Consider the following 72,089-nt stretch of genomic DNA (forward strand, 5'->3'; position numbering starts at 1 on the left):
TTCATATCTTTAAGACATAGATACTTAGATACTAGTGATCATGTAATAAGACCCAAACATAAATAAACATAAAGCATAGTAAACAAAAAACAGAGAAATAAGAAGAAGGAGATTAAGGAACGGGTCCACCTTAGTGAGGGTGGCATCTTCCTCTTCTTGAAGAACCAATGGTGCTCTTGAGATCCTCTATGTCTCTTCCTTGTCTTTGTTGTTCCTTCCTCATAGCTCTTTGATCTGCAGTCAAATGCTCTACCACTGAACTATGGACCCTTGAGATGAACCTCTCTATCTCTCATGACTCGGGGGTGGAAGCAACTGCCTTCCTTTTCCTCTTTCTAGAGGTTTCTCCGGCCTTAGGTGCCATAAATGGTTATGGAAAAATAAAAAGCAACACTTTTTTTCACACCAAACTTAAAAGTTTTTCTCATCCTCGAGCAAAAGAAGATAGAAGGGAGTAGAAAGAGAAGTGGAGGAGAAGGAGGTGTGTGAATGGGTGGGTATGGGAGGGGAATGGTTTGAATTGGAATGGTGAGGTAGGTGGGAATCCTGTGGGGTCCACAGATCCAGAGGCATCAAAGACTTAGCATCCCTGCTCCATTGAGGCATGCAAAACGCCCTTAGTGTGCAATCCTAGCGTTTAACGCCAGACTGCTGCTTGTTTCTGGCCTTAAACGCCAGCTTTTCCCCTTTTTTGGCGTTGAACGCCAACTTGGTGCTTGTTTCTACGTTTAACGCCAGCTTGATTCTTCTTTCTGGCGTTAAACGCCAGTCTGATGCTTCTTACTGGCGTTTAAACGCCAGTAAGCTCTTCCTCCAGGGTGAGCTATTTTTAATGCTATTTTTCATTATGTTTTTTATTTTTTAGTAGTTTTTGTGACTTCACATGATCATCAACCTACAGAAAACATAAAATATCAATGCAAACTAAATAGATAAAGTTAAATAACATTGGGTTGCCTCCCAACAAGGCTTCTTTATTGTCAATAGCTTGATAGTGAGCTCTCATGGAGCCTCACAGATAATCAGAGCAGGGTTGGGGCCTCTCAACACCAAACTTAGAGTTTAGTTGTGGCCTCCCAACACCAAACTTAGAGTTTGAATGTGGGGGTTTTGTTTGACTCTGTATTGAGAGAAGCTTTTCATGCTTCCTCTCCATGATTACAGAAGGAGAACCTTGTGTCTTATAGTTTGCAATGTCTGCAAACCACAGAGCTTCTTGAATAGCAAATAATTGCTTATCCGGAAAGGTTTTAGAGATCTCAATAGGAGGGAGGGATGCTCCTGCTACTGGTTCTATCTGGGACAGGTGATCAACTACTTGATTCTCTGTCCCTTTTCTGTCTCTTATTTCTATATCAAACTCTTGCAGAAGCAACACCCATCTTATGAGCCTGGGTTTTGAATCCTACTTTGTGAGTAGATATTTAAGAGCAGCATGGTCAGTATACACAATCACTTTTGATCCTACTAAGTATGATCTAAACTTGTCAATGGCATAAACCACTGTAAGCAATTCTTTTTCTATGGTTGTGTAATTTTTTTGGGCATCATTTAAAATGTGGCTAGCATAATAAATGACATGCAGAAGCTTGTTATGCCTCTGTCCCAGTATTGCACCAATGGCATGTGACCAGCTTAGCAGAAATAACTGGTGTTGTGACCAGCTTAGCTTTCAGAGTTTCAAATGCCTGCAGACACTTTGTGTCAAACACAAATGGCGTGTCAGCAGCTAGCAGATTGCTCAGAGGTTTTGAAATTTTTGAAAAATCCTTTATAAACCTCCTATAGAATCCTGCATGTCCCAGAAAGCTTCTGATTGCCTTAACATTGGCAGGTGGTGGTAATTTTTCAATTACCTCTACCTTTGCTTGATCCACCTCTATTCCCTTGTTTGAAATCTTGTGTCCAAGGACAATCCCTTCAGTCACCATAAAGTGACATTTTTCCCAGTTTAAAACCAGGTTAGTCTCTTGGCATCTTTTCAGAACCAGTGTCAGGTGATCAAGACCAGAGCTGAATGAGTCTCCATATACTGAGAAGTCATCTATGAAGACTTCCATAAATTTTTCCACCATATCAGAGAAAATAGAGATCATGCATCTCTGAAAGGTTGCAGGTGCATTACACAGCCCAAATGGCATCCTTCTGTAGGCAAATACTCCAGATGGACATGTGAATGCTGTTTTCTCTTGATCCTGGGGATCTACTGCAATTTGCTTCTAGCCTGAATAGCCATCCAAAAAGCAGTAATAATCATGACCTGCTAGTATTTCTAGCATCTGGTCTATGAATGGTAAAGGAAAATGATCCTTTCTGGTGGCTGTATTGAGCCTTCTATAGTCAATACACATGCGCCACCCTGTAACTGTTCTTGTAGGAACCAGTTCATTTTTTCATTATGAACCACTGTCATGCCTTTCTTTTTGGGGACAACTTGGACGGGGCTCACCCAGGGGCTATCAAAAATAGGATAAATAATCCCAGCCTCCAGTAACTTGGTGACCTCTTTCTGCACCACTTCTTTCATGGCTGGATTTAGCCGCCTCTGTGGTTGAACCACTGGCTTAGCATCATCCTCCAATAGGATCTTATGCATGCATCTTGCTGGGCTGATGCCCTTAAGGTCACTTATGGACCACCCAAGAGCTGTCTTGTGTGTCCTTAGCACTTGAAGTAACACTTCCTCTTCCAGGGGATTTAAAGCAGAGCTTATGATCACCGGAAAAGTGTCACCTTCTCCCAGAAATGCATATTTTAGGGATGGTGGTAATGGTTTGAGCTCGGGTTTAGGAGGTTTTTCCTCTTCCTGAGGAAGTTTCAGAGGCTTCTCTTTCAGTTTCTCTCCAATCCTTCTTATGACTCAAGATATCTTTCATGAACTTGGCATAAGAGGGTATTTGCTCAAGTGCCTCTGCAAACAGAATCTTTATTTCAAGAGTCCTGAGATAGTCTGCAAAGTGAGCAAATTGCTTATCGTGCTCTTCTTGGCGGAGTTTTTGAGGATAAGGCATCTTGGCTTTGTATTCCTCAACCTTGGTTGCTGCAAGTTTATTTCTTACAGAAGTGGTTAGAGAAGCCTTTTTAGAGGGGTTGTTATCAGCACTTGTGTGTGTCTGATCCCTCACTGGCGTTTGAATGCCAGGGTTGGAAGCTTGATTGGCATTGGACGCCAACTTCCTACCTGTTTCTGGCGTTTGAACGCCAGAACTGAGCTTTCATTGGGCGTTTGACGCCAGCTCCTTGCCTGTTCCTGGCATTTAAACGCCAGAACTGCACGTGGGTTGGGCGTTTAACGCCAACCTTGCATCCTTTTCTGGCGTTTGAACGCCAGAGTTGTTCCTCTCTGGGCCCTTACTGTCCTCAGAGGGATTTTGAATAATATTTTGCTCATCCTCTGTCAGTTGTTCTTTTCTTGGCTTTCTGCTGCTCTGAAGTGAGGTATTTAATGTTTTTCCACTTCTTAATTGAACTGCTCTGCACTCTTCTGTTATCTGCTTTGATAACTGCTATTTTGTCTGATTCAATTGTGCCTCCATATTTTTATTAGCATTTTTAGTGTCTTATAGCATTTCCTTGAATTCTGCTAGTTGTTTTGTTAGAAAGCACAATTGTTGATTGATTTCAGCAACTTGTTCTAGAGGACCAAGTTTAGTAGACACTGCTTTGGCTTCTTCTTTTATGGAAGACTCACTACTTAGGTACAGATGCTGATTTCTGGCAACTGTATCAATGAGCTCTTGAGCTTCTTCAATTGTCTTTCTCATGTGTATAGATCCACCAGCTAAGTGGTCCAAAGACATCTGATCTTTCTCTGTAAGCCCATAATAGAAGATGTCTAACTGCACCTACTCTGAAAACATTTCAGAGGGGCATTTTCTTAGCATCTATCTGTATCTCTCCCAGGCATCATAAAGAGATTCATTATCTCCTTGTTTAAAGCCTTGGATGTTCAGCCTTAGCTGTGTCATCCGTTTTAGAGGGAAATATTGATTCAAGAATTTTTCTGACAGCTGTTTCCATGTCCTTATGCTAGCCTTAGGTTGGTTATTTAACCACCACTTAGCTTGGTCTTTTACAGCAAATGAAAACAGTAATAATCTATAGACATCTTGATCTACTTCCTTATCATGTACTGTGTCAGCAATTTGTAAAAACTGTACCAGAAACTCTGTAGGTTCTTCCTGTGGAAAACCGGAATACTGGCAACTTTGCTGCACCATGATAGTGAGCTGAGGATTCAACTCAAAACTACTGACTCCGATGGAGGGTATAGAGATACTACTCCCATATGAAGCAGTAGTGGGGTTAGCATATGACCCCAGAGTCCTTTTGGACTGTTCATTTCTGCTTAGGTCCATGATGGAGAAAGGGAGATATTGTGAATTGCAAATAAAATATTTTTTTTTATTTTTTATTTTTTTTGAAAACCGAAATTAAAATAAAATAAAATAAAATAAAATAAATGAAAAATTGATTATGATTTCGAAAATTTGAAGAAAAATAAATAAAAGAAAATTGAAAACAAAATTAATTAATTAAAAAGATTTGAAAAAGATGTGGGTGAGGATTTTCGAAAAAAAAAATTTGAAGAGAGAGAAATTGGTTAGGAAGTTTTGAAAAAGATATGTCTTAAAATTAAAGATACTTGCAAAAAAATAAAATAAAATAAAAAAAAGAAAAGATATGAAAAAGATTTGATTTTAAGATTTGAGATTAGAAAAAATAAGATAAGCTAGGTAAGAGAAGATAAGGAATTTAAATTAAAAAGTTTTGAAATTTAAATTTTAAATTTGAACATTAATTTTGAAATTTGAAATTTTAAAATTGAAATTTGAAATTTGAAATTTGAAAATTGAAATTTGAAAATTGAATTTTGAATTTTTGAAAAAGTCAACAATATAAGATAAGGATTTGAAAAAGATTTAAATTTTGAAAAGATTTTGAAAATTGAAATTTGAATTTTGAATTTTGGAAGTTGAAATTTGAAATTTGAAATAAGATAAGATAAGATTTTGAAAAAGATATGATTTTTTTTTTTGAAAAAGATTTGAATTTTGAAATTTTAAAACTAAGATAAGCTAAAATAAAAAAATTTTAAAATAAAATCTGAATTTTTTAAAGGAAAATTCGAAAAATCAATTAAAATAAAGGAAAAAGATATTTTTGAATTCAATGAGGAAAGAGAAAAATAATAAAAAGACACAAGACTTAAAATTTTTAGATCTAATGCTCCTTATTTTCGAAAATTTGGAGGAAAAACACCAAGGAACACCAAACTTAAAAATTTTAAGATCAAAATACAAGAAAGACTCAAGAACACCTTGAAGATTCACAAGAACACGAAGAACAAAAAGTCAAAGACTCAAAGGACTCAAGAACATAAAAAAAGAACACCAAACTTAAAATTTTAAAAAACCAAAAATAAATTTTCGAAAATTAAATAAGAACTAACAAGAAAATACCAAACGTAAAACTTGACACAAGATTTAATCAAAGAAAAATTATTTTTGAAAAAGTTTTAAAAGGAAGATACCGAATCACCAAGAACATAAGCACAACGCTCTAGCCAATTGAGCTATAAATTGAAAGTGTTTTAATAAAGGTATTTAATATATAAAATATTTTAAACAAATTTTTTTTTGGATACTAATAATTCGAAAATGCACAAGAAAAATAAGAAAAATCACAAAACAAAGAAAACTAAAGATCAAACAAGGGAAATAAATAAGAACAACTTGAAGATTAAGAAAGAACAATGAACACAAATTCGAAAATTTAAAAGAAATAAAAAAAATATGCAATTGACACTAAACTTAAAATATGAAACTAAACTCAAATAGAAAAACTCAATTATCAGTTTATAAAATTTTTGAAAAAAATTTAAAAAGAGAAAATAAGGATTTAAAAAAAATTCAACCAAAAACAATAATAGAAGACTCTAAACCAAAAAAGAAAAATTTTTCCTAATCTAAGCAACAAAATAAACTGTCAGTTGTCCAAACTCGAACAATCCCCGGCAACGGCGCCAAAAACTTGGTGCAGGAAATGTGAATCACACTTTTCACAACTCGTACCACTAACCAGCAAGTGCACTGGGTCGTCCATGTAATACCTTACGTGAGTAAGGGTCGAATCCCACGGAGATTGTTGGCTTGAAGCAATCTATGGTTATCTTGTAATTCTTAGTCAGTATATCAATTATAATTATCAGTTTGGATTGCGAAAAATAAAAGAGCATGAATTAAATACTTGTTATGCAGTAATGGAGAATAGGTTGGAGTTTTGGAGATGCTTTGTCTTCTGAATCTCTGCTTTCCTCCTATCTTCTTCTTCTCGCACACAAGGTTCCTCCTATGGCAAGCTGTGTGTTGGTGGATCACCGTTGTCAATGGCTACCATCCATCCTCTCAGTGAAAATGGTCCAGGTGCGCTGTCACCGCACGACTAATCATGTGTCGGTTCTCACTCATGCTGGAATAGGATCCATTGATCCTTTTGCGTCTGTCACTACGCCCAACCCTTGTGAGTTTGAAGCTCGTCACAGTCATTCAATCTCTGAATCCTATTCGGAATACCACAGACAAGGTTTAGACTTTCCGGATTCTCAAGAATGCTGCCAATGTATTCTAGCTTATACCACGAAGATTCTGATTAAGGAATCCAAGAGATACTCATTCAATCAAAGGTAGAACGGAGGTGGTTATCAGGCACGCGTTCATAGGTTGAGAATGGTGATGAGTGTCATGGATCATCACATCCATCATATTGAAGTGCGAATGAACATCTTAGATAGAAACAAGCGTGTTTGAATAGAAAACAGAAATAATTGCATTAATTCATCGAGACATAGCAGAGCTCCGCACCCCCAACAATAGAGTTTAGAGACTCATGCCGTCAAAGAGTACAAAGTTCATATCTAAAATGTCATGAGGTACAAAATAAATCTCTAAAAGTTGTTTAAATACTAAACTAGTAACTTAGGTTTACAGAAAATGAGTAAACTAAGATAGATAGTGCAGAAATCCACTTCTGGGACCCACTTGGTGTGTGCTGGGACTGAGACTTGAGCTTTACACGTGCCTAGGCTGATTCCAGAGTTAAACGCCAGGTTGTAACCTGTTTCTGGCGTTTAACTCCAACTTGTAACCTGTTTCTGGTGTTTAACGCCAGAATGCAACATGGAACTGGCGTTGAACGCCAGTTTACGTTGTTTATCCTTGAGAAAAGTATGGACTATTATATATTTCTGGAAAGCTCTGGATGTCTACTTTCCAACGCAATTAAGAGAGCGCTATTTGAACTCTTGTAGCTCCAGAAAATGCATTTCGAGTGTAGGGAGGTCAGAATCCAACAGCATCTGCAGTCCTTTTTCAGCCTGAATCAGATTTTTGCTCAGCTCCCTCAATTTCAGCCAGAAAATACCTGAAATCACAGAAAAACACACAAACTCATAGTAAAGTCCAGAAATATGAATTTTGCCTAGAAAGTAATAAAAATATACTAAAAACTAACTAAAACATGCTAAAAACTACCTAAAAACAATGCCAAAAAGCGTATAAATTATCCGCTCATCAGCTATATTAAGGGGGATTGAAGCCATATGAAGGAATTAGATTAGAAGGTCACATTTTACATTTTTAGATAGTTAATTAGAAGTAGGAGTAGTGTAGAGTAGAGAATTCTCTCTTAGGGTTTTTACTTAGTGTTCCTTGTAGCATTTTATAGCAAGCTTTGATCTTTGATTTTGCTCATTTTTATTGTAAGTACTCTTAATCTTCTCTTTAATTTCACTACTTTTGCCTTTGTTTGCTTATGGTTCAAGTACTTGGTTTATATATACAATTTTGAGTTCTTGAAGTTTTGAATAATGAATTTCATGTCTTATGCTTCCTTTATGTTTAATTGAATGTTAATTGTTGAGATTGTTGATAGTTGGTTGTAGTTTTCTATTTTCCCTTATAATTTTCCATGTTTTACTTTTATGCACACAATGTGTTTGTGAAAATGTCAACTGTAGATTTTGAGTTAATTTTCACACCTTAACTTGGGATTTGAGTTCCTAGGATACTAGAGTCATAATGTCCGACATTTAGTGGTAATTCCTGGATAGTTAGTTGACTCTTGTTTCCATTGACGCTAGCTTTTTATCAGCTAGTTTGGTAAGTTAGCTAGGACTTATGGATTAAGGTCAATTATGCTTGCTTGACTTACTCCTCGATGTTTGGGGTTAACTAGGCGAGATTGACTCATCATAATTACCATATTGTGGTTATGGTAATGATAGGATTCCTTAGATTATCATTCCCAAGTCAAGGCTCTTTATTGCATTTATAGCATTTTCACTAGTTTTGATCTCATCTTCTCTTTAATTGCATTAATTACAATTTTGATCATCACTTAGTTCTTTTATTGCTAAGTTCTTTTAATCTTTGGTTCTTTAATTGCAAAACCCCTTTTGTCTTCTTAATAACCAAAAGCGTAACATTTCAATTGCATTCCTAGGGAAAATGACCCGAGGTTGAAGTACTCGTGATCTCAGTTTATATTTGCAGTGTTTCCAAAATAATTTTACGGTATTATATTTCAATCTCTAATTAATATATTATCCCAAGGATTTTATAAAATTCGTATATTACTAGTACGCATTTTACTCTAATCTTAACCTTAAAGTCTGCCACACACATTGAGCCACTTATTTTCCTCACACACGCACACGTTACTCTCTCAATGAGACTCATTCCCTTCACAAAGACACACGTTTCTCCCACCTGTGATTGCCTCAGCAAAACACGCTTTACCTCTCTTTTCCACACACATAACTCACTTTCTGCCTTTCATTTAGACTAGACACACACCCAAATCAGAGAAAAAATCAAAAGAAAAAAAATCAGAGTGCACAAACAGAAAGAGAACGAAGAGAAGAAGAAGAAGTGTGGCTCGCACAACTGAACCGGCAAGTGCACCGGGTCATCCAAGTAATATCTCAGGTGGGTGAGGGTTGAATCCCAGGAGGATTGCCGGATTGAGCAAGCTGTGTTTATCCTGCAGATCTTAGTCAAACAAATAAAAAAATAGTTGTTGTTTATTGTAGGCGCACAAACAAGCAATAACAATAAAACGTAGAAACAGTGATGAAAGATCAGTTAAGGCTTGGAGATGCTTCTTCTTCTGGATTAACACGTCATACTCACTACTCCAATAATGAATGATTTCTTCAATGGCAAGGTTGTAAGTGATTAAGCCATTGGTCATTGTCATTAATCTCCTCAGGTCCAGACCAAACACCCGAATAGGCTAGATCAATTTGGGAGAGGGTGAAGCGCGCACAATTCAATCTCTTGATGATCCTACTCAAAATGCCACAAACAAGGTTGGATCTTCCGGATCAGAGAGCGACGCTCTATGATTCTAGCCCTTAGAGCCACATGAACCTCAATTACCCTTGACTAACGAGGTTTTATGTCACATACCCCAATTAGCCCAGATAACTTGTTGGAACCCGTGATGCAATCTCAAACTGTAGCTTAATACTATCTAGGTCAAGACTCGTAAGGAACTCATGTAGAATCGAGATTCATAAGGATGAAGAATGACAATGCATCATAGAATAGAATCAAACATTGATTGAAGTAGCAAAATAATTGCATTAATCTATAGGAATCAGCAGAGCTCCTAACCTTAACCTAGGAGGTTTAGTTGCTCATATTGTACAGAAAATGATGTGTAATGTTTGAATGTGATGGAGAAGATCCTAAATAATGGTGATCTTCCCTTATATATACTAATACTAAACCTAAAGGGATATTAAAAACGATTAGAAATTACAAAATTAAAATAAACTAAGCTAAAGGTGCAAAAAGAGTGGGCATTGAACACCCACTAGGGGGTAGATATGCTGCTTTCTTGCTCCCCTTGTGGCGTTGAACGCCAGGTTTAGGCGTTCAATGCTGGCCTTGGTCCTCTTGGGACGTTGGACGCCCACTAAGGGGTAGTTTGGGCGTTCAACACCCATTTTGGGCTGTCCAATCCAAAGCAAAGTATAAACCATTATATATTGTGGGAAAGCTCTAGAAGTTAACTTTCCAACTCTATTGAGAATGCATCATTTGAACTTCTGTAGCTCCAAAAATGCTCGTTTGAATGCACAAAACTCGGATTCTGACAATATTTGCTATGCTTTCCTTGCCTCTGAATCAGACTTTGCCAAAACTTGCCAAATTCACCCAAAATTCTCCTAAAATCATAAGCTCAAAGTAGTATCCAAAAAGTGAATTTTGCATTAACACCTACTAAAACAAAATAAAACTTAACAAAATCTACTAAAAACAATAAGAAAATAACATCAAAAGCATATAAAATATCTACTCATTAAAATGTTGCTTGTCCTCACACAACCAAAAACAAGTAGGACTAAAAAGAAGAGAAAGATATAATAAGTCTTAAAGGTTTTCAATGAAGCTCAGTTCCAATTATTGAATGGGGCTAATAGCTTTTTACTTCTAAACAGTTTTGGCATCTCATTTTCCTTTGGAGCTCAAAAACATTGACATCTCTTGGAACTAGAATCCGGATGATATTATTGATTCTCTTAGTTTATGTTTTCTTGATTCTTGAACACAACTTTTCTTTTGGTGCTTTGCACCTTTTTTAGCCTAGCCGTGACTCTAAGCATTTTGTTTTCCCGTATTACCACCAGATATATAAATGCCACAGGAACTTAACTGGGGGAACCCATTGGATTCAAATTTACCTTTGCTTAAATTTCCAGTCAGTGGTGCCCAGAGTTCTTAAGCATACTCTTTTGCTTTGGATCACGACTTTAACTGCTCAGTTTCAAGCTTTTCACTTGAAACCTTCACACCAGTTAGGGATAGCAACTCAATTGAGCTTTTTAGGCTGATTTTTAACCCTCTTAACTAATGATGCTCAAAGCCTTGGATCCTTGCTTTTTTTTATTTTTCTTTTATGAGCATATTTTTTTTCTTTTTCTTTTTATTTTTCTTTTTCTTTTTCTGCTGCTTTTTCTTACATCAAGAATCAGTGTTTTGATTTTTCAAAGAGTTAATAATACTTTTCTAAATTCTTTGTTCTTTCAAGAGCCAACATTCTCACTCCAATATCAATTATGCACTGTTAATGATGCCAAGGCATCTTAGGCTAGTTTCACTAGCCTTTTTCTTTTATTTTTAGTTGTTTTATGCATTTTCTTGAGCCTTAAGTAATCATTTGGGCCAAATAGTCATGCTTGTCTTAAATCATTCAACATGAAGATTTTGATGCAATTTCCATGAGTTTTTAGTTATATTCCTTGAAAGCTATGAATGGAAGAATTCTCATGAATTTTTGCAAGACTTTGATGCAATTGTTTGGATGATTTCAGGGAAGAAGAGGCTAGGCAAGGAAGCAACAAAATCAATAAAGGAAGCTTGAATATCACATGTGGAGTTTTCTCCTATAACCCAATGAATTCCCCATTTCTGATTTCCACTTTCTCTTTATATTCTGCAATTAAATTCATGCAATCACCCCCATTCCCTTTTAATTTCAGCAATTTAGCTTCTGCTCTTTACTTCATGCAATTTAAGATTCCGCCATTTCAATTTCTTGTCATTTACGTTTCCCGCCAATTTTACATTCTGCAATTCTCATCTAAATCTTGATTCCGGCCACAAGAATCATCTAGAATAGTTTATTTTCATTTGATTGTAATTTGCTTTGAATTTCATTTTCATTTTGTAATTTAGGGAGCCTATTTAAAGGCCTTAGTTTTTGCATTTGAGACACAGGGGGGATTGAGGGGGAATCCAGCCCCTGAGGGGGAAGTTTGGACAATTCAATGAACGCATTGGTTGAGGAAGAGATAAACATGTTTTGATTCGGAGATCTCAATATCTCCTATAACCCAATGAATTCCCCATTTCTGATTTCCACTTTCTCTTTACATTCTGCAATTAAATTCATGCAATCACCCCCATTCCCTTTTAATTTCAGCAATTTAGCTTCTGCTCTTTACTTCATGCAATTTAAGATTCCGCCATTTAAATTTCTTGTCATTTACGTTTCCCGCCAATTTTACATTCCGCAATTCTCATCTAAATCTTGATTCCGCTCAACTAGAACACACTTCTAATCCGAATTGCTCACTCAACCAATCCTTGTGGGATTCGACCTCACTCATGCATTCAGAAAAAAAAAAAATATTTAGGGGTCGAACACGTTTGAGAATTGCTCACTCATGCATTCAGAAAATATTTGCAAGGACACCACATCAGATTACTTGGAATAACTCATGATATACTTAAAACTTATGCATCTCGTTCTTTCTTTTTCAAATAAGTTTTCTTTTAAGCATGGTGAGGATACAGAGGATATCTTATGACCAAAATAAAATAGAAAATAAAACTAAAAGAAAGACAAAAGACTTGATATGATCATGAACTTAGAAAAGAAAACAGACAAAAAATAAAAGCACATCGAAAATAGAAATAAAGCTGGGAGAGATGTAAAGGGACTCAACAACCTCAGTGGTTGCGACTGCTGCTTCCCTTGGAGAATCCAATGGAGCATTTGATCTCCTCTATATTATGCCCTTGACTTAGCTGTTCTTCCACCAGCCTTCTCTGATCTTCTCTCATCTCATGGAGAATTGTGAAGTGCTCAGTATGCTCCAGCCTCAGCTGCTCCACGTTTGAGCTCAGCTCCTCTATTGAGGTGTTCAGTTGATCCCAATATTCACGGAGAGGAGAATACATCCCTTGAGGCATCTCAGAGATTTTTGATAGAGGTGGCTACACAGGCTCTTGTTGGGGTCCTTACGCCGGCTCTCTAACATTCTCCATCCTCATCTTTGTGATGGGCTTATCCTTCTCAATGAGGGCGTCACCTGGAATGTTAATCCCAGCTGAGTTGCACACGCAATAGATGAGATGTGGGAAGGCTAGCCTTGCCTTGGTGGAGACTTTTGTCGCTATGTTGTATATTTCTTGAGGGATTATCTTGTGTACCTCCACTTTATTTCTGAGCATGATGCAATACACCATTATTGCTCGGTAAATGGTAACTTCAAACCGGTTACTAGTAGGGATGATGGAGTATTGCACAAGCTCCAACCATCCTCTAGCCACCGGCTTGAGGTCAAGCCAACTCAGTTGGTGGGGCTTTTCATGTGCATCTAGCCTCCATTGGGCTCCCTCCAAATAGATGTATGTGAGCACTTGCTCCAACCTCTTATCAAAGTTGACCCTTTTTACATAGGAGTGTGGGTTACCTTGTAATTGAGGCAATTGCAACGCCAACCTCACACTTTCTGGGCTGAAGTCCAAGAGTTGCTCTCGAACCATGGTGCGGAAGTTCTTAGGTTGTGGGTTCACACTAGTGTCATGCCCCTTCGTGACCCAAGCATTGGCGTAGAATTCTTGCACCATTAGTGTGCCAACAGCTGAGATAGGATGGGCTAAAGTTTCCCAGTCCCTTCTCTAGATTTCTTCAAGGATTTCCGGATACTCATCCTCCTTGAGCCAAAATAGGACTTCAGGAATCACCATTTTGTGCCTCACCACAGCATAGAAGTGATCTTGGTGGGCTCTAGTAAAGAATCTCCATGATTTCTATGGTTCGAAAGAGGAAGTGGGAGCCTTTCCTTTTCTCTTTCTTGAGGCTTCACTGGTCTTTGGTGCCATACTTAGGAATGGTAGAAGTCAAAAAGCAAAGCTGTTACAACACCAAACTTAAGAACTTTGCTCGTACTCGAGCAAATATTAACAAAAAGAAAAAAAAGGAGTAGAAGGAAGAAGAAATATAGAGGGGAAAGGGAGAGAATCCTTCAGCCAAGTGAGGGATGAGGAAGGGTAATAGTGTGTAAAGTGTATCAGGTAAGATAGAGAGAGTGTTTAGGTGTGAGGATAATGGGATGAATGAAGGGGTATTTATAGGGGTGGGAGGGTTAGGGTTCGGTTAAGGGAGGGAAGAATTTGGGGGAGCGGGTGGAGGGGAAATCGTTTGAATTTGAAGTAAGTGGGGTTGGTGGGAATTGAAGGATGAAAATTATGATGGGGTTTTAGGAAGAGGAAAAGGTGATGTGGATGTGATTGGTTGAGGGTGTATGGGGAAGAGGGAAAGTAGAGTGTGGATTTCAAGGTTTAGAAAGTAGGAGAGAGAAGAAGGTGGGGTAGGTGGAGATTCTGTGGGATCCACTATCGTGAGAGGCTAGGAATTTTGAATTCCCTGCCTCCTACCTGGCGTTCAACGCCAGGAATGGGCGTTGAACGCCCATAGGGGGTAAAAAGTAAGGCCTGGCTGCTCCCTGTAGGGTGTTGAATGCCCAGCATTGCTCCCTGGTTGGCGTTCAACACCAGCTTTACTCCATTTGGGGCGTTGAACGCCCAGAATGGTCCCTTTCTGGTGTTCAACGCCAGGTCCTCACTGCCTAAAGGGCATTGAACGCCCATCTTCCTAGTTGTCTGGCGTTTAACGCCAGCAAGGGGATCTCCCCAGGGTGTTCTGTTTCCACTTCTAAGTTTCTTTGTCATTGTTTTAAGTGCTGCACATGATCACAAATGTCAAAAAGCAAAGGAAAAACTATAGTATCAAACTTAAAATAAATTAAAAGGAAATGAAAACTCTATGCTAATGGTTGGGTTGCCTCCTAACAAGCGCTTCTTTACTGTCATTAGCTTGACGGACAACTCCTTTACGAAGGTAGATAGGGGTTCAGATCTTCACCCCTCACAGTGAACTTTCTTCCTGTGCTCTCATGAATGAGCTCCACACGCTCTAGAGACAGGATCCTACTCACTGTGTGTGGAATGACTAGATTCTTGGTGAAGACAACTTTCATGCCAGGTGAGAGGCCTTCAGTGGGGATCTTCTTTTCCTTCTAGCCTTTAGGTACCTTCTTCTTAGCACCTTCCTTTTCTGTGCTTGATGATGGTTGCCTAACACCAAACTTAGAGTTGGTGTCTGGAGGCTCTATAAAGCTCTGCACTGAGAGCGAATGTAACAACTCTAATTTTACACTAACGCGAGTTTTTCTTAATATAATATTTTAAAGCGATTAGCTTTATTTTGTCAAGTCGACTTTGAACCCCGAAGTAAAATAAATGGTAATACAATTTAATTATTCTATTATTTATTTATTTTACTTGCTTTAATTATAATGGAGATTAGATAATAATATTAATATTATTAACAAGTCTGACTTTTGCCGATAAATTACGGTATTATCTATACTATTGTTATTACTATTATCATTACTATTATTATTATTATGCTATTATAATTCTTAGTTCCTTCAGTGGTTTCACTAAGGAAACAAAGAAAAACAAAAAGGCAAAGGCTTATACATACATACATACATACATACATACATACATACATACATACATACATACATACATACATACATATATATATATAACCGAAGATCAAATGGGCGTGACACATAAGCATCTATTTCTTATCAAACTTTAACATTTAGTTTCAATATTCATTGCATGCAAAGAGAAAGTGTGACCAAGAGAGAAAGAGAGAACTGTAACCCCCACCGAACTTCTGGTTTCGATTTCTTGCGATCCGTAACCCTAATAAAAAATCTAATCCGGTAAAAGTATTCATATCATCCTCTTCTATGTGTTGGCATCACTTTGGATCGGTAGAAGTTGATGGTAACATAGCTCCCCTACCCATTGAGTTTGGCCAACTAGAGTTCTAAGAGACACAGATGATTTCGGATGTTTTTCCCTTCGGCAGCTCGGTCAAAAGGCTCCTCTAGAGCTTCGCATATTTTGATTTCGTAGGAAGATAGGATTTTGGTAAATTCTCACCGGTTAAATTAATATTGGACAAGTGAATTGATGTCGTGATTACTTATTGATTGAATTTGATTGAATTTATATTGAATTTTGTGGATATATTGTTAGATATGATTAAGCTTGTGATTTAGTTATGTTTGTGCTTCCTAAACTATGATAATGAGATTGATTTGGGGCTGTCATTGTGTTAGTTTTGAATAAAATGGGTGACGTTTAATGGCCAAAGAATTAAATTAAAAGCTGTGAAAGAAAAATCGGTAATCGAAAAAGCTCAAAAAATAGATTTAAAATCAAGTATATATTTTGAAAGATCACACGAAAATATTTTGGTTTTGAAAGAGTTTTTGTCACCAACTTAAATATTATTTTTGAATATGAAAGTGTAGTTTGATAAAAGATTGGGGTTATTTTTAGAAATACGAAATTAAATTAGTAATTTTTATAATGTTGGGTTAAAAGGGGTTGCGTACAAAGGTTACCAATACATACATTCGCCAAAGAGAGCCTCACCTGTAAGACCGAGGTTGTTTACAGAGGTTATGTTTGCATACATAGGCTCAAGAGAGTCGCACCTGTAAGACAGAGGTTGCTTACAGAGGTTATGGCACTGAAAACCAAACTCAGGCAAAGGTTGCTGAGTTGCGTCGGGAGCGGGTCGAAATCGACAGATGAGCTCATTACCTGCACTAGAGATAGACATGCATCATCATTGTTTGAGAATATCTTCTATTAATTCTGTTTTCTGTGATTGTGTATGTGTTGTGTTTGTTTTCTCTTTAATTTGTTTGATGTGTGATTCGGATGTTGCTACTGATTGGGTATAGTATTAAAACGAACTTAACTAACCACCTCGACCCTACTAAGAACTCCCCAGTTCTTACTCCTGCTCTTCCCCTTTCAGACGGAAACATGAACTCTAGTTAAGAGTTTCCCTATACATACGAGGACCTAGCGAAGTATGTGAATGTGATAAAGAACTCGTTTTTTGGCTGCAATGATCGTTCAGAGACAGTAAGAGTTGGTAGCGTGTTTTGGGTGGCGCCTACAGTGTAGCTTAGAGATTTTGGCTTAGTCTCTCACTTTTGGATAGATCCACCAAGAGATTAGGAGCTGTAAATATTGGTTAGGCTAGTTTCGGGTGCCAGCTTTGGGGCTTCCTATATGGACCAGGGCTCGGAGCGTTAATTATATATATAGTAGCAAGATATGAAGGATTGTAAGCTAACTTATGATATATATGGTAGCACGTTTATATGTATGCATGATCTATGATATATGCTATGTTTGTATATAATGTTGGCTTTGTGTATGCTTTATTTGATTCCTTACTATGGCTTCTGTATGTTTAATTAGCTGTCCTGACAAATATTTTTATAAAGTAAACGTTTTTCAAAAAAATTGATAGTGCGCTAATTCAATTAGAGGCTTAATAGTAAATAGTTATAGTTTTAGGTAAGTAATTTGGTGACACTCGATTTCCAGTATGATCATGACGTACTGGAATTGGGTCATTACAATTTGGTATCAAAGCAGTTCGTTCCTATTAAAGCTTGGGAAAATGGACTGGATCATGCTTTATTGCATTCCCTGAGTTGTGTCTCATGCATATAGGATATCCTTGTGATATGAATTGGATGACTGTCGCTGTGTCTCATGACTTTTTTGAGAAGAAAAAGTCTAACAAGATAAGATAAGATCAAAAATTTAAAACAAGAGGTTTGATTTTGAAAAAATTTAAAATTTAAAAAGAGAAAGTCAAAAAAATATTTTTGAAATTCAAAAGTTAGAAAAAGTCAAAAGAAAGAGAAACAAGATAAGATAAGATTTTAAATTTTTAAAATTAAAAAATTCAAATTTTAAAAGAAAGCAAAACTAACAAGATACTAAAACTTAAAATTTTAAATTTAAAATAGGATAAGATAACAAAATTTTTTGAAAATCAAATTTTTGAAAAGATAAGATAAAGATTTTAAAGATAGAAAAGTCAAACAAGAAAACAAGCCTACTAATTAAGACACCAAACTTAAAATTTTAAAATCAATTTTTGAAAAATTTTTGAAAAAAAATGAAAAAGAAAAGAACAATACTAGATGGACACCAAACTTAAAGATTTTGAAATCAATTGACACATTTTTCAAAAATTTGAAAAAGAAGCACTAAAAGACACTAAACTTAAAAATTTTAAGGTCAAACAAAGAAAAATAGCAAGAATAGTTCGAACACGAAAAAAGAAAACAAGAATATTTTCAAAAATTGGTAAAAAATGAAAACTAAAGGGACATAAAACTTAAAAATTGACACAAGACTCAAACAAAAGAATAAGATGACAAAAGATAAAAATATTTTTGAAAGATTTTCGACAAGAAACAAAGAAAGTTTGAAAATTTTAATCAAGAAACACAAACAAAAGAAAAATAACTAAAAATTACCTGATCTAGGGAGAAAGACAACCGTTGGTTTGTCAATCACAAACAATCCCCAGCAACGTTGCCAAAAACTTAGTGTGCGAATTTGTGACTCGTACAACTGAATCGGCAAGTGCACCGGGTCGTCCAAGTAATACCTCAGGTGGTGAGGGTCGAATCCCATGAAGATTGCTAGATTGAGCAAGCTGTGGTTATCCTGCAGATCAATCTGGGAGACGGTGAAGCGCGCGCAATTCAATCTCTTGATGATCCTACTCTAAACGCCATAGACAAGGTCAGATCTTCTGGATCAGAGACTGACACTCTATGATTCTAGACCTTAGAGACAGGAACCTCAATTATCCCTGACTAATGAGGTTTTATGTCACATACCCCAATTAGCCCAGATAACTTGTTGGAACCCGTGATACATTCTCAAGCTGTAGCTCAATACTATCTGGGTCAGGACTCGTATGGAACTCATATAAAATCGAGATTCATAAGGATGAAGAATGACAATGCATCATAGAATAGAATCAAACATATATTGAAGTAGAAAAGTAATTACATTAATCCCTAGGAATCAACAGAGCTCCTAACCTTAACCTTGGAGGTTTAGTTGCTCATACTGTAGAAAAAATAACGTGGGATATATTCTGAGAGGCTGAAGATCCTCAACATGGGTGATCTTCGACTATATATACTAACCTAATAAATAAAAATTACAAAAGTGAAATAAACTAAGTAGAAAGGTGCGAAAATCCACTTCTTGGCCTACTTAGGTGACTGTCTTGGGATGAGCTTGGCATCTAACTTGAAGAATGGGCATTGAACGCCCACTAGAGGGATGTCTACACTGCCTTGAGCTCCTTGGTCATGTTGAACATCAAGTTTGGGCGTTCAACGCTGGCCTTGGTCCCCTTGGGGCGTTGAACGCCCACTAGGGGGTAGTTTGGGCGTTCAACGCCCGTTTTGGGATGTCCTATACAAAAAAACGTATAAATATTTATATATTTATGGAAAGCTCTAGAAGTTAGCTTTTCAACGCCGTTGAGAAAGCATCATTTGGACCTTTGTAACTCCAGATATGCTCATTTAAATGCACGGAGGTCAGAATCTGACAGCATCTGCTATCCTTTTGTTGCCTCTGAATCAGACTTTGCCAAAACTTGCCAAATTTACCCAAAATTTACCTAAAAAAATCATTAAAAAAAAGACAAAAGCTCAAAGTAACATCCAAAAAGTAATTTTTTTAATAAACCCTACTAAAATATAATAAAACTTAACAAAACATACTGAAAACTCTAATAAAGTAACATAAAAAAGCGTATAAAATATCTGCTCATCAATGCATGACTCCCCTTCCTTTCTTCCTCCATCTCCGATAGTCTACAGCCGCTAGAGCTACCACCATTCTTCTTTTCTCTATTGCTTTTTGATAAACCACTATTTTATGGTTTATCTTGTACTCAATTGAGTAGTTTTTATCAAGTCTTTGCACGCTTATTCATACTAATTGCATGTTTTACATTTTCCTTCCTGATTTTGTGCTATGATTGAAAACATGCTTCTTTGGCTTTAAATTACCAAATATTAATCCTCACTTATTACCATTAGATGCCTTGATATGTGTGTTAAGTGTTTTCAGAGATTACAGGGCAGGAATGGCTTGGAGGATGGAAATGAAGCATGTAGAAGTGGTTTCTAATACAAGAAGTTGAAGGAACTGCAAAGCTGTCAGCCTGACCCTCTTGCACTAAAATGGTCATAATTTGAGCTACTGAGATCCAAACAATGCGGTTCTAGTTGCATTGGAAAGCTAACGTCCGGGGCTTCGATTTGATATATAATATGTCATAGTTGCTCTGACGCTAGGCGACGCAAATGCGCGATCTACGCGAACGCATCGCAGTGACAAAAATCAGCGTGGCAGATTTCTTCTCCAGCGATTTCTGGGCTGTTTTCGACCCAGTTTGCGGCCCAAAAAACACAGATTAGAGGCTATAAAGTGGGGGAATCTATTCATTCATGGGGAATCATCAATTGATAATACACAATTGTAGGATTTAGATGTAGTTTTTAGAGAGAGAGGTTTTCTCCTCTCTCTTAGGTTTTAGGATTAGGATTCCTCTTAAAGGAATTAGGATTTCTTATTATTTCAACTTATTATTTCAACTTCCTCTCAGGTTCAATATTCCGTTTACTTTATATTTCTCTTTTAGTTTCAGATACTTTAATGCTTTCATTTAATTACTTATGTTGCCAAATTGGCTTATGAACCATTCATGTTAGGATTTTCTTTAATTGATATAAATTGAGGTATTTTAGATTTATGATTCTTATTTAGCTTTTTATATTCTTGGCTTTAATTGATTAAATGGAGGCTCTTGAGTTATCAAACTTATCGTGATTGTTGATTAATTTCTCTAATTGAATCGAATTCTACTAACTCTAGTCTTTCCTTAGGAGTTGGCTAGGACTTGGGGATCTAACTAATTAGTCCACTTGACTTTCCCTTGCTTTTGTAAAGGTTAACTAAGTGGGATTAAACTCAATTCTCATAAAGATAACTAGGATAGGACTTTCGAATTTTCATACCTTGCCCAGAGTTTTATTAGATATTAATTTATTAATTCCTACAATTTATTTTCCTTGTTCAAACCTTTCAAAACCCAAAAACACTGTTTTCCATAACTAATAATAAGAACACCTCCCTGCAACTCCTTGAGAAGACGACCTGAGGTTTGAATACTTTGGTTTATAAATTTTATTGGGTTTGTTACTTGTGACAACCAAAACGTTTGTAAGAAAGGATGATTGCTTGGTTTAGAAACTATACTTGCAACGGGAATTTATTCTGAATTCTAAACCGTCAATCTTCCGTTCTTCACTTTTTCAAAGGTTTTACCTTCTTCATTACTTTTACTTTTCTATTTAGTATGCTTTAGTTGATGCATTTAGTTGCGTTGTTTGTTGTTAGTAAGAGTTAGGTAGTTTGCATTTTCTTTTAGCTTCATGTAACTTGCTTATATTTTGTTATGCTTTATGTTCTTGAAGTGGGTGTTGGATTTGATATTCAATTTTTATGGATTAATTGAGTTGTTTTCATGCTCATTAACTTGTTTTGCCTTGTTGTTTGGTGCTCTGGTGTTTAATTTGACTTTGGTTGCACCACATACTTGGTTGTAATAACATGTATGCTACCATGACCATGCGCACCATGTGTTTGTTAAAAAGAATCAATGAGACTTTACTTAAAATTTGGTCATGTTTTTCAAGTCAATGGTTCATCTTATATGACACTTATTTTCTTTGTGCATTGATGTGGACTTACCTTGCCTTTAATGACCAAATCCTTATTGATGTGGCTTCTAATTTTTGTTCAATTATACAAGATTAGTGATTTAGTCCTCTTTAACTCAATATTTTTTGCTTTTTGTCCTTCATCATCTTTGGGTTAGGTTGAGATCGGATTTAGTCCTCTAGGCTTAATGTTTCTTCTTTTTCCTTATGGCCACAAAGAAAGGGAAAGAAAAAGATTTGAAGAAGACGCTTAGTAAAGCAGTGAATTGCAAGACGGTTTATTGCATTGATGAGGTGGAACAGAAGTCCCTCCATACAACCCAGCAAGATTTTCAAACTACTACTGTGAGCGGATGCACTCGAAGTTGCTGGAGAGAACCCACCACTACGAACGACAACTGTTTATTATGGAGAACTTATCTTAATTTGTGGTAGATCACATCAAGCGACGTGGATGGGAATTTTTGAATAGAGATGTGAGCAAGGCCAACTTGTGTTGTGTGGCAAGCAAGTTTCAGTAACAGAAGCCACTATTCAACAAGCGCTTGGACTTCCTCCAAGTCCAACAGGGAGGGATGCCTTTCAACAAGTAGCGTTTGACCGCATGATATTTGTTTTTGATTGGGATTCCATCATTGATGCCATTGCACAACCCAGAAGTAGTTGGATTTATGGGGCATGCAAGTACAATCCCAAGTGCATCTCAGTGAATGCGCTAACTATGGAGGCTAGGTGTGGCAACAGATCATGTCTAATTATGTAATGTCGAGAACCTATTAGTCTACCGTCACTGCACACATGGCCGTCCTTGTTTGGTGTATCTGGAACGAGAAATCTGTGAATCTTCCAAGACTTTTCAGACTAGTTATGGATCGGGTCCAAACAGTAGGCAACCTCCTATTTCCTATTTTAGTTACACAATTGGCATGTACAGCTGGGGTTATGTATGAGGCTGATGATGAGGAACTGCACTTGCCCAAGGGCAAAGAGTTTGTCCACATTGGAATTGGTTCAAGCCTCAGGCTGTAACCAAGGGCATGGGCAAGAAACCGCATTCAGATCCCGCAGGCCCAACCAACACCACCATCAATAACTCAGCAGCCTATCCACCAGTTGATGATTGAGCTCATCCAGAAGGTCGATTGGCAAGCCTAGAAGATGAAGCAGAATGAGTGTTACAACAAGCGACACTATTGCCGGGGATTATTCGGATTTGACAAACAACCGGATTATCTTGTTGCTTAGATTAGGTACTTTTTACTATTTTTTTTGAGTCCTTTGTTTTCTTTTAAAAAATTTTTCAAAACTTTTTCTTTTCTTTATTAATCTTTATCTTTTGTGTGAGTCTTTTGTTCTTATTCTTGTTAAAATTTCGAACTTTCTTGCTTTCTTTTCAAAAAATTTTTCAAAAATAGTGTCTTTTGTTTGAGTCTAGTGTCAATTCTTAAGTTTGGTGTCCCTTATGTGTTTATGTTTTCTTCAATTTTTCGAAATTTGTTCTTAATGTTCTTCTTGGTATTCAAGTTGTTCTCTTTCTTTTTCTTGTTTTAGATTCAAAAATTTTAAGTTTGGTATCTTTTGGTATTTTTCTTTTTAATTTTTGAAACTTAGTGTCTTTTGAACTAAAAATTTTAAGTTTGGTGTCTTTTGGTTGTTTTTCTCTTTCTTCAGTAATTCAAAAAAATAAAAAATATCTTTTCTATCTTTAATCAAATTTTCAAAAATCTTATTCCTTTCTTATCTTGATTTAAATTTCAATTTTTGTATTTTCTTGTTAGTAAAGTCAAATTTTAAATTTTAAATCTTTTCAAATCTTTTCTTTTAATTTTGATTCTTTCTTATCTTATCTTCCTTTTAAATTTTAAAATTAAAAACTTTTTATAATCTTTATCTTATCTTTGACTTATCTTTCTTTAAATTTCAAATCATTATATTATTTTATCTAAAGTTTAAATTTCAAATTCAAAATTCAAATTTTAAAATACAAATTTCAAAATCTTATCTTGTCCTAATTCAATTTCAATTTTTAAAATTCAACATTCAAAATTTAAAAATCAAAATTTCAAAATAAAATCTTTTTCAAATTGATGAACGAATTTTTGCTAGTAAAGAATTTACAATAAATTCTCGTTGCAAGTATAGTTTCTAAACCAACAAGAATCCTTTCATACAAAAATATGTTTGTCACTTAAGCAAACCCAATAAAAATATAAACTGAAGTATTTAAACATTGGGTCATCTCTCAAGGAATTGCAGGGAGGTGTAGTTATTATTGGTTATGAAAAAGTATCTTTTTGGGTTTTTGAAATATGGAACAAGGAAAGTAAATTGCAAGAAAGTAAATAAATAACTAGAAAAGCTCTTGGCAAGGTATGAAATCAGACGTCTGATGAGCGGATAATTTATACGCTTTTTGGCATTGTTTTTACATAGTTTTCAGTATAATTTAGTTAGTTTTCATTACATTTTTATTAGTTTTTAATTAAAAATCACATTTCTGAAATTTACTATGATTTTGTGTGTTTTTCTGTGATTTCAGGTATTTTCTGGCTGTAATTGAGAGACTTGAGCAAAAATCAGATTCAGAGGTTGAAGAAGGACTACAGCTGCGGTTAGATTCTGAACTTCCTGCACTCAAAGTGGATTTTTTGGAGCTACAGAACTCCAAATGGTGCGCTCCCAAATGCGTTGGAAAGTAGACATCCAGGGCTTTCCAGCAATATATAATAGTTCATACTTTGATTAAGGATAGACAACATAAACTGGCGTTGAACGCCAGTTCCATGCTGCATTCTGGAGTCAAACGCCAGAAACAGGTTACAAAATGGAGTTAAACACCACAAACAGGTTACAAACTGGCGTTCAACTCCAAGAAAGATCTCTACACGTATAAAGCTCAATGCTCAGCCCAGGCACACACCAAGTGGGCCCCAGAAGTGGATTTCTGCATCATTTACTCATTTCTGTAAACCCTAGTAACTAGTTTAGTATAAATAAGACTTTTTACTATTGTATTTACATCTTTGGAACATTTTTGGATTATCTTTTGATCCTTTGATCACGTTTGGGGGCTGGCCATTCGGCCATGCCTGAACCTTCATCCCTTATGTATTTTCAACGGTAGAGTTTCTACACTCCATAGATTAAGGTGTGGAGCTCTGCTGTTCCTCATGAATTAATACAAAGTACTTCTATTTTTCTATTCAATTCAACTTATTCCGCTTCAAAGATATTCATTCGCACTTCAATATGATGGATGTGATGATCGTGACAGTCATCATCATTCTCAACTTATGAACGCGTGCCTGACAACCACTTCCGTTCTACTTTAGATTGAATGGATATCTCTTGGATATCTAATACAGGGGACCGAGTCCGAGATATTAGAGCCTTCGTGGTATAAGTTAGAACCCATGGATGGCCATTCCTGAGATCCGGAAAGTCTAAACCTTATCTGTGGTATTCCGAGTAGGATCTGGGAAGAGATGGCTGTGACGAGCTTAAAACTCGCGAGTGCTGGGCGTAGTGACAGACGCAAAAGGATCAATGGATCCTATTCCAGTATGATCGAGAACCGACAGATGAATAGCCGTGCCGTGACAGAGCATCTTGGACCATTTTAACTGAGAGGACGGGAAGTAGCCATTGACAACGGTGATGCCCAACATACAGCTTGCCATGGAAAGGAGTAGGAAAGATTGGATGAAGACAGCAGGAAAGCAGAGATTCAGAGGGACGAAAGCATCTCTATACGCTTATCTGAAATTCTCACCAACGAATTACATAAGTACCACTATCCTATTTTATATTTTATTTATCTTTTACTTATCAATTCATAAAATCAGTTTAATCTGCCTGACTGAGATTTACAAGGTAACCATAGCTTGCTTCAAGCCGACAATCTCCGTGGGATCGACCCTTACTCACGTAAGGTTTATTACTTGGATGACCCAGTGCACTTGCTAGTTAGTGGTACGAAATTGTGAAACAGAATTAAGAACATGAACGTGCGTATTGCATTTTTAGCGCTGTTACCAAGGAAGGAATGATCACGATTTCGCACACCAACATCCTATTCTAGTTATCCTTATCAATTGTGATGAGAATTGTTCATTGCTCCCACTTAGTTAACCCTTACCGAATAAAGGAAAGTCAAGTGGACTAATCAATTTGATTCCTCAGGTCCTAGTCAATTCCTATGGAAAGACTAGAGTTATTGGAATTCAAATCAACTAGCAAACATAACAATTATCAATCAACAAAGGAGTTTGATAACTCAAGAGTCTCCAATTACTTAACCAAAGCCAAAAGGAGAGAAATCTAAATTAAATTTAAAGCATCAATAATATAAATTGAAGAAAGTAATCATAAATCTGAAATACCTCAAATTGTATTAAATAGAAAATTAAATCTAACATGGAATTCATAAATCAAATTAGGGAATAAATAAGCTAGAATGCTAGAACAAATAAAAGTAGAAGAGAAACTAAAGCAAACTAAGATAGAATCTGAAATTAAGAAAAGCTAATCCTAAAATCCTAAAACCTAAGAGAGAGGAGAGAGCCTCTCCTCTCTAGAAAACTACATCTAAAAACCTAAAATTATGAATAATGCAAAGTTGTGTGAATGAATGAATGGATTCCTAATGAGCGGATAATTTATACCCTTTTTGGCATTGTTTTTATATAGTTTTTAGCATGTTTTAGTTAGTTTTTATTATATTTTTATTAGTTTTTATTCAAAAATCTCATTTCTGGACTTTACTATGAGTTTGTGTGTTTTTCTGTGATTTCAGGTATTTTCTGGCTGAAATTGAGGGACCTGAGCAAAAATCTGATTCAGAGGCTGAAAAAGGACTGCAGATGCTGTTGGATTCTGACCCTCCTGCACTCGAAATGGATTTTTTCAAGCTACAGAAGCCCCATTGGTGCACTCTCAATTGCGTTGGAAAATAGACATCCTGGGCTTTCAAGAAATATATAATAGTCCATACTTTGTCTGAGAATTAATGGCCCAAACTGGCGTTCAAAATCAGCCTAAAACTTTCTGGCAGAACTGACACCTTTTTCGGCGTTAAACGCCCATTCTGGTAACCAGGGTGGCGTTTAACGCCAACTTTGGGCATATGAACGTGAAAGCTTGAAAGCTCAGCCCAGGCACACACCAAGTGGGTCTCAAAAGTGGATTTCTGTACTATCTGCACTTAGTTACTCATTTTCTGTAACCCTAGGTTGCTAGTTTAGTATAAAAACTACTTTTAGAGATTCATTTAGGACTTATGACATTTTTTACACTTCATATTGTATTTCAGACGGCATGAGTCTCTAAACCCCATAGGTGGGGGTGAGGAGCTCTACTGTGTTTCAATAGATTAATGCAATTATTACTGTTTTCTACTCAATCACACTTGATTCTATTCTAAGATACTCATTCGTACTTCAATCTAGAGAAGATGATGATTCGTGACACTCATCATTATTCTCAAATCTATGAATGCATGCCTGACAACCACTCCCGTTCTATCTAAGCTCAACGTAGTCATTGGGCGACAGCTTGAGTGCGTATCTCTTGGGTCTCTGATCCACGGACCGAATCCATGAGATCAGAACCTTCGTGGTAGAGGCTAGAACCAATTGACAGCATTCCTGAGATCCAAAAAGTCTAAACCTTGTCTGTGGTATTCCGAGTAGGATCTAGAAGGGGATGACTATGACGAGCTTCAAACATGGGAATGTTGGGCGCAGTGACAGTGTGCAAAAGGATAATGGTCCTATTCCAACGCTAGCGAGAACCGACAGATGATTAGCTGTACGGTGACAACGCCTGGTATTTTTCATTCGAGAGGATCATACAGCCTGCCATGGAAGGAAGCCATGCGTGTTTAGAGAAGAAGACAGTAGGAGAGCAGAGATTCAGACGACAGAGCATCTCTGGAACCTCAGCCTGTTTCTCATTACTGAATCACAAGTACTATTTATTTCATGTTATTTATTTTTCATAAACACAATCATTCTTATCATTAATCTCCTGACTAAGATTTACAAAATAACCATAGCTTGCTTCAAGCCGACAATCTCCGTGGGATCGACCCTTACTCACGTAAGGTATTACTTGGATGACCCAGTGCACTTGCTGGTTAGTTGTGCGGAGTTGTGAAAAGTGTAATCACAATTTCGTGCGCCAATTCCCCCACTCTGTAGCCTCTAATATGTGTTTTCTAGGCCAAAAACTAGGTCAAAAATAGCCCAGAAATCACCTCCAGCAATTTCTGATATGTACAGCACGTGGCCCATGTGCATGTACGCGTCATGCACGCATACGCGTCGCTGAACTTTCGCACAATCCACGCGTACGCGTGCGCATCCCTAAACGCCAGATCAACTATGATAAATTGTATACCGTTGTGAAGCCCCAGATGTTAGCTTTCCAATGCAACTGAAACCGCCTCATTTGGACCTTTGTAGCTCAAGTTATGATCAATTGAGTGCGAATAGGTCAGGCTGGACAGCTTAGCAATTCCTTTATTTTCTCGTATTCCTTCCACTTTTGCATGCTTCCTTTCTATCCTCTAGGCCATTCCTGCCCTATAAACCCTGAAATCACTTAACACATATATCAAGACATCGAATGGTAATAAGAAAGAGTTAAATTTAGTCACGTATGGCCAAAGAAGCATGTTTTCAATCATAGCACAGAATTATGAAGGAAAATGTAAAACATGCGAATTATGTGAATAGGTGTGAGTTTAGTGGATAAAATCTACTCAATTAAGCATAAGATGTACCACGAAATAGTGGTGCATCAAATCTCCCCACACTTAAACATTAGCATGTCCTCATGCTAAGCTCAAGAGAACTAAAAGAGTGAAGAGGAATGGTAGAAAGTATGAAATGCAACCTATCTATATGAATACAACTAAATGCAAAATGCTTTTACCTAATTGGTTAAAAGTAAACAAATTCTCCAAGACAAACATAAATCAGATTCCACTAATTTAAATCACACAATAAAAGACAAGTAAACTTGTATGAAGATAGCTCATGAAAGCAGGGAACATAGAATCAAGCATCGAACCCTCACTGGTAGCGTATATGCACTCTAATCGCTCAAGTGTCTAGGGTTAATCACTCTACTCTTCTCTAATCATGCTTTCTAAACTTTGTATTTCATCTAACCAATCAACAAATATTTAGTATACCAATGCAAACGTCATGAGGTCTTTTCAAGGTTGTAATGGGGCCAAGGTAAGGGTGAGGATATATGTATGGCCAAGTGAGCTATAATATGAATCTTTGATTAATCTAAGCTATCACCTAACATACACACACTCTATATACTTCTAAAATCATTCCTACCTACCCATAATCTCACTTTTGTATATTTCACATACTCATGTATCAAATTTTCTTTAATTTCACCACATATGCATTGATCTTTTATTAAACTTAGCATTGGGGTAATTTTATCCCCTATCACTACAAGAAAAACACCCATTCAGGTACACTTGAAAAGTGTAGCCAAAAGTGAAAAAAAATGATGCCTTAGGCTACAGCTACGCTTTTTGGGCTACGGCTACGCTTTTTGGAGTGATTCCTATTCGGCCGTTGCCTATTCTCAAAGGCTACGCTTTTCTGCACCAAGGGCTATGCTTTTGGCGTTTGGGAATAGGCTACGCTTTTCAAGTGATGCTGTCCAAGACCAAAGGCTACGCTTTTCAGCTTTCATTTTTACAGCAATTAGTATCTTCTTAGGAACAAGAGGACCATCTTCATGGTCAACCATTTTGGTATCCCATCTCATTCCTGCAACTATTTTCTTTACCTTTATTAAGGTATCGACTTCATCGCGGAATATGACGGCGCCTTCTGGCCGCAAGATCCGGTCCATCTCCAGAAGAATGTCTTCTGCATTACATCTGCATTTCATCAAACAAATATGCTTGAGGCTTACGAATGGACGCAAAAAGAGGAAAATCAGAACCAAGTAATTGATCAAAACATTCAAAAAACTCTGTTTTTTGAACCTTATGATCAAGAGTCATCTTTGAAGGTCATATAAGGAAAACTATAATTGCAAGATAAGAAGATGCAGGAGAGGATTTAGAATTGAATTAGATAATTAGTTGAATAGTGGTTTGACCAAACAAACACTTACTTATCCTTGTACAGACTAAAGAGGCCATTGGCATGAATGAGATCATATGTCCTTGGATATGTTGAAAAGGCTTTACACCTGAATTTGAAAAATACAAACATAAATAAGGAATCCAACTAATAGTATAAGATTCGTACAGCTACATCATATATTTCAACATTAAACGAAAAGATGCCATAAATATAACCCAAGAAAGAAGCTAGAAAGCGATACCAATCATGATAAATGCCAATCAAGCCGCGCTCATATATGACCCCCAGGGTACTTTTCTCAGCTGTGGTAGGCATAACGTTCATGACCCATAACTTGGGAGATTGAATAGCTGCAGCAAAACTACCCAACCCAGCATTCATATCCATAATGTTTCGATATCTTCCGGTATCCAACAGTCTATTAATTTTCTTGTCATTGAAGCAAATTAGTTCCACTCTTCTTGTCATACAATATTGTTCACGAAATAGTCTGATTCCAGCAGCCAAAACACAAACATTTGTGGATTAGAAATTCTTACTAATTAAAGTAATTTACCCATCAATATATAAGATTAAATTACAATGTGTCAAACTTTCAAAGTTGACTAGGCCAAAATCAGCAATTTTTATGATATCCTTGGTAACCAGCAAGTTCTCTGCAAAAAAATGAGTATACATTGTGTCAAAACAAAACTTGCAATGAAGTGATAAAATTAATCAGAATAGACCATAGTATAAATCTCCATTTGCTGCACAATAACAACTTCATTAAAATGTCAACCTAAATGATTCATAATTGATAGAAAAGCTAGGTAATTCTTGAGAAGTTTGAAAAAAAAAATCAGCAACAATACCAACTCAGCCAGAGCATTCCAAATTTCAAATATTCACAAACAAACCAACAAATCATGAAACAGAAACTATAGATATTCAATTAGAGCACTTAAATCTAGAGGAAACAATCCTCAGCAATTTGATCAAGACACATAGTCTAATCACAATTAAGACACAAAAGCACATAGTCTAATCCAAATAGAAACCGGAACCTGAAGAAGAGATCTGGGGAGATTGCAGCAGAACTTTTCAAAGGAGAGAATTGCATCCGCACCCTTGGCATCGAAAACGGCACCGATGAAACGCCTGCAGAGACATCGAAATTGAAACTGAAATTGAAATGAGAATGAAATGAAAGTTGGAGAGAGAGAGAGGTTGGGAGTATGAACATGAAGTAATCGTAGAAGCCGAAAGTGAGGACAGGAGCACGGCAAGCCCTAGCAGCAGCGGCGGCTTCAATTGACCCCAGGAGTGACGACAGTGCACGGCGGAACAGCCTCTTTCTCTCTCGCGTCGCGTCTTCGTCCTCTCTTTCCATCTCGTCTGCGAATTGTCTTTCTCTCTCTCTCCTCCAAACTCCCTCCTCCATGACGGCGATGGCGGCGGCTACAGCGGCGCTGCGGCGGTGACCCCCTCTCACTCTCTATTCTCTCGGTCGCGCTCTCATCTTTGTCTTCCTCCTCTCCTCCCTCTGGTTCACTCATTCTCTCGGATCTGGGTGTGTGTGTGTGAAAGGGTGCGTGAGTTAGGGTTAGGCATTTGAACAATTAATTGGAAGGTGAGTTAGGGTTAATCGATCGAATCGAAAGGGGAAGGACGATTAGAAGCGCAGAGATAACAATGGTGAGGTCGGCGTAGCGACAAGGAGGAGGGCGAAGAGGAGCGACGGTAAGTGGTCATGGTGAGTGTGCAGCGAGAGGGTTTCTTCTTTGATGGTGAGAGGGTTTCTGAAGGTTTCTGAAGGCTACTAAGTGTGAGTTTGGAAGGGACAAAAATTTTACTAAGTGTGTGAGTTTGCTTTTGGGAAACTGAGGAAAAAAATTTATCAAGTGTAAGTTTTTGGCTTTAGATACATTAGGCATCACTTTTAAAGTGCACCCAAAACTTAATAAATAGGCTACTCTTTAAAAGCGCTCTCTTTAATACAAAAAGTGAACCCATAGATATCAACATACGGCTACGCTTTATAAGTGATTTCTATAATACCTAAGGCTACACTTTTTAAATGATGTCAGAATTATGTTTCCTTTTCTTTTATAAAAAGACAACACTGAGAAAAGCGTAGCCTATTCTATGAATAGGCTACGCTTTTCAAATGTAGCTTAAAAAAAGTGTGGCTGAATGGGTATTTTTCTTGTAGTGTATTTATTTATTTATTTTCTTTTCTCTCTCTCTTTTTTTTTGGTAAACATGAAAGAAAACATAACATATCAATGCATACGGTTTTTCTGATTTTACATGAGTGTGCACCCAAATTTCCAATATTTTTGTTAATAGAAAACACAACACATTTTCATCAACCCAAGTTCCGACATGTCCCCACACTTAGTTAGCACACAATCTCTATCTTAAGCTAACCAAAGATTCAATTGGGGTAATTAATTATTTTTCTGCTTAAGGCTAGTGATGTGGTAAAATATAGAACAAACGGGATTAAAAGGCTCAATGTGGCAAACAATGGTGATTGAAAGGGTAGGCTATTTGGGATAAGTGAGCTAATAACAAATGATGGCCTCAATCATATGCAAGAATGTGAATACACTAAACAATGGACATATAGAATGGAACAAAATATAGATTGCAGTCATAGAGAAGAAAACACACAAGAATAAAAATTATGGTTAAATAATGTAACCATATAATTAAGCTCAAAGTCTCACAGTTGTGTGTTCTCAGCTGTAATTCATGTTCCAAATTACAAAATTAAGACAAGTTTAACACAAAAAATGTTTTAATTTAAATTAGTGAAATGCTATAAGAAGGGTCTTGAAAAGAAACTCTTTACTTTAACCAAGCAGTGGTAAAATATGCACAAAATCAAGAAAACATGCAATCAAACATGCAAATGCAACAACTAACTACAAAGAAAATTAAACAATGGTGTTGAAAAGAAGGTAACTAACCCACGGAAGTCAGTATCGACCTCCCCATACTTAAAAATTGCACCGTCCTTGGTGCATGCAAAGAAGTGCAAGTGGACGGGTGGCTCCAACTGACGCTTGTAGATGGAGGCGCCTTAGCTGGAGGTCTCTTGGTTCCTCTCTTTGCTGGTGTCTTATCAGTGTCCTTCTCTTTTCCATCCTTGGTACCCATGCCTAAGGAAGAAGAAAAAGGAAGAGTGTGAAATATAGATAACTAAGACTGAAAGGGAGAAAATTCCAAGTGATAATGAATGCCAAAGAAAAGATAATGGCTTAAATACATGATAGCTACAACATGTAGGTAAGACATCAATTAAGATCAGGTAGGCAATTCAAAATAATAAGATGCAGGAGGGTAAAAACGTGCAAGTGACAGGCATGAAAAGCATAACTCAAGCATCAAGTAATAAATGTGCCCAACTAAAGAGCACTTGCTATGATGACAATTGTGAATGATAATTCCAAATACATGTGGAGTGTATTGTGAGAATAAGAATGAAAAGAATGAGTCCAGATGTATATGAGAGCCAAACTTAAATGTCAATTGTCAAATCAATCCTTATAATATCCACAGGTTCAAAATAATAAAATAGTACCCAAATAAAATTCCAACACCAATATAAAAATGCATGAGAAGAAACTATAGATAACGAAGGTAACATGAAATAAATAAATGCAATAATGGATTTTGACGAACGGATTTTTGTGTGGTCTAGAATTTCGCAAATAAGTTCTTGTTGAAAGTATAGCTTCTAGACCAACAAGGAATCCTTTCGTACAAAAGTTTGGTTGTCACAAGTAACAAATCCCTAATAAAATTGATGACCAAAGTATTTAAACCTCGGGTCGTCTCTCAAGGAATTGCAGGGAAGTGTGCTTATAACTGGTTATAGAAAAGTGTATTTTTGGGGTTTTTGAATTAAGAAACAAGAAAAGTAAATTGCAAAAGAAATAAACTAACGACTATAAATGCTCTTGGCAAGGTATGAAAATTGGAAGTCCTATCCTAGCTATCCTTATCAATTGTGATGAGAATTATTCAAGGCTCCCACTTAGTTAACCCTCTAATTATGAAGGAAAGTAAAGTGGACCAATCAATTTGATTCCTCAAGTCCTACTCAACTCCTAAGGAAAGACTAGCTTTAGTGGAATCCAAATCAACCAGCAACTCTCAATTATCAATCAACAAAGGAGTTTGATAACTCAAGTGTCACCAATTACTCAACCAAAGCCAAGAGATTCAATAACAACAAGTGGAGAAACAAGCAATAAACATGAAATACCTCAAATTTCATTAATAAGCAAAATCAAATCTAACATGAGAACTCATGAACCAAATTGTCAACATAAAGTAATCAACAAGGAAAATAAATAAACTAGAATGCTAGAACAAATAAAAGTAGAAGAGAAACTAAATTAAAGGAACATTGAACCTGGAATTAGGAAGAAATAAACCTAAAACTAAGAGAAATCCTAAATCCTAAAACCTAAGAGAGAGGAGAGAGTATCCCTCTCTAGAAAACTACATCTAAAACCTAAATTGTGAATAATGAGAAAAGTCTCTGATTCCTCCACTCTGCAGCCTCTAATCTGTGTTTTCTGGGCCGAAAACTGGGACAAAAATAGCCCAGAAATCGCCCCCAGTGATTTCTACAATTGTAGTACGTCGCGCATGTCGCGCATACGCGTCAGTCCTGCGTACGCGTCGATGGTCAATTTCGCGTGTCACGCGTACGCGTCAGGTACGCGCACGCGTCGCTATGCAAACTCGCTTTCACGCGTATGCGTCAGGTATGCGCACGTGTCGCTGTGAAATTCTCCAGATCCCACGCACGCGTGAGCCATGCGTGCGCACTGATGCTCGCTAGTTGTCTCCTTTATTTCTTGTGTTCCTTCCATTTTTTGCAAGCTTCCTCTCCATCCTTTAAGCCATTCATGCCCTATAAAGCCTGAAAACACTTAACACACGGATCACAGCATCAAATGGTATAAAAGGGGATTAAAATACATAATTTAAAGGCTTAGGAAGCCAGTTTTCAATCATGGAACAAAATTGGGAAGGAATTGTAAAATCATGCAAATCATATAAATAAGTGTGCAAAGACTTGATAAAAACCACTCAATTGAGTACAAGATAAACCATAAAATAGTGGTTTATCAATCTCCTCACGCTTAAACATTAGCATGTCCTCATGCTAAGCTTAAGGAGATAGAAAGAATGAATAGGGAAAAGTAAGACTCATGCAATGCAATGCAACCTATAAATGAATACAACTATATGCTAAGATGTTTCAGCTCTGGAATGTTTCTATCTACTTGGTTAAAAGTAAACAAGTTCTCTAAGAATAACATAAATCAAATCTCACTAATTAAAATCATACAATAAAAGACAAGTAAACTTGTAAGAAGATAGCTCATAAAAGCAGGGAACATAGAATCAAGCATTGAACCCTCACTGGTAGTGTATATGCACTCTAATCTCTCAAGTGTATAGGGTAATCCACTCTAGTCTTCTCTAGTCATGCTTTCTAAACTTTGTTTTTCATCTAACCAATCAACAAATATTTAATGTATCAATACAAACATCATGAGGTCTTTTCAAGGTTGTAATTGGGCTAAAGTAAAGGTGAGGATATATATATGTATGGCTAAGTGAGCTATCAATTGAATCTTTGATTAACCTAAGCTCTCACCTACTCACACACACACACACTCTAAAATTATGCCTAGCTACCCAAAATTCCCACTTTTGTATATTTCACATACTCATGTATTAACTTTTCTTTAATTTTATCACATATGCATTGATTTTTTATTAAATTTAACATTGGGGTAATTTTGTCCCCTATTTATTTATTTATTTATTTGAATATTTTTGGTTTTTTTTAAAGCAAACATAACATATCAATGCACATGAGTTTTTTATTTTCCTGGTCTCACATGAGTAGGTACCCAAATTCCCAATATTTTGTCAATGAAACACTTTCATCAACCCAAGTTCCCACAATTCCCCACACTTAATTGACACACAATCTCTATCTTAAGCTAACCAAAGATTCAATTAGGATAATTAATTGTTTTTCTGCTTAAGGCTAGTGATGTGGTAAAATATAGAATAAACGGGGATTAAAAGGCTCAAGGTGGCTAACAAAGGTGATTGAAAGGGTAGGCTATTTGGGATAAGTGAGTTAACAACAAATGATGGCCTCAATCATATGCAAGCATGTAAATACACTAAACAATGGACATATAGAATGGAACAAAGCATAGATTGCAATCATAGAGAAGAAAACACACAAGGAAAAAATATTATGGTTAAATAGTGTAACCATGCAATTAAGCTCAAGTCTCACAGGTTGTGTGTTCTTTGTTATAATTTATGTTCCAATTACAAGCTTCAAACAAGTTTAACACAGAATTTTAATTCGAATTAGTGAAATTTTTCTTTCAAAAATAGGGTCTTAAAAAGAAACTTATTATTTTTCAACCGAGTAGAACATACATGCAAACACTTATTATTATGCAATCTATCCTATCTAACAGAAGAGAGAAAAAATATAACCTATTGGTGTTAAGAAAAAGCAATAACCTCTGGAAGTCAGGTACTGACCGACCTCTCCACACTTAAAGCTTGGTACCATCCTCGGTGCCATCAGTCAGGAACAAAGGGGGGCTGGTAACAGCATTTTCACAGTCAGGGTCGTCATGGCTCCCGATGCTGGTAGGTGAAGTGGAGTCCAGAGTTTCTGGATCTTCCTCAGGTGGGTGGTTGCCAACAATAAGCTCTGTGAGGTAAGTAAATCGGTGCTTGTTACGGCACTCCATTCGCTTAGGCTACCAGTCTAGCCAGTTCAACCTCTGAAGTATCTGAAGGAGCAGCTGATTTGTTGAAGGTGCTTGGGCTTTTCGTTCCTCTCCTCGCCGGTGGCTTGTTAGAGGCTCTCTCTGTACCCTTCCTGGTGGCCATCCTGAAAAGGGGGAAGAGAAAGGGACATGAAATCAAATATCTAGAACCGGGAGGAAGAAAATATAAGTGATAATCAATGCCAAGGTAAAGAAGAATGTCGTAAACTCATGGTCGCGATTCCATGCAGTTAGGACATCAATGGAACTATAGCATGATATATTGAGGCAATTAGATGCAAGATGTTTATTAGCATGCTGGCAAAGGCATGAGTAGTATAGATCAAGCATTAATAGCTCAATTTGATTATCCAATGTAACAAACTAACAACCACATTTTTGTTGACAATTATATTTAATCAATAAAAGATTGCATGGGTTTTGTGAAAATTAGGCAGAAAAGTAGAAGAATAGAATAATTAAGAATTCACAATGCCATACGGACATTTCACAAACACTTGGTATGCATGTAAAATATGTTAGGGAAAGCAAGAACCCCAAACTTGCATGAAAAGAGAACTTTTGCATGATCTAGAATTCAGAATAAATTTCCGTTGCAAGTATAGATTCTAAACCAATAAAAGTCCTTTCTTACAAATGTTTGGTTGTCACAAGTAACAAACCCCTTTAAAATTGATAACCAAAGTATTTAAACCTCGGGTCGTCTTCTCAAGGAACTGCAGGAAAGTATGTTCTTAGTATTGGTTATGAGTTTTGTAAATTGGGGTTTTGAAGATAAGGAACGAGTAATTTAAATGACAATAAAATAAATAAATAACTGTAAAATAAACTTTTGGCAAGGTATGAAAATTCGAAAGTCCTATCCCAGTTACTCCTATGAGAATTAAAGTTAATCTCACTTAATTAACCTTTACTAAAGTAAGGAAAGTCAAGTGAACTAATTTGTTAGATTTTCCAAGTCCTAGCCAACTCCTAAGAAAAGACTAGAGTTAGTGGAATTCAAGTCAATTAGCAGACATAACCATCAATCACGATAAGGTTGATAACTCAAAGGTTTCCAATTAATCAATTGAAGCCAAGGATATGATAAGCTAAATAAGAATTATAAACTAAAATACTTCAGTTGCATTAATAAGAGAAAATCAATCTAAACATAAAGAATTCATAAATCAATTTGGTGACATAAGTAATTAAATGATAGCATTAAGATATCTGAAAGAAAAGGAGAAATATAAAGTCAAAGAAATATTGATCCTGATAGGGAATTGAAATAATAAGAAATCCTAATCCTAAAACCTAAGAGAGAGGAGAGAACCTCTCCCTCTAAAAACTACATCTAAACCATGAAAAGTGAATAATTGAGGGCCTCCTTTGAATGGATGCATTCTCCCACTTTATATCCTCTAATCTGTGCTTTCTGAACTTGGATCTGGGCCAAAAAGGGCTTCAGAAATCGCTGGGGCATTTTCTGTAATTTCTGGTGCATGGCATCTGTCACGCGTTCGCGTGGGTCACGTGGTCGCGTCATCTGGAGTTTTCCTTATCACGCGTTCGCTTTGGTCATGCATCTGCGTCATCTGTGTCTTGCTTAAGGCGCGCGTCCGCGTCAGTCACGCGTTCGCGTCTCTGCCTTTTCGCGCTAGGCATGTGGCCGCATCGTCCATGCGTTCACGTCGCTGCCAATTTCTTCAAAAACTCCATTTTGTGCTTTCCTTCCATTTTTGTATGCTTCCTTTTCATCCTTTAAGTCATTCCTGCCTTAGAAGATCTAAAACTACTCAACACACAAATCACGGCATCGAATGGTAATAAAAGATAATTAAAATAATTATTTTTGAAACATAGGAAACATGTTTTTCACAAATATCACATAATAAGGAAGGGAAAGTAAAACCATACAATTTACATGAATAAGTGAGTGAAGGATTGAATAAATCACCTAAATTGAGCATAAAATATATCATAAAATATGGGTTTATCAATGCATGCAACCCAAAAATTAATATTAATTGTCAAATCACTCCCTAATATATCCACAAGCTCGAGTATAATAATATAAGATCCAAATAAAGCTCCAACACCAACATAAAAATGCATGAAAAAGAAAGAAAAAGGAACGATAAATCACTAAGCTAAAAGAAAATTTAGAAGAAAGAAAAATAATTAAAAGCAATAAGTAAAAGAGGAATGAAAGAAAGAATAGAGGGGAGGAAGAAAGAGGAAAGAAGAAAGAATTAGGATTGAGAGAGAATTAGGATTGGGAGGGGAGAAATTGAAATCTGGTGGTGGACTAGTTTAATTGTGCGTCGCATGCAACGTGTACGCGTGCATCACACGCACGCATGGGTCGCGTAAAGTTCAAGTGACACGTATGCGTCAGTGACGCGCACGCGTGGATCGCCACATATTGAAAATGACGCGCACGCGTCAGGGACGCGTACGCGTGGATAAATTTATGCGCAGCACAACTTTCTGTCCAACGTGCTATTTACGCCGATTTCCCTATCCACGCGTGTGCGTGCCTGACGCGTACGCGTGGATTTCCCTTGTGGCAGATGACGCACACGCATGTGCGTGGGTCAAATTGTGTGCAGAGCACACCAGCCGCACAATTCCATCACAACTTTCTGTTCGTTGGATGTGGGAGCGAAATTGTTATCGACGCCCACGCGTGGCTTGCGCGCACGCGTGGTTTGCCCCCCCTTTTTTTTATGCAGAATGCAAAATGCAAATTGCAAAATGTAGATGATTATGTAGAAATTATGAGTGAATATTATGAAAAACAAAATAAAATAAAACTAGGAATGAAAAGGGATGATTATACCTTGGTGGGTTGTCTCCCACCTAGCACTTTTAGTTAAAGTCCTTAAGTTGGACATTTGGTGAGCTCCTTGTCATGGTGGCTTATGCTTGAACTCGTCTTAAAACTTCCACCAATGCTTGGACTTCCAATAAGCTCTATCAATACCAAGTAAATTCCTCAAGCTTTGATGGAGTTCTTCACAAGCCTTGAGCTCCCAAAATTGATCCTCATAAATTCCCAGATCCCAAATCTTGTTTCTACACCCGTCTTCAAGTGGATCATGATGATTCCATCTAGGTGGTACGCAATCCGAATTCTCACTAAGGCATCCAAACAGCTTCCTAGACCCATTCATTCGAGCTCTACACCAACCCTTGCGTTTATACTTTGAGCTCCCAACCACAACAAACCTAGGATTGTGTTGCCAGCCACTAACCATCTCCCTCTTACTCTTAAAGCTATAAAGAGCTCTAAGCTGACTATCTGTCTCAAGTAGCCCATATTCAAGTGGGAAAGTAAAGGTTAAGGATAAGTATTTTACCCACTTAAATGTTGTATTGGATGGTAATGGCTTTGGGGGAGAGGTCTCCAACAGCTTTGGCAAGGTGATTTCAAGCTCCATTCCATTGTGCTCTTCTTTGACAACTTCCACCTCTTTACAAGCTTCTTCAATTTCAACCTCTTCCTCTTGGTAGCTTTCTTACAATTCAATCTCTTCTTCATTACTTACCAAGGGCATGGGAGGTTGTGCTTCTTCTTCCTTAATGTCCATCTCTTGATCAACCTCTGCAAAGTCTTCAACCATGATATGCCTCAGAGGTTGTACACCCTCCTCAACATCAACATCAAGCACCTTGGAAGGAGGCTCTATGACTGGACTTTTCTATGGAGGTTCCGCATCTCCCAAGTCTTCAACCACTTCTTTTTCTTTGATAATTTCGGCCTTCTCCACTTGCTCTAATACAAAATCAACCTATTCCTTGATGTCACTTAGTGTAGAGTTGTCTTCAATGATGGGACTTCCCTCTTGTTCACCTTTCACTAATTCTTCAACTATTTCTTCATCTTCAAGGGTCTCTACTACCTCCACCCTTTGGGTCTTCTCTTGCTTCTCTTGAAATATGGTTGCATGAAGCCGATCCATTCGTCCATAAGACGATCCCTTCTCTCTTGTTCCATGTCACTAGCATAATTGGGATCGTGTTGCTCTTGGATTGGTGGATGTGGGTGCTCTTCCATGGAGGGTGGTGATGGGATGGAGAGATCATTATGTGGTTAAAAAGGAAGTGCACTAGAGCTTGAGGGTTGATTGTTGGGGGTATTCAATGATCCAATCTGGGAGACGAGAGCTTGTATAGCAGAGGTTAGACCGGTAAGTGTGCTTTCCATGGTTACATATCTTTGGTGAATAACTCTAAGAGTGTTGGTATCCAATGGAAGTTGGGGTGGATAGGAGGGTTCATTTGTTGGGAGAAAGGGTTCATGATAGGAAGGTGGTTCATCTTGATAAGGATATGGAGATGGTGTATATTGAGGTGGTGGTTCTTGGGAGTGATTGTGTTGGAATGGGGGTGGTTCTGAGTATGGTTCGTATGGTTCATATGGGGGTTGGCATCGTGGATATGGATTGGGGTCATATGGAGGTGAATGGTGAAAAGGGGCTTGTGAGTAGGGTGGTTCAAAGCTATGTTGAGGAGGGGGTTCATAGGCATATGTTGGGGCTCGTTGGTAACTACAAGGGGGTCTACCATCTCCATCATCTTGGTACGCACCCTGGAATGGCTCTTGACCATAGTAATTTGGTGGAGGTTAGTTGTCATGAAAAGGTCCACCATAACTATTGTCCTGGTATGCATCATAGAATGGTTGTTGGTTACAGCGCATTGGAGGGTGTTGTTGCCAAGAGGGTTGATCAAATCCTTGTGGCTCTTCCCATCTGTGATTGTCCCATCCTTGATCCAAGCTCTCGTTGTAATCTCCTCTTCCTACAACATGATTGTAACCAAACTCATAGCCAAAGGGGTGAGAATTCATAGTAGCAAGAGAAACAAAAACTACTAAGGATTAATGAAAATAAACTCCTAAAACTAGAAACACTGACAAAGAAACGAGAAAGCAAAATTATTCACAATATTCACAATAACCAATAATAAGGCACACGTTTGCAATTCCCCGGCAACGGCGCCATTTTGATGAACGGATTTTTGTGTGGTCTAGAATTTCGCAAATATGTTCTGGTTGAAAGTATAGCTTCTAGACCAACAAGGAATCCTTTCGTACAAAATTTTGGTTGTCACAAGTAACAAACCTCTAATAAAATTGATGAAGTATTTAAACCTCGGGTTAAAATTGTTTGTCACAAGTAACAAACCCCAATAAAAATAATAACCGAAGTATTCAAATCTCGGGTCGTCTCTCAAGGAATTGCAGGAAAGTATGTTACTATTGGTTATGGAAAAGTACCTTTTGGGATTTTGAATAAGGAACAAGAAAAGTAAATTACAAGAATTAAACTAATAGTTAAGAAAGGCTCTTTGCAAGGTATGAGAACTAGAAGTCCTATCCTAGTTATCCTTATCAATTGTGATGAGAATTGTCCATGGCTCCCACTTAGTTAACCTCTAACTATGCAGGAAAGTCAATTGGATGAATCAATTTGATTCCTCAAGTCCTAGTCAACTCCTAAGGAAAGACTAGCTTCATAGGGATCCAAATCAACTAGCAACTTTCAATTATCAATCAACAAAGGAGTTTCATAACTCAAGAGTCACCAATTACTCAACTAAAATCAAGAGGAGAAAAATCTAAATTAAAATCCTACCAAGCATTTTATCAAACACTCGGAAGGCATAACATAAAAACATAGAAAAGCAATAAGAGATAATAAAATCCAAACAACCAATTGAAAGCTAAAAATGTAAAAAGCCAAATTAAAATCATAAATATGAAATACCTCAAATTGCATTAAATAAAGAAATCAAATTTAACATGGAGTTCATATTGTAAATTGTCAACATAAAGTAATCAACAAGGAGAATAAATAAACTAGAATGCTAGAACAAAGAAAAGTAGAAGAGAAACTAAATTAAAGGAACATTGAACCTGGAATTGGGAAGAAATAAACCTAAAACTAAGAGAAATCCTAAATCCTAAAACATAAGAGAGAGGAGAGAGCCTCCCTCTCTAGAAAACTACATCTAAAACCTAAATTATGAATAATGAGAAAAGTCTCTGATTCCTCCACTCTGTAGCCTCTAATCTGTGTTTTCTGCGCCGAAAACTAGGTGAAAAATAGCCCAGAAATTGCCCCCAGTGATTTATGCAGTTGCAGTACGTCGCGCATGTCACGTGTATGCGTCAGTCACTCGTACGCGTCGATGGTCAATTTCGCGTGTCACGCATACGCGTCAGGTACGCACACGCGTCGCTGTGAAAATCTCCAGATCACGCGCACGTGTGAACCATGCGTGCGCGTCGATGCTCGCTAGTTGTCTCCTTTATTTCTTGTGTTCCTTCCATTTTTGCAAGCTTCCTCTCCATCCTTTAAGCCATTCATGCCCTATAAAGCCTGAAAACACTTAACACATGGATCACGGCATCGAATGGTATAAAAGGGGATTAAAATACACAATTTAAAGGCTTAGGAAGCCGGTTTTCAATCATGGAACAAAATTGGGAAGGAATTGTAAAATCATGCAAATCATATGAATAAGTGTGCAAAAGACTTGATAAAAACCACTCAATTGAGTACAAGATAAACCATAAAATAGTGGTTTATCACAAATCTTATCTTATTTTCTAATCTTTCTTAATTAGTTATTTGTTTTCTCTTTCTTCTTTTTGAAAACTTCCTAACTAAATCCTCTGTCTTCTATTTTCGAAAACTTTTCACTTCTTTCTCTCTCTTCTTTTTCAAAAATCATCTATTTAATTTTCAAATCTTTTTAATTAATTAGCTTTTAATCTCCTTCTTATTTTTGAATTTAATTGATAAATAAAATAAAAACAAAAATATTCTAATTCTAGTTTCCCTTTTTACTTTTTAATATCCAATCTCTCCTACCTTTCTTCACCATGAACCCAAATGGGAATGAACAGTTCAGAAGAACTGTGGGATCCTACATGGATCCCACTCTTGACTTCTATGGGAGAAGTATCAGTATACCCCCCATTGGAGCAAGTAATTTTGAGCTAAATCCTCGGCTCATTATTTTAGTGCAGAAAAACTACCAGTACTCTGGACTTCCACAGGAAGAGCCTACTGAGTTCCTAGTAAACTTGTTACAAATTGTTGACACAGTACACACTGAGGGAGTAGATCAAGATGTCTACAAACTGTTACTTTTCCCATTGCTGTAAGAGATCAAGCAAAGAGGTGGTTAGATAACCAACCCAAATCTAGTTTGAAAACATGGAAGCAGCTAGTAGACAAGTTTCTAAATCAATAATTTCCCCCACGAAAGTTGACCCCGTTAAGGCTGGACATCCAAGGCTTCAAGCAAGAGACTAATGAATCTCTTTATGATGCCTGGGGAGGTATAGAAGATGCAACACCCTAATTACCCTAAGCCTTACCTCATGCCGTAAAGCAAAGGATAATCAAAGGTTACGACAATTCTATGACTTATACATAAATATATATATATATATATATATATATATATATATATATATATATATAAAGAGAAATAATTCTTGAAGCCCAATGATGAAAATAAGCTCAAATACGGAACTACAAAGCGCGAACATTCATACGAAGCTACAAGCATAAAAGACAAGATCCACTATATAAGATAGCATGATATATGTAGTTATATAATAGTATAATAAGCATAAGATACTAGTCTAAGCCTGCGGAGTTTAGGCCGACTAATTAAATACAGACATACAGAGTTTTAAAAGTAAAACAACTTATACAACATTTTTCTCTCAAAGTAAGCCTCTAAGGTAAAATAAATACAAAAGTGAGAGTACTAATGAAAATAAATCAAAGGACTCCAAAAAGATGATAAAGATCCTCTGCTCTATCACCGTCAAGCAACTCATTGAGGTGGGTTGTGACCTACATCTGAAAAACAACAACAGAATATGGTATGAGAACCGGAGGTTCTCATTATGGTAACAGTGCCCAATAACGTAAGATATAAGGTTTCGGGACGCCGAAGGCAATCCTAGAACTTCACGTCGATACAGAATATCCAAGACTCAACAAAATAAATAACTTAAACCATAAACTGTAAACAGGGTTATCTAAACTTAGGGAATTTCTAACTAATACTAATCACACCGCTGTATCCCACAGCCTTCGCCAACCTAACCTCCATGCAATCCCATCGCCACCGCCTACCTAACCTCCTCAGCACCAGACAATCACAGATAATGCAAGCAAGTAAAACACAGGTAGTAATCATATATAACAAGTAATTCAAGAAGCAGGTAGGCATATTACAAAATTAGGCAAACTCAAGTATTCAAAGCAAGCAAGCACATAAGAGATGCATATGATGAATGCCTATCCTATTGGCTCGTGATATCACTTATCGGTCTATAAATGCCAATCCGACACATCCTTTCAGATGTAGCTTTTCTGCCACGCCCACAGATATAGTGTTGGGCACACTTTATTTTCCCACAAATATAGTGGCGAGAACACTCACATGCGCAACCCAAGGGTATAGTGCCTGGCACATTCTTGCAGCAGAAAAGATTATCAATCATAATTCAATCACAGGGACAAAATACCCTGTACACTATCATACTTAACCCAAGGATATAGTGCCTGGCACACTCTCAACAAGCAACAAGTCCATCAACCTCAAATTATCACTAGTCATCACTAGTTCTCATCTCAATCCACTTTCAATTATCATTTCTCAACATTCCAAGGATATAGTGCCTGTCACACTTTCCACATCCAACACCCATCAGGCTCATAATAACCATCATCAGTTTCTCAATTTGTTGTCAGTACTCACCAAGTTCACTACTCTTCCTTCTCTCTCAACCAAACTCATCCCCGAAACACCAGAAACCTAAACCTCCGTTCTCTAGCTTATCAATGTAGTACCCAATTAAATCTCCTAGGAGCTTTTCCCATGTTTTGATACCCAAAAAATAAACCAAAGAGACTTAAATAGGTGTCACAGAAGATTACAAGCTTGTTGGGAAGGTGAAATAGTTAAAAACAAAGTTTTAGTTAGAAAACAGAGCATGTGCGTACGCACAAGGGTGTGCGTGCGCACGCCCAAGAAAGTTTTCAAATGTGTGCATACACATAGAGGTGTGCATTCGCACAAGTAGTAAAAATTTTAAACTTTGTTCATCCGCACAAGACGTGCGAATGCCCCCAACAAAGTGCACCTTCCAACGTGTGCGTGCGCACAGGGTTGTATGTGCGCACAGCTTGCAGAACTTCGTTGGTTATATGTGCGCACAGGGCGTGCTAGCGCTCCCATCAGTAAGCCTCCCCCCGTGTGTGCGTACACACAAGGTTGTGCATGCTCACATGTTCAAAAACTCACAGGGGTGTGCATGCGCACAAGGCTGTGCGTGCGCACACAAACCAGAAATCACAAAATTCTACAATATTGCAGAATTCAGATTTTAACACCAAACTTTCAACAATCATATCTTCTTCTACCAAATTCGGATTTTCCCAAAATTTAAACAATTTTAAAGTTTGTTCAATTATCTTTTATTTGATATAAAATGCATTGAATTTCAAGCACGGTAGCTCAAAATATGATTCATTGAAAGTCATCAAAATTTCAGTTTTACCAAAAGTCTCAAAACCTCAATTTTATCAAAACTCCCAATCCAAAACCAAACTAAACAGCACCCAAACAATACCAAAACAACATAAAAGTACATACCATTCCTCTCCCAACTCAACCATCCATAATATCCCAATTACACCATTCAACACCATCAAAACCCTTAATCATCAACATCCAAAACCATCAAAATCACTCATAATCAACATCAACTAACAACAACATCAACAACCACCACAAATCCTCATCACTTTCATTAATCATAACCAAACAATATCTAACATTACCTAAATTCATCAAAATGTTTATTCCTCACATTATTCTCATAAATCTCACATCCTTCACCAATTGTCATGAACATTAATATTCATACTCCTCCTCAATTAATCTCAACATTAGCAATCATTATCAACATTCATTTTTTTCACAATTCTCATAAACAATAATAAATCTCAACATTCACCATCAATTCCTCATAATCATTAATTACCAACAATCAATATCAAAAATGCATATATTCCACATCCCAAAACTCTATATCATCATCTCCACCATATAACTTATTTTCAAATCATCAAAATTACATACAATTAAACATACACCCAAACATCCAATCCTATCTTAAGGTCAGCTAGCCTAAGATTCACGAAACATTATTCATTACATAAAGGAAACCAAAACCATACCTTGGCCGATTATCCTCCAAGCACGAAACCACCAAAAGCTAAGACAACTCCAAAAGCACCAAAGCTCAAACTTACCACACATATATCACCAAAATCAAAACTTAGAAACCACAACATACAACACTACAAGGGTTTATGAGGAACTTTACCTTGTCCAATGAGGATTGGTGCAATTCCCAACAATTACCCGTGACTAGATATCACCTAAGCAACCAAAACCCAAAAATCTCCTCAAAAACCATAACCAAAAACGCACAGAAACTAGGGCAGGAAACTAGAGTGTGTGCTTCGAGTTCTTTCCAGATTTTCTTAAATAAAAAGGAAGAGCTCGACAAGAGCTTCGCGTGGCCACAAACGACTCATCAATCGGAGCTCCGTAGCTCAAGATATGGCTCTTGGAACTTCTCCTCTCTTCTCTCAAACCGCGCCTCTTTCTTATTTTGGGGCAAGAATTAGCTGAATGCTCAATAATAGATCATATATATATTGGGCCTTGGGCCAGGTTTGGGTCCGGTCCAATCTGTTAGTGTTTTTAGCCCGTTTGGCCCACTTTGGGTCAAAACCTTTAAGATTAGGGCCCAGTTTTCAATTCTAAATTATTTTTATCTTTTCAAAACAATAAATCAATTCTTAAAATCTTATTTTCCAAAATACGCGATACTGGACAGACAAGAGCCGGTACTGCCAGCTTAAGCACCAGTACGCATTTTTACAAAAACTTTTTGAAGAAGGTACATTTTTCAACTCAGAAAAATTCATTGAAATAGAATTTTACCTTTTTATTTTCAAATTAAAACTTCTAAATTTTGATTTTACTCTGGGCACTTAAAAATTATTATTTTATTAAAACAGTTATGCCGGTTCTTACAGAAGAATGCTACAAAAATGCCCCACTAAAATATTTTCAGAATGGGTGCAATTAGACATCTTCTATTATGGGCTTACAGACATGGCTAGGATGTCTCTAGGCCACTTTGCTAGTGGTTCTATACATATGAGGAAGACCATTGAAGAGGCTCACGAACTTGTTGAGACAGTTGCCATGAACCAGCATCTGTACTCGGTTGATGAGACTTCCATAAAATGAGAGGTTAAGGCAATATCTAATGAGTCTAACCCTCCAGAACAAGATGGCCCATTGACTCGGCAGCTGCACGCCCTTGCACAGTAGTTGCTGGAGCTGCAAGAGGCTTTGTGAGAAACTCAGGCTTCCAATAAGAATGTAGAAGCCCAGTTGAGTCAAATAAGGTAGCAATTATCTAAGTAGATCAAAGGTGAATGTCGGGCAATCAAACTGAGGAGTGGAAAAATATTGAACACTCAACCTCAGAGCAACAGGAGACCAGAAGAAGAAAAGCTAACAGAGGACAACCAAACTATAGCCCGAGACATCTCTAAGGGCGTTGAACGCCAAGAGAGGAATGTTATTGGCGTTCAACGCTAAGAAGGGGTGCTCACTCCTGGCGTTGAACTCCCAAAGGGGGCAGCACTCTTGGCGTTCAATACCAAGAAGGGATACCCACCCTTTGCATTGAACTCCCATAAGGGAACATTGTTCCTGGTGTTGAATACCGGGAAGGGGGCAGCAAGGGTGTTGAACACCCAACTAGGAATGATTAGACACATGCAAGTGCTGATAAGACCCTTCCTAAGCAAGCTACTAACCCCCTTCCAATTCTGTAGGCATCTAACCTACATCAACTAAGGTTGATGAGTACAGAGCTAAGATGCCATATCCTCAGAAGCTCTGCCAAGTGGAGAAAGATAAACAGTTTTCCCGCTTTTGCAGATTATCTCAAGACACTTGAGATCAAGATCCCTTTTGCAGAGGCTCTTGAGCAAATACCTTCTTATTCTAAGTTCATGAAAGACATCTTAAGTCATAAGAAGGATTGGAGAGAGGTAGAAACAGTCCTCTTCACTGAAGAATGCAGTGCAGTAATCCAAAAGAACTTACCAGAGAAACTCAAAGATCTTGGGAGCTTTATGATACCCTGCACCTTAGGGGATACCTGTATAAAGACAGCCCTATGTGACCTCGGAGCAAGTACAAACTTAATACCTACATCATTGATGAGAAGATTATTACTAATCTAGAATTTCTCAAAATAGAATATGTTCGTTGTAAGTATAGCCTAGATCAACAAACAATTCTCTCAATTAAAGTTTAGTTTTCAAATCAATAATTAACCGAGATCAAGAGCACTTCAACCTCAGGTCGTTCTCCCTAGGACGCAATTGGAAGTGTCACGCTTTTGGTTGTGAGGAAAAGGGGGGTTTTCAAGCAATAAATAAAAGATTAAAGGAACTAAGCAATAAAAGAACTAAGAGATAAGCAAAATTGTGAATTAATGCAATTAAAGAGATAACAAGATCAAAACTAGTGAAAATGCTATAAGTGCAATAAAGAGCCCTGACTTGGGAATGAGAATCCAAGGAATCCTATCATTGCCATAACCACAACTATGGTAATTATGATGAGTCAATCTCGCCTAGTTAACCCCAACCATCGAGGAGTAAGTCAAGCAAGCATAATTGACCTTAATCCATAAGTCCTAGCTAACTTACTAAACTAGTTGATAAAAAGCTAGGGTCAATGGAAACAAGAGTCAACTAACTACCCAAGAATTACGACTAAATGTCGGACATTATGACTCTAGTATCCTAAGAACTCAAACCACAAGCCAAGGTGAGAAATCTACTCAAAATCTAAAGTTGGCATTTTCACAAACACCTTATGTGCATAAAAGTAAAACATGGTAAATTGTAAAGGAAAATGAAAACTATAACCAAGCTATCAACAATATCAAACATAAATAAGCAATCAAACATAAAGAGAGCATGAAATTAAAGGCAATGTAATTAAAGAGGAAATTGAGAGTACTTACAATTAAAGAAGCAAAATCCAAAAGAAAAGCTTGCTATAAAATGCTACATGAAAACTACATAAACCCTAGGAGAGCTTTCTACTCTACACTACTCCTACTCCTAATACTATGAAAAACTATCTAAAATTGTGCTCCAATGTGTCCCCCCTTTATAAGTGATGAATTCTCCTTCATATAGCACTCCAAAGCAGCATTCCAGCCTTCTAAAATGGGCTAAGAGGCCTCCAAATTTGCGCCGCACATGTCTCATTAATGAAATCACATGCAGGGACCTGTGCGGACGCACAGACGTGTGCGTCCTCACACGCGGCCAAAAATTAACCTGTGCGTACTTGGAAATTCTCGCTTGTGCGCACACTTGGAAATTCTCGCTTGTGCGCACGCACACTTCGCTGTGTGTGCTTTTCCTTGTTTTCTTCATGTTTTCTCCCTTGTACATGCTTTCTTCCATTTTTAGCCATCCATTCTTGCCTCTAAGGCCTGAAATCACTCACAAACCATATCACGGCATCAAATGACATAAAAGTGGAATTAAAAATCACTAATTTAAGCATCAAAATGCATGTTTTTACATTTAAGATCAAATCAGGGATCAAACACAAAAGTATGGTATTTTGGTGCTTAAATGTGAGTTCATGTACTAGTATCCATCGAAATTGAGTCAAAATATACCATCAAATATGGACTCATCAATCATTAATAAAGAGGCTCTGTTTAACTCACGAAGTTAAACCTACCCGCATATGTCTTCAACTTGCTAATGGATCTGTTAGGCTTTCATCAGGTGTGATTGAGGACATGATCGTTAGGGTTAGACCCTTAGCTTTCCCCACAGATTTTGTGGTGCTGGAAATGGATGAGCACAAGAGTGCAACCCTCATTCTAGGAAGACCCTTCCTAGCTACAGGACGGACCCTCATTGATGTTCAGAAAGGGGAAGTAACCCTAAGAGTCAATGGGGATGAGTTCATACTAAATACTGTCAAAGCCATGCAGCATCCAGACACTCCAGAGGAGTGCCTGAGTATTGATATCATTGATTCCCTGGTGGAAGAAGTGAATATGGCTGAAAGACTCGAAGAAGGGCTGAACGACATCTTTTATGATGCTCAGCCTGAGTTAGAGGAGCCAGAGGAAATAAAGGAGCCTCTGAAAACTCCTAAGGAGGAGGACAAGCCTCTTAAACTCGAGCTCAAGCCATTACCATCCACCTTGAAATATGCATTTCTTGGGGATGGGGACACTTATCTTGTGATCATAAGTTCTGCCTTGGAACCACAGGAAGAAAAAGCACTAATTCAAGTGCTAAAGACACACAAGACAGCTCTTGTGTGGATAATAAGTGACCTAAAGGACATTAGCCCACTCCGATGCATGCACAAAATCCTGCTGGAGGATGACGCCAAACCAGTAGTACAACTACAAAGGTGGCTAAATCCAGCCATGAAGGAAGTGGTGCAGAAGGAAGTCGCAAAATTATGGGAGGCTAAGATTATTTATCCCATTTTTGATAGCCCTTGGGTGAGCCTTGTCCAAGTTGTTCCCAAAAAGGGAGGCATGACAATGGTTCATAATGAAAAGAATGAACTGATTCCTACAAGAACAGTTACAGGGTGGCGTATGTTCATTGACTATAGAAGGCTCAATAACGCCACCAGAAAGGATCATTTTCCTTTACCCTTCATAGATCAAATGCTACAGAAACTAGCAGGGCATGCATTTTATTGTTTCCTGGATGGCTATTCCGGTTACAATCAAATTATAGTGGATCCACAGGATCAAGAAAAGACAACATTTACAGGCCCATATGGTGTGTTTGCTTATAGGCGGATGTCATTTGGCTTGTGCAATGCACCTGCCACCTTTCGGAGATGCATGCTCTCCATCTTTTCTGATATGGTCGAGAAGTTCCTGGAAGTATTCATGGACGACTTCCCCATCTTTGGAGACTCATTTAACTCCTGCCTTGACCATCTGGCCCTAGTTCTCAAATGATGCCAAGAGATAAACCTGGTTTTAAATTGGAAAAAATGCCACTTTATGGACATTGGATTTCAAACAAGGGAATAGAAGTGGGTCAAGGTAAGGTGGATGATGAATCCGTATTTGATGATGATTTTTGGTTGAAGTTGAATGGATTTCATCATATAAACTTGCACTTATTCTACTAAATAGCATGCATTTGAACTTTCCTCCTAATTTGTACTTGATTATGAAAACATGCTCTTTTGTGCTTAATTTGATTAATTTTATCCCATTTATCTTCCATTCGATGCCTTGATGTTATTTGTGAGCGATTTCAGAGGTATAAGGCAGGAATGGCTTGGAGAAAATGGAAGAAGAGCATTTAAAGTGGAGGAAGCATGAAGAATCAAAGGAGAAGAGCTCAGCTTAGTGTGCGTGTGCACAGACCTGCGTGTGTACGCACAGCCATCAGATCAGAGCCACGCGTGCACGTGAGCCGCATCGTGCGCGTCGCACATCCATTCAAGCATCGCCTATTGTGCGTGCGCACAACCTCCTGTGCGTACGCATGGGTGGAGATTTTTCGGCAGAGTGTGCGGACGCACACGTTTGTGTGTCCGCACAGGTGGACGCACATGCCTTCATTAAAATATCACGTGACTCGCAATTTTAGTGAATTTGAGGCCCATTTCTGAAGCCATTTAGCTTATAAGGAAGGGACAATGGAGACTATAGGGGAGCATAACATTAGTGTAGCTTAGGAGTAGTGGTAGATAGCTTTTAGTGTAGTTTTTCTTTAAGTTTTTCATGATCTTCTCTACTAGGGTTTATACTAGGGTTTTTACATTCAAGTGCCATTTTAATTTTGATCTTGGATTTTGCTAATTCCCATTGTAAGTATCTCTTTGTTATTATTCTTTATAGTTACATTGTTCATACACTTTCTTATATTTCAAGTTATAGTTCAATTTTACTTCTCCTTTACAATTTCTATTTTGTTAATGAATTTGATGATTGATGATTGTTACATGCCTTTTTGAGTCTTTATTGTTGATTGAGATCATTTGTTGCTTTTGGTTTCAAGCTTTTTCCAATTTTTCCCATGTTTAGAGTTTTGCCCACCAAGTGTTTGACAAAATGTCAAGTATGATTTTGGGCTAGTTTTCTATCTCTTGGCTTGGAAAAAGTGAGCAATTGGGTTGCTAGAGTTGGAATGTCCAACATTTAGTGTCAATTTTGGATTGTTAATTATTTTTGTTCCCACTAACGCTATGTTGTTGCTAAGGTAATTAGCAAGCAATTTAGGATTTGTGGGTTAAGAACATTTATGCTCATTTAACTTACTCTCTGATGTGAGGGTTAATCAAGTGAGATTGATCCATTCTAGTTGTCATAGTTGTGGTTCCAACAAGGAAATGACCCCTAGCTCACTCCAAGCCAAGATGCCTTTTATGCTTTAATTCCTTTACACACATTTACATTAGATTGTCTATGTTGCATAGTTACTTCATTAATTCCTTTATTAGTTCATTTATTATAATTTTGCATGTTCTTTCATTGCTTTATATGTTTATCCCCCTTATTGAGAACCCCATGATCCTCACAACCAAGATTGCACACTCATTAGTCTGAAGTGTCCTTAGGAGATGACCCGGGAATTGAAACTCCCAGAATTGAATTGGTTTTGAATTGTAATATATCTTTGGATCAAACATTTGATTTGGGGATTAATTGTCGGTCTAGGCTATTCTTTCAACAATAAGATTCTAAATTGTGAAAACCTTGATCGACGGTGTAATCCTACCACTATCAGTAGAGGTAATTGAGCGATTACCACCACCCACTAATGTCAAAGAATCAGAAGTTTCCTGGGACATGCAAGATTCTACAGGAGGTTTATAAAGGATTTTTCTAAAATCGCAAAATCCCTGTGCAACTTACTAACTACCGACACTCGATTTGTCTTTGACCAAGAGTGTCTGCAGGCCTTTGAGACTTTGAAAGCTAAGCTTATCACTGCGGCTGTCATCTCTGTACCCAACTGGGACTTACCATTCGAACTGATGTGTGACGCCAGTGATCATGCCATTAGTGCAGTTCTGGGGCAGAGACATGACAAACTTCTACATGTCATTTATTATGCCAGTCGTGTTTTAAATGATGCGCAGAAGAACTATACTACCATAGAGAAGGAATTACTTGCAGTGGTTTATGCCATTGACAAGTTCAAATCCTATCTAATAGGATTTAAGGTCATTATCTACACTGACGATGCCGCTCAACAAGCAGGATTCTAAGCCCAGGCTGATAAGATGGGTATTACTCCTGCAAGAATTTGATATAGAAATTAGAGACAGAAAAGGGTCAGAAAATCAAGTGGCTGACCACTTGTCTCGGATTAAACCAGTAGAAGAGACATCTCCTCCCTCTACTGAGGTGTCTGAAACCTTCCCAGATGAGTAACTCTTTGCCATCCGGACAACACTTTGGTTTGTAGACATTGCAAATTACAAGGCTATAAGATTCATCCCTAAGGAATACAGTAGGCAGCAAGCCCAAAAGCTCATTCATGAAGCCAGATACTACATGTGGGATAAACCGTATCTCTTTAAGAGATGCTCGGATAGGATAATCGGCCGCTGTGTGTTTGAAGAGGAGGCACAGAAAATCCTATGGCATTGCCATGGCTCCGACTATGGAGGACACATTGGAGGAGAGCGAACAGTCACTAAAGTCCTCAAAAGTGGTTTCTACTGGCCCACACTCTTTAAGGATTCCCGAGAGTTTGTCCGTCGCTGTGACAGTTGCCAAAGAGATGTAAATCTCCCCCATGGTCACGACATGCCTCAGAAAGAAATCCTAGAGATTGAGTTATTTGATATATAGGGTATAGACTTCATGGGTCCTTTCCCACCTTCATACTCAAACACCTACATCCTTGTAGCAATAGATTATGTGTCTAAATGGGTTGAGACATCGCATCACCCACAAATGGCACTAGAGTAGTAATGAAGTTCCTTCACAAGAACATCTTCAGTAGGTTTGATGTCCCTCGGACACTGATAAATGATAGAGGAACTCATTTCTGCAATAAACAGCTTGACTCCGTGCTGAGCCGATATGGAGGTCGCCATAAAGTGGCTACCCCATCATAGATAAACGGACAAGCTGAAGTCTCAAATAGAGAACTAAAAAGAATCCTGGAAAGAACGGTGAATACCTCTAGAAAGGATTGGGCAGGAAAGCTTGATGATGCCCTCTGGGCATACAGAACAGCTTTCAAGACCCCTATAGGAACATCACCATATCAATTAGTATGTGGGAAGGCATGCCACTGATGATCGGATTTTTGACGGTTTAGAATTCCCAAATGAATTCTCGTTGCAAGTATAGTTTCTAAACCAACAAATAGTCCTTTCATACAAAAGATTGTTTGTCACAAGTACAAACCCCTAAATTTATAAACCGAAGTATTGGAACCTCGGGTCGTTCTCCCTAGGAATTGCAATAAAGTGTCCTTGTTATTGGTTATGAGTTATGTTTGGGGTTTTTGGGATAAGAAACATGAAATGTAAATGGCAATGAAAATAAACTAACAAATAGAAAAGCTCTTGACAAGGAATGAGAATTAGAAGTCCTATCCTAGTTATCCTCCTTAATTGTGACCATAATTGTCCATTGCTACCACTTAGTTAACCTCTAACCATGGAGGAAAGTCAAGTGGATGAATCAACTTGATTCCACAAGTCCTAGCCAACTCCCACGGGAAAGACTAGCTTTAGTGGTATCCAAATCAATTAGCAACTTCTAATTATCAATCAACAAAGGAATTAGATAACTCAAGCGTCACTAATTACTCCACCTAGGCCAAGAGGAACAAAATATACACTAAAATCTAACCAAGCATTTCATCAAACACTTGGAAGGCATAAAATAAAGCATAGTAAATTGATAACAAAAATAGAATCTAACAACAATTATTGCAAGGAATTAATAATAACAATTGAAAGAAACTCAATTATCATGAATTACCTCAAATTGAATTGAAAGAAATAGAATGAACAAAAGTAGATCTACAACAAAGCATGAAAACAAAGTAGAAGAAATTATAACAAACAATAGAAGAATGATGAATGTAACAACAAAGAATTAAAGAGTAGAAGTAAATGAAAGCATGAATTAAAACCTAGATCTAAGAACTAAACCTAATCCTAATCCTAATCCTAGAGAGAAGTGAGAGCTTCTCTCTCTAAAACTAACTAAAACTAGCCTAATGTGTGTTGTTTTTTAGTGAATGATGCCTTCCCCTTCATTCTTTGGTCTATTTAGTCTTTTCCCACCAAAAACTCAGCTCTAATCGGGGCCAGAAACCCTCAAAAATCGCCAGGCACATTTTCTCCTTAAAAATCACGTGCGGCCTTCGGCGCGTACGTGCACGGTGTGTGTGCGCGTCCCTGGAGTATTTTGAAACCACGTGTAAGTGCATAGTGCCCACGTGCGTCCATGAGCTTTTCCAAATCTTTGGCTTTTCATGATTTCTCCACTTTGTATGCTTTTCTTTCACTCCTTTGATCCTTTCCTAGCCCTTTTCAATCTGAAATCACTAGCAAACACATCAAGGTATCTAGTGGAATAAAAGAAAGATTAAAACTATCAAATTAAAGGTCCAAAAAGCATATTTTCACATCTAAGCACAAATAAGGAGACAATCACAAAATCATGCTATTTCATTGAATAAATGTGAGGAAAGGTTATCAAAATGCTCTAAATTCAACACAAGATAAACCTCGAAAATAGGGTTTATCAGCCACCTGCCAGTGGAGTTGGAACACAAGGCCTACTGGGCAACCAAACTCCTGAACCTTGATACAAAGGCAGCAGGAGAGAAACGGTTACTCCAGATAAATGAGTTAGATGAATTCCTACTTGATGCATTTGAAAATGCAAAGATCTATAAAGAAAGGGCCAAGAAGTGGCATGACAGAAAGATTTCTTCCAGAGTCTTTGAACTTGGAGAAAAAGTCATGCTCTTTAATTCTAGACTGAAGATCTTCCCTGGAAAGCATAAGTCACTTTGGATAGGACCATTCCTGGTCACTAATGTATCACCCTATGGTCATATAGAACTCCAGTGCAAATATTCTGATAAACGATTTACTGTTAATGGCCAGAGAGTGAAACATTACTTGGGTGGAGAGATTGAGCAAGACAAATCCACCCTATTGCTGACATGAGCGCAGTACCGTCAAGCTAGTGACGTTAAAGAAGTGCTTGTTGGGAGGCAACCCAGCCATAATTAAATTTATTTCTGTTTTTCATTAAGTTTATTTCACTTATCTCAGTTTAATTTTTACAATTGTTTAAGTTTTTGATCATATGCAGTAGTTAGAACAGAAACAGAAACAGCCAGAGCAGAAAATAGAGCACCCTGGGGAAGGCCACTTGCTGGCATTGAACGCCAGGCAAGAGAGAAAGAGGAGCATTGAACGCCCCCAAGAGGCAGCCAGGATGTACTATTTGGGCGTTGAACTCCCTCAAGGGGTAGCAAGCCTGGCGTTGAATGCTAGCCAGGGGGCACTGGCTGGGCGTTCAACGCCCTGAAGGGGGATGCAAAACTGGCATTGAACGCTAGTCAGGGAGCACTGGTTGGGCGTTCAACGCCTAAGAAGGAGTGGCAAGTTGGCGTTGAACGCCAGCCAGGGGGCACTAACTGAGCGTTCAACGCCCAGAAGGAGTACCAGCATGGCGTTGAATGCCAGAATCAAGGCATTTTGGATGTTCAAACGCCCAAAACAGGTTAGGGAAGTTGTTGACTTTTTCAAAGCTTATCTTTTCCAATTTTTTTAATCATATCTCCTAAACAAGATTCTTTTAACCATCATCTTTTACTTTCAAATTACCTTCAAATCTAAAATCTTTTCAAATCTTTTTAAAAAACTCATATCTTTTTCAAATCTTTTTCAAATCTTTTTCAAAATTTCATATCTTTTTCAATTCTTTTATTTAGCTTTAAAATATTTTTCATACCTTCTATCTTATCTTTTTATCTTTTTCATATCTTTTACATATCTTTTGATTTTAAAACTTATCTTTTTCTATCTTTTACTAAAGTGTGAATCATATCTTCTCTATCTTTTATCTAATAAATTTTGAAAACCCTCCCTCCCCATTCCTATATATACCATTCGGCCACCCACTCCCTCTTCCTCCTTCCATTCGAATTCTTCTCCTCCTCTTTGTCTTCTTTCTACTCTTTTACTCGAGGATGAGCAAACCTTTTAAGTTTGGTGTGGAAAGAGTCTTGTCTTTTCACTCCATTCGAATTCCATGACTCCAAAAAGAGGAAATCCAACTTCAAGAAGCAAGAAATAAGACAACCAAACAGTTGTTTTCAACCCTTTCAAATTCTACACAAAGCAACATGATGAAAATTATTACAAAATTATGTGCAAGAGGATAGTGATCCCGGAAGCCAAATTCGAATTAAAAGAAGATGAGTACCAGGAGATCCAAAAGCAAATTCGAAAAAGAGGCTGGGAGATCCTGGCCGATCCTGAGATCAATGTTGGAATAACAATGATCCATGAATTCTATACAAATCTGTGGATGACAGATAAGCAAAAGAAAGATAGACAAGGATTCCACACTTTTTGCACCATGGTGCGAGGGAAGACTCTCTATTTTCATCTTGACAAGGTGAGAGAGATCTTCAAGTTACTCCCACAAATGGACGATCCATAATCCTTTAATAGAAGGGTGTTGGCTAATGCAAAGTTGGATCAGATTCTAGAAGACATATGTTTGCCTGGAACTAAGTGGATTAACAACACAAAAGGTAATTGAAGAACTGAAGATTGATGGTTTAGAGGTTATAAAAACTCTCGTTGTAAGTATAGTTACTAAACCAAGCAATCAACCTTTCTTACAAACGTGTTGGTTGTCACAAGTAACAAACCCCTTTGAAATTGATAACCGAGTATTCAAACCTCGGGTCGTCTTCTCAAGGAATTGCAGGGAAGTATGTTCCTATTATTGGTTATGAAGATTGTAAATTGGGGGTTTTGGAAGTAAGGTGGGAATATGTTATATGACAAGTAAAATAAAATAAAATAATAATAATAAAATCTCTTGGCAAGGTATAAGAAATTGGAAGTCCAGACCAAGTTATCCTTATCAATGATAATAAAAATTGAATCTCAATTCCACTTAGTTAACCTTTACCAAAGCAAAGGAAGGTCAAGGGACAAATTGGTTTGATCTTCGAATCCTATTTATTTCCTAAGAAAAGTTTGGGATTATTGAAGTTCAAACCAATTGGCAAGATAACAATTATGCTATTGAGTTGGATAACTCCTGAGTTACTGATTCCTTAACCAAGACCAAAAGAGGAAAAGTAAATTTGCTGGAATAAAAATGCCTTCAGATGGGAAGCAACAGTAACATAAGAAAGAAATCTTGAATCTGAAATACCTCGAATTATAATAAATAGAACATCCAAATCTTAATCATGAAAAGTTCATAAGCCAATTGGGCAACATAAATCAAATGCAAATAAAAGTATCAAAATAAAAGAGAAACATAAATTAAAGGAACATTGAATCTGCGATTTAGAGGCACTCCTAAAACTAAGAGAAATCCTAAATCCTAATCCTAAGAGAGAGGAAAAAAACTACATCTACTCCTAAAATTGTGAATGTGAGAGCCCTCTTTATGAATGGATGCATTCCTCCACTTTATAGCCTCTAATCTGTGTTTTCTGGGCCGAGAACTAGGTCAAAAATAGCCCAAAATTCGCTAGTTGCGAATTCATTTGCGCTGATTTCTGTCACTTGCGACGCAGCCGCATTGATCACGCGGTCGCGTCGCCTAGCGTCAGGAGAACTATAGCATATTATATATCAAATCGAAGCTCCGGACGTTAGATTTCCAACGCAACTATTATGAATAAGTGGGTAGAGAGTTAATAAAAACCACTCAATTGAGTACAAGATAAACCATAAAATAGTGGTTTATCAGTAATCCAAACCAACTGAGAAGAATAGATCTCAAACCAGTTGGTAGGGATTGGTTGGATTTTATTAGCCATTCTATACTCCCTACTAGCAACCGCTTTGAAGTTACCATCAAAAGGGCGGTGATGATTCACTGCATCATGATGGGGAATGAGGTGGAAGTCCACCAATTGATCCTCTTTGAGCTGTACAAGGTTGCAAATAGGATGTCAACTCAAGCCAGATTAGCCTATCCAACTCAAGCCAGATTCACTTGTGTAAAGAAGATGGAGTCATAATTAACAAAGACTCATTTATCCTAGTAGAAAGTCCAATCACCAAGCAAGTGATGGAAAGCACCCAAGTACCAGCTGATCACCCGAAAAGGAAAATGCCTGAGCAAGCACAAGAGATCCCTCCAATTGAATATTGGACATAGCTGGAAGCATCTGTTGCATAATTGCAAACCACCTTAGATCAATTAAGAGAGGGAAAAAAAGACCTGACTAGCATACTCTACAAACTGGTCAAGGAACAAGAGAAGCAGAGGCATGAGCTAGAAGAACTGAAGCACCAGAAATTATCCCCTGAACAGCCTAACGCCTCACATGATTAAGGTGGTTGAGTTCAACTTCCCTATTCCTGTGCCTATTCTAATTCTTATTTCTTATGTCTACACTTACATGATCACTAGTAGCATTTAAGTTTTTATTTATGTTTCTGCCTTTTAATTTAAGGATTGCATGAGTATTATTAGGATTTAAGTTTTATTTTTCAATTAGCTATAAAATGTCCATCTTATCATCTCATTGAACTTGAATAAAATTCTAATTTTTTTAGAAGCAGTAAAGGTACATGGATTTCGAGTTTTATATTAAGAATAGTTCAATTATTTGATGTGGTGGGATTGTTTTTGCTTTCTGAATACACGAATGAACAGTGCATATTTGATGTTGGAGTTAGAGAATGTTGGCTCTTGAAGGAATAATGATGAAAGTGAAGTGTTATTGGTAGTCTGAGAAATCCAAAAATTGATTCTTGAAGCAAGAAAAAGCAACAAAAAGCAATAAAATAAAAATAAATATATGCTTACGCGAAAGAAAGCAAGCAGAAAAAGAAGGAAACAAAAAAAAAGCCAATTGCTCTTGAAACTAAAAGGCAAGAGCAAAAAGCCAATAGCTCTTTAAACCAAAAGGCAAGAGCAAAGATCCAAGGCTTTGAGCATCAATGGTTAGGAGGGCCTAAAAGAAGAAAGATCTTGGCCTAAACAGTTTAAAAGAGCTGCTCCCCTAACTATATGCTTGTGGTGTGAAGGTGTCAAGTGAAAAGCTTAAGACTGAGCAGTTAAAGTCGTGATCCAAAGCAAAAGAGTGTGCTTAAGAACTCTGGACACCACTGGCTGGGGATTCTAGCATAGCTGAATCACAATCCTAAAGGGTTCACTCAGTTAAATGTTTGTGGCGTTTATGTATCCGGTGGTAATACTAGAAAACAAAGAGCTTAGGGTCACGACCAAGACTCTAAAAAAGCGGTGCTCAATAATAAAAAAGAACTAAACTAGGAGAATCAATGGTATCATCTGGATTTTGAGTTCCTAAAGATGCCAATTATTCTGAGCATCAAAGGAAAGTGGGATGCCAAAACTATTCAGAGGCAAAAAGCTACTAGTCCCGCTCATCTAATTGAAACTAAGCTTCATTGAGAACTCTGAGATTTATTGTATCCTTCTCTTCTTTTTAATCCTATTAGTTTTTTGTTGCTTGGGGAAAAGCAATAGTTTAAGTTTGGTGTTTTGATGAGCGGATATTTTATCACTTTTTGGCATCATTTTCATATAGTTTTCATTATGTTTTGTTTAATTTTTATTATATTTTCATAGGTTTTAGTGAAAAATTTACATTTTTGGATTTTACTTTGAGTTTATGTGTTTTATGATGATTTCAGGTATTTTCTGGCTGAAATTGAGGATCTTGAGCAAAATTCTGATTCAGAGACAGAGAAAGGACTATAGATGTTGTCAGGATCTGAACTCTGTGCACTTAAAAGAGCTTTGCTAGAGCTGCAGAAGTCCAAATGGCTCACTCTCAACGGCTTCAGAAATGAAGGCCCAAAATTGGCGTTCAACGCCAGCCACCCCCCATTCCTGGCGTCCAGCACCTACAGCAGAGCAGCTGGCGTCCTACGGCCAAAAAGGAGTCCCTAGCCAGCGTTCAATGCCCTTAAGGAGTCCTAGCACGTGAAGACACCCTTAGCTCAGCCCAAACACTTACCAAGTGGGCCCGGAAAGTGGATTTTTGCACTACAAGACTAGTTTATCTTATTTCTGTAATTCTTAGTTAGCAGACTATAATATATAGAACAAAGATCACCATTGCTAAGGATCTTTTCCCACTTTACATGTTTTTTCTTACTTTTCTATAAGCATGAGTCACTAACCTCCTAAGGTTAAGGTTAGGAGCTCTACTGAGTTTCATGGATTAATAATATTACTATTCTAGTTTAATATGTCTAATTCTATTCTCTTATGCATTCTCATTCTTCATCTTATGAATTGAGGGTGACCCGTGACAATCACCCTTGTTCTACATGGGTTCCATGTGAGTCCTGACCCGGATAGCATTGAAACAAAGCTAGAGATTGCATTGCGGATTCCAATAGAGTACCTGGGCAACTTTGAATACATGACACGAAATCCCGTTGATTGTGGATAAGTGAGGTCTCTGTGGCACTAAGGCTAGAGTCTGAGAAGCAACGTTCCCTGATCCAGAAGATCTGCTTTGTCTATGGCAGCTTAAGTAGGACCATGAAGGGGAGTGGATTGCTTAGAGCTTCATCTTCTGCTACAGTAAGAAACATAGAGGTAGCTTGATGAGAGGACATGAGTCACTTGCAACATGGTAGATTACTGCAGTGAAGGAGGTTAACTTGATGAGAGGACATGAGTTAATCACTTACGGCTGCCATTGGATGAATCAAGTAGTTATTGAAGTAGACAGTAAGAAAATTTAATCCGGAAAGACAAAGCATCCCCGAAGACTCAACCGGTCTCATACCATTGATTTCACACCTATCTAGTAACGTTTTATTTATTTATCTGTTTTATGAATTTTTCCGTGACAAACTATAATTTCTATCCGCCTGATTAAGATCTGCAAGGTAACCATTGCTTGCTCAAACCAACAATCCTCGTGGGATCGACCCTCACTCACCTGAAGTATTACTTGGACGACCTAGTATACTTGCCGGTCTATCTCTGTGAAACGTGCAGAGTCAGTTTTGTGCACCACGAGGATATGAGGAATTAACGGCCTTATCAAGTAAAGAGTACGATGAATAATTTTCATACCTCTGATTTTTTTTTCATTAGAGAATTTTCTAGTTGTTTTGTTGACATACAATGTTCTTTGACTTCCTCAAATTTTTTTGAATACATTGCTTTTCAAGGGTTGAGGTGTTCAAGTGCTCCAATGTTGATTTCTTCTTCTTCATTGTAGTTGTTGTTACATAATTGAAGTCTTTTGGGAATATGTGTTTTTATGAATTGAGCAAAGATTGAAGTTGAGCATTTTGTAATTTCTCCTTTATATTTTGAGTTGGTGTCCTTTGAGGTGGTGCTCTTTATAGAGGTATTTTTCAAACGATATTCTTCTTGATTTCTTTCGTCAATGACATCCAGTGTTCTAATTTGAGATTTTTGGAGTTCATTGTAAATTCTTTTATTAGGAGGTTGCTTGATAATATATTATATCCTCAATTTTTTCAAAGCCTCTGTCAATAGGCCTAGTAAAGAAGTAGATGTGTCTCCTTGCCTAATTTTGTTTGTTAATTGTAACACCCTAATATTCAAATTCTTATGCTCGAGTCATAAGTCAATAATAATAAGGTGGTACGACTCTCAAGGTGGATTTTTAATACAGAGTTGTAAGTATAATTGAAGGAGTATTAATCGAGAAGCCTAAAAAGGAGCAAAAATAAAATCGCAAAATAGTAACACTCACATATCGACAAAAAGAAGGTAAAGCATGAACTGAGACGATGTAAAGATAATTCCGTCGAGAAGAATGAGATAAAATAAAATATAGATATATAACAAAAGTAATTAGCCACTAGTCGCAACCCGCGAAGTTTAGGGCCGCTAGGGTACAGTATAAAAACATTTTGACAACCATATCTCCTAATCTCTCCCAAAAGATACACAAGAGCCTCTATAGGCAAGTTTCCAAATGGATTTAAATACATAGCATGAGTTCTTTAAAAATAAAAGTGGAGAGAATCTAAGCAAAATGTAAATAAGGGATCTTAGATATCTTCGCCATCTTTCAGACAAACCACAGCTCACTGCTGAGCACCTGGACCTGCATCTGAAAAACAAGAGATATATACAGAATGAGAACCCCCGACCCATGGGTTTCCAGTATGGTAAAAGTGCTAAATAAATACAATATACTGCAATAAAAACTCACTAAACATACTAAACTTTCTTCATTCATTTAATCATCTTAGGTTCTCTCTAATCCATGAATTAGGTAAATATTCAAAGGGATATTAAGTCTAGACAAATCCACATCTTTCCCATCTTTCCAAACCTCTTAATGCTCAATTCAGAACAAAACTAAAACCAGCAATTCGAACTCAGTACTTCAATACCAATTGTCTCATTCTCTACCTGGAGCAAGTGAAACAATTTCACTACTTCTACCCAGGGAGCTCAAATGATCTCATTTAATAACCATCATCATTATTCAATTATATCATCAACTCATCACATCAAGAACAGCCCTCAGCGTCAACCGACACTAGCATGAAGGTCCTCTCAGTTGTACAAACACAATCAATACAGACAAGTAAAATACAATTAAGGTGCAAGTAGAACAAGTAGCATATAATTAATTAACATATACATATATATATATATATATATAATTTAGCAATCCAAAACAAATAGGTAAACCCAAACTAGTCAAACATATGCAAATGATGGATGCCTACCCTATGGCCGATGATATCATCTGTTGGTTACAAAGCCAACCCGACATGTCCTGGTAGCTAACCATTGGACAGTCCCTGCGAGTGCGAATCCCCAAGCTCAGAATCATAATCAATCAAAATAAAACATCCATGGGGGAGAGCTCATCCGGAAAGGTCTAAGTGCCTGACCACATCTTACGACGTAGGGTCAACAGAATCTCGGATCTCAACCTGGAGCAAGTGGAGCCGACCCATTGCATCTGCCCAAGGAAATCCGAAACTCAGATAGTTTCACAAATCTTAAATCGACCTCGACTGGGAGTAAGTGGGGGCTAACCACTGCATCTATCCCAGGAGTCTCAGCCCAAATCCGGAGCAAGCGGATTCACTCCACTGCATCTACCCAGGCAGGTATATCAAAATTATAATCATATTTAATATTGCTTTCATAATCACAATCACCCTCATCATTAATCTCGTCTCAAAGTCACACTCAATCTCAAGCTAACTCCTTCATCATTCTCACGATTCATCACTAATTCTCTTCTTATTTCATCCATAGAACTTACCAAGCTTAAGTCACCGTCTTCTAAACTCATAACCCCAATTACCCCTTTTATTCTCTTAAGATTCTCTTCCATGATTCAATACCCTAAAACTGGTAAAAAGGTTTTAAGTAACTGTTACGGAAGGTTGCAAGCTTGTCAGGAAGGTAAAAAATAAAGTTTTCTTTGAAAAACAGGGCAGTGTGCGTACGTATATGGTTGTGCGTACGCACGCCCAAAAGGATTTTCAAGAATGTGCGTACGCATAGGGGTGTGCATACGCACAATAAGTAAAAATTTTAATTCTGCTCATACGCACGACGCGTGCGAACACCCTCGGCAGAGTGCACTGATGAGTCCAATTCATACTTCCATTCAAAAATTGGTAAAGTAGTTCTTTTGGCAAGCGCACCAAAATTATCGTCAAGTAATAACCCACAGTGGAGTGGGATCGTATCCACAGAGATTGGCAAATTCGAGCTGTTTTAATTAATTGATGAATTAGTCAAGCGGATCAATAAGATTGTGAAGTGCGGAATTGTAAATGACATAAATGTAAATGACTAGAATATAAAGAAAGGCAATAAAGTGCAGAAACAGAAATGGAAGAATGTAAATTGCAGAATCATAAATGACTTGAATGTAAATGGGAATGGGGAATTGCTGAATGTAAAATTAAGCTATAAAGAAATGGATAGATGAGAATGGGGAAATTCATTGAGATTGGGAGATGTTGTCTCTTCAGATCAAATCTAGCTTATATCCTCTTCAATTATGCAACTCATTGACCTCTTGGCAATCATGATTGATTGAGCCCCAATCCCTTGGTGACTCAATCTCTCAGATCTTGATCAATAGCCAATTCCTTGGTCTAATTGCTCATGAAGAGAGATATGCTTGGTCCCTGATTATACCACACACCATTATAGGTCCAAGTAGAGGGAGGATTATATGTCACGTATCCAAACACCAAAACCCAGATTCTACTCAAGTATGAGAAGGGATTTCAAGCATGGTTTCATGTTTCCTTTCCTAAGGTTCCCATGAAACCCATTGCATTCAATCTCTTTTCCAAGATAATTGAACACTTAAGCATTAAGAACGAAATTCCTTCTAGCAAATCAAAGAGAAGATGAAGAGAAGAAGAATTTCACTATTATCAATCCATCAAGTACAACAGAGCTCCCTCTCTCAATGAGAGGGAAGTTAGCTACTCATAGCTTAAAAAATACTCAAAAGTGAAGCGTAAAAGTTGATCTAAAATTGACAGCTTAACCCCCTTCTTCAGTACTCCTTGGGGATATTTATACTACTCCTAGAAAAATAAAAGAATTACAAAAGTGAAAAAGAAAAATTACATTTTGGAGGGAAAAGAAGCTCAATAAGTGTGATCTCCCAGCTGGCGTGTGATTGGCGCTCTAATGGTGTGTCACGTGCTCTTTGCTTTTAGCTTGGCGTGCACGCCCAGCCCTTCAAGTGGCACGCCATAGTGGAATTCTTATGCTGGCGTGCCACGCCTTTGAACTCAATTGGCATGCCCTTTTCCTTTTCCACTTCTTTTTTCCTCTGGAAACTTGAACTAGCATGGCACGCCCAGGATCTAGCGTGCCACGCCCTTGCTCTATGCTTGGCTAAGCTTCTTTGGAAAGTTGCACTAGCATGGCACGCCCAGGGTCTGGCGTGCCACGCCCCTTTATGATTGAGTGGTTCCTCTGTTTGGCGTGCCACGCCACGAACTCAAGTGGCACGCCCCAATGCTTCTTTGCTCTCTAAATGGCACTGGCGTGCCACGCCTGGGATTTAAGTGGCACGCCTAAGTGAAGAATAGTGAGTGGCGTGCCACGCCTTTGATACCAACTGGCACGCCCCATGTAATTGGCCTCTTTCATCCTCTCTGGAAACTTATACCAGCGTGCCACGCCTAAAGGTTGGCGTGCCACACCCATGATCTTGTCTTGGTTCCAGTAGTTGGCGTGCCACGCCTCAGCCTTCAAGTGGCACGCCATAGTGACATGCTTGGGTTGGCGTGCCACGCCTTCGACACCAAGTGGCACGCCCAGTCCTTGCTTTTGTTATCTTTGTGCATTGGCGTGCCACGCCTGGTTGCTCAAGTGGCACGCCTAAGTGAGGTTGAGAGGTTGGTGTGCCATGCCTTCGACTTCAAGTGGCACGCCCAGTCTTCAATTGCCTTCATCCCCCTTCTTTGGATTATTGTACCAGCGTGCCACGCCATTCTGTTCAAGTGGCACGCCCATGGATTTGTGAACTCTTCAAGCTTGGCGTGCCACGCCTGGGTTCTCAAGTGACACGCCCAAGTGACTTCTTGGAGCTGGCGTGCCACGCCTTCGATACCAAGTGGCACGCCATAGTGGAGGTTCTTCTTGGAATGGTGAGTTGGCGTGCCACGCCCCTTTGCTCAAGTGGCACGCCCATAGTAGTTGATGGGTTAGGCGTGCCATGCCCAACCTGGCGTGCCATGCCCCTTTTGTGTCCTCCATTGTTGCTCTCTGGATTTTTGTACTAGCGTGCCACGCCCACATGCATGCTTGGACTTCTTCTCTAGACTTTAGTACTGGCGTGCCACGTCTAGCTCTTGGCGTGCCACGCTAGTGCATTTTTGTGGCGTTTGCTCCCAAGTGGCACGCCAGTTTTGCACGCCCAGCTTCTTGTTTGTCTTCTACCCATTTTTGATGCCTTCTTCACCTGAAATTCAGCACAACTCATCTCAAAGTAGTATACCATAATATTCATCAAATAATGCATGAATTATACTGATCAAATGAGATTTATGCTCTTTTATGGTCTTCTTTATGCAAGAAAGAAGGGTAGATGATGCAAGTCATCACAACACCAAACTTAAGCTTTGCTTGTCCCAAGCAAATCAATGTGAGTAAGCCTTTATAACTTGAGGCCTATGCTTTGAATGATTGCAATACAACTAAGAGTAAAACTAAGTGTTCAACACATGTATGAATGTTTTAATGTCATGAAAAGCTCTTGGATCCTTGAGGGTTCTTTCAGGTATAGGCTTTAGCGGTCCTCTCTATTGATTGTCACCTTGAAGTAGTAAGGGTTGTTTTGCTTTCTTGACCACAACTCTAAGTGTTTTGTCTCAAGACAACCCTTTAATTAGGCTTTCAAGTATCACTCCCAAATCAGTTGGTTTTAGGGTACTAGGTATTGAGACACCCCTAAGAATTTACTTGCCCAGGTCTCTTCTTGACACATCTTCACCACAAGCATCTACTAAGATCTTTAATTCTTTTTGAGCTTTTTAATGTTTCTTTTTTTTTCATCCCAGTAGTTGATACTCAGAGCCTTGGGCCTTTATTTCTTACTACCTCTTGGTTCTATGGATATTCAAGGAACACCCCTTAACCTTCCCTTGTTATACCTTCTAGGACTAGTTGCTCTCCATGACTCATTTTCTTTTTAGTTCATCCAAGGTTCTACACTTAGTTTCTTATTTCTTAGTTTGTTTGATGATATCTCTTGGCCTTGGTCTCTCTTATTATTTTTGCACAACTCACAGTAACTCTTATGGAGATAAACTCTACTTTTATTTATGTTGAAATGAAGACTTAAAATACATGGCATTTTCTTTCTTGTAATAAAAAAACTCATAAATAATTCAAACAGGAATTAAAACTAAGCATAAAACATAAACTATCCTAGCATGATTATTTATTCAAAAAGTAAATTAATAAAAAGCTTAAAACAGGATTTCAGAAATTAGAAAGTGTCAACCATGGGATTCAACAAGCTTGAGCAGCTCCATCTTCAGTTCATTGGCCCTTTCCCTTTATCCTTCTTCTTGGAAGGGGAGGAGCCTTCTTGTGCTTTAGCATCCTTGGGCTTCCAAAATCCTGCCCTCCTCATATAATTCCTTTCATCTTCCTTATGTTTGGCTAAGATTTCCTCTTGTCTTGCACTTAGCTCTTCCATTCCTTGCATGAAGGTTGGGTATCCTGGGTTTAGAGCGGCCACAGCATTACACAAGTGATTCAGCTTCACTTGTGTATTGATGTCATACTGCCTCCTGGATATGGTTCTGGCATCATAGAGATTTCTGAATTCAGCCAAGTTCCTCTGTTGCCACTTGCCTTGCTCTACTATTTTATCCAGTGCACTTCGCACCTCTCCCTAGTCAAATTATTCTTGCTGCTCCTTAAGGTTCTTGGTGTGCGAAATCATGATCATTCCATTCCTTGGTAACGGCGCTAAAAACTCAATACGCACGTTCATGATCTTATATTTATTTCATAACTTCGTACAACTAACCAACAAGTGCACTGGGTCGTCCAAGTAATAAACCTTACGTGAGTAAGGGTCGATCCCACGGAGATTGTCGGCTTGAAGCAAGCTATGGTCACCTTGTAAATCTCAGTCAGGTGGATTAAATTGTATTAAGAAATTATAGTGGATGAAAATAAATAAAATATAAAATAGGATAGTGGTACTTATGTAATTCATTGGTGAGAATTTTAGATAAGCGTATAGAGATGCTTTCGTTCCTCTAATCTCTGCTTTCCTGCTGTCTTCATCCAATCAATCCTACTCCTTTCCATGGCAAGCTCTATGTAGGGCATCACCGTTGTCAATGGCTACATCCCATCCTCTCAGTGAAAAAGGTCCAAATACTCTGTCACGGCACGGCTAATCATCTGTCGGTTCTCGATCATACTGGAATAGAATCCATTGATCCTTTTGCGTTTGCCACTACGCCCAGCACTCGTGAGTTTGAAGCTCGTCATAGCCATCCCTTCCCAGATCCTACTCGGAATACCACAGACAAGGTTTAGACTTTCCGGATCAAAGGGAATGGCCATCCATGGGTTCTAACTTATGCCACGAAGACACTAATAACTTGGACTCGGTCCCCTGTATTAGATATCTAAGAGATATCCATTCAATCTAAGGTAGAACGAAAGTGGTCGTCAGGCACGCGTTCATAAGTTGCGAATGATGATGACTGTCATGATCATCACATCCATCATATTGAAGTACAAATGAATATCTTAGAAGTGGAATAAGTTGAATTGAATAGAAAAATAGTAGTACTTTGTATTAATCTTTGAGGAACAGCAGAGCTCCACACCTTAATCTATGGTGTGTAGAAACTCTACCGTTGAAAAATACATAAGTGAAAGGTTCAGGCATGGCTGAATGGCCAGCCCCCATGATCTAAGAACTAAACGTCCCAAGATGTCTAATACAATAGTAAAAAGTCCTATTTATACTAAACTAATTACTAGGGTTTACAGAATTGAGTAAATGATGTAAAAATCCACTTCTGGGGCCCACTTGGTGTGTGCTTGGGCTGAGCATTGAGCTTTACACGTGTAGAGGCTTCTCTTGGAGCTGAATTCCAGTTTGTAGCCTGTTTCTGGCATTGAACTCCACTTTGCAACCTGTTTCTGGCGTTTGACTCCAGAATACAGCATGGAACTGGCGTTGAACGCCAGTTTACGTCGTCAATCCTTATTCAAAGCATAAACTATTATATATTTTTGGAAAGCCCTGGATGTCTACTTTCCAACGCAATTAGAAGCGCGCCATTTGGAGTTTTGTAGCTCCAGAAAATCCACTTTGAGTGCAGGGAGGTCAGAATCCAACAGCATCTGCAGTCCTTCTTCAACCTCTGAATCTGATTTTTGCTTAAGTCCCTCAATTTCAGCCAGAAATTACCTGAAATCACAGAAAAACACACAAACTCATAGTAAAGTCTAGAAATGTGAATTTTAATTAAAAACTAATAAAAAATACTAAAAACTAACTAAATCATACTGAAAACTATGTAAAAACAATGCCAAAAAGCGTATAAATTATCCGCTCATCACAACACCAAACTTAAATTGTTGCTTGTCCCCAAGAAACTAAAAATCAAATAGGATAAAAAGAAGAGAGTATACTATAAATTCCAAACTATCAATGAAACTTAGCTCCAATTAAATGAGCGGGACTAGTAGCTTTTTGCCTCTTGAATAGTTTTGGCATCTCACTTCCTTCATTGAAGTTCAGAATGATTGGCATCTATAGGAACTCAGAATTCAGATAGTGTTATTGATTCTCCTAGTTCAGTATGTTGATTCTTGAACACAACTACTTTATGAGTCTTGGCCGTGGCCCTAAGCACTTTGTTTTCCAGTATTACCACCGGATACATAAATGCCACAGACACATAATTGGGTGAACCTTTTTAGAATGTGACTCAGCTTTGCTAAAGTCCCCAATTAGAGGTGTCCAGGGTTCTTAAGCACACTCTTCTTTTACTTTGGACCTTGACTTTAACCGCTCAGTCTCAAGTTTTCACTTGACACCTTCACGCCACAAGCACATGGTTAGCGACAGCTTAGTTTAGCTGCTTAGGCCAGGATTTTATTCCTTTAGGCCCTCCTATCCACTGATGCTCAAAGCGTTGGATCCTTTTTATTACCCTTGCCTTTTGGTTTTAAGGGTCACTGGCTTTTTGCTCTTGCCTTTTGGTTTTAAGAGCTTTTGGCTTTTTCTGCTTGCTTTTTCTTTTTTCTTTTTCTTTTATTTTCGCCATTTTTTTCTGCAAGCTTTGTATTCACTGCTTTTTCTTGCTTCAAGAATCATTTTTATGATTTTTCAGATTATCAAATAAAATGTATCCCCTGAGGTATCTCAGGGATCTCTTGATTTGCAATCAAATGTTCTACCACTGAGCTATAGACCCTTGAGATGAATCTCTTCATCTCCTATGACTCGAAGGTGGAAGCTTTTGTCTTCCCTTTCCTCTTTCTAGAGGTTTCTCTGGCCTTAGGTGCCATCAATGGTTATGGAAAAACAAAAAAGCTATGCTTTTACCACACCAAACTTAGAATGTTGCTCGCCCTCGAGCAAAAGAAGAAAGAATAGAAGAAGAAGAAGAATATATGGAGGAGATTGAGGGATGTGTGTATTCGGCTATATGGGTGGGATTGGGTGGGAAAGAGATTTTGAATTTTGAAGGTAGGTGGGTTGT

General features: G+C 37.8%; 1 protein-coding gene across 1 annotated transcript; it reads right to left on the reverse strand.

Moving 5' to 3' along the window:
- On the reverse strand, positions 14,525-31,015 carry LOC110269473 (probable methyltransferase PMT2). The gene is made up of 5 exons (XM_021117329.1): positions 30,690-31,015; positions 29,885-30,133; positions 29,672-29,749; positions 29,249-29,432; positions 14,525-14,539 (listed from the first exon to the last, which is right to left on the reverse strand). The coding sequence occupies exons 1-5, from the start codon at positions 31,013-31,015 to the stop codon at positions 14,525-14,527; spliced, it is 852 nt and encodes a 283-aa protein (XP_020972988.1).

This window comes from Arachis ipaensis, chromosome B03 (genome assembly GCF_000816755.2).
Source record: "Arachis ipaensis cultivar K30076 chromosome B03, Araip1.1, whole genome shotgun sequence".
NCBI classification, from domain to species: domain Eukaryota; kingdom Viridiplantae; phylum Streptophyta; class Magnoliopsida; order Fabales; family Fabaceae; genus Arachis; species Arachis ipaensis.

Excerpts from the sequence above, each read along its gene's own strand:
- LOC110269473 (XM_021117329.1), bottom strand. The coding sequence starts at position 31,015 with ATGGAAAGAGAGGACGAAGACGCGACGCGAGAGAGAAAGAGGCTGTTC. Across the intron at positions 30,134-30,689 it reads TCCCCAGATCTCTTCTTCAG|ACTATTTCGTGAACAATATT; the intron begins GTTCCGGTTTCT and ends TGCTGGAATCAG. Across the intron at positions 29,750-29,884 it reads ATTGGCATTTATCATGATTG|GTGTAAAGCCTTTTCAACAT; the intron begins GTATCGCTTTCT and ends TTTCAAATTCAG.